The sequence below is a fragment of the Nicotiana tomentosiformis genome, chromosome 11 (genome assembly GCF_000390325.3).
Source record: "Nicotiana tomentosiformis chromosome 11, ASM39032v3, whole genome shotgun sequence".
NCBI lineage: Eukaryota > Viridiplantae > Streptophyta > Magnoliopsida > Solanales > Solanaceae > Nicotiana > Nicotiana tomentosiformis.
Genome location: NC_090822.1, coordinates 1,833,028 through 1,905,116, shown reverse-complemented (window position 1 = coordinate 1,905,116; position 72,089 = coordinate 1,833,028). Strand labels below are relative to the sequence as shown.

The 72,089-nt window shown below is 38.6% G+C and overlaps 3 protein-coding genes and 1 pseudogene across 5 annotated transcripts; 1 reads left to right on the top strand and 3 right to left on the bottom strand.

Annotated features, from left to right (window-relative positions):
- Positions 1-22,543: 22,543 nt before the first annotated feature.
- LOC104108576 (diacylglycerol kinase 7-like) lies at positions 22,544-34,218 on the top strand. Its single transcript, XM_009617647.4, has 12 exons — positions 22,544-23,075; positions 25,565-25,687; positions 25,850-25,987; positions 26,089-26,174; positions 26,641-26,728; positions 27,988-28,063; positions 29,021-29,103; positions 30,502-30,572; positions 32,062-32,139; positions 32,334-32,421; positions 32,935-33,051; positions 33,678-34,218. The coding sequence occupies exons 1-12, from the start codon at positions 22,716-22,718 to the stop codon at positions 33,834-33,836; spliced, it is 1,467 nt and encodes a 488-aa protein (XP_009615942.1). The 5' UTR covers positions 22,544-22,715; the 3' UTR covers positions 33,837-34,218.
- A 3,995-nt stretch (positions 34,219-38,213) lies between these two features.
- LOC138900846 (uncharacterized) lies at positions 38,214-40,024 on the bottom strand (annotated as a pseudogene).
- Positions 40,025-41,342: 1,318 nt separating this feature from the next.
- LOC138900845 (uncharacterized) lies at positions 41,343-42,383 on the bottom strand. Its single transcript, XM_070188477.1, has one exon. The coding sequence runs from the start codon at positions 42,381-42,383 to the stop codon at positions 41,343-41,345; it is 1,041 nt and encodes a 346-aa protein (XP_070044578.1).
- A 10,575-nt stretch (positions 42,384-52,958) lies between these two features.
- LOC104108575 (uncharacterized) lies at positions 52,959-61,487 on the bottom strand. Of its 3 annotated transcripts, none has more exons than XM_070188587.1 (7): positions 61,025-61,487; positions 60,093-60,278; positions 54,723-55,764; positions 54,216-54,644; positions 53,481-54,143; positions 53,307-53,384; positions 52,959-53,225 (listed from the first exon to the last, which is right to left on the bottom strand). In XM_070188587.1, the coding sequence occupies exons 4-5, from the start codon at positions 54,333-54,335 to the stop codon at positions 53,589-53,591; spliced, it is 675 nt and encodes a 224-aa protein (XP_070044688.1). In that variant the 5' UTR covers positions 54,336-54,644; positions 54,723-55,764; positions 60,093-60,278; positions 61,025-61,487; the 3' UTR covers positions 52,959-53,225; positions 53,307-53,384; positions 53,481-53,588. The 3 variants fall into 3 exon arrangements, with proteins under 3 accessions (XP_070044688.1, XP_070044689.1, XP_009615941.1); XM_070188588.1 differs by having other exon boundaries at positions 54,723-54,911; XM_009617646.3 differs by lacking the exon at positions 60,093-60,278.
- Positions 61,488-72,089: the final 10,602 nt, after the last annotated feature.

Sequence of the window (72,089 nt, the reverse complement as noted above, 5' to 3'; positions counted from 1 at the left end):
ATGGTGACACCAAGGTTATTAGGTATTAGGATATGATTAGATGAAAATACTATTTAGTTTCGAGGGAAGCCTTAGAACAATAGTAAAGTTATCTCCGTATGACTTATAGGTCACAAATTCGAGCATTGGAATCAGCCATTAATATTTAAATCATGGTAGACTGCGTACATCACATCCATTGGGGTACGGCCCTTCCCCTGACCCTGCGTGAATAAGGAATGCTTCGTGCATCGGGCTACCCTTTTTTTACCATTTACTCTCTCTCTATTTATGCGGCGATATTTGATTGAGCGGAAGATTTAAGAAAAATAAAACTCTTAAAACTTGCAATATTAAATACAGATAAAATGTGTGCGACTATACAAGCATATTATTAGAGGTAAAATAAGAAGTTTATAATTAAATTATTTTCGAATATGAAAAGATCATTCGCTAATGGTAAAATAGTGACACATGAGTAATATTCGTACGCCCAAACTTCAGTTGTTGTGGATGCTGTTCGAGTTTTTGGGAAGAGAGGCCCAAACTTCTTAGGCCCATCTATCAACAGCCCAATGAATCTTTTTTGGAGATCTTTACACAAATAGCCGTCTATATTTATTATTTATTTTTTCTAGCCATATACATAGTTTATATATTGATTATACATAATTATACATATATAATACATAAATTATGTAGATATTATACCTCTACCGGCTATTTTTAGTTTAAGTGATTGGCTGAGCGCCTATTTGGATTAATTCTTCTCTTTTTTGTTACCTTGGGCCTTGCTTAAAATAGAGAGAAATCCAATTCTTTGGAACAATGAAATGATTGAATCGACCAAAAGTATAGAACTCCCTAGCAAAGAATTAACTTAAATAGTCACCTATCCAAGCGCTTAAACTTAAAATAGAGGTTGAATGTATAATATATGTATAGTCGTATATAATTATTGTATAATCCACGTATACTGGCTAAAAAATAAATAACGAATTCGACCGGCTATTTGTGTAAAAATTCCATAATGATAACTCTAAAATCAGATATATATGGCCCAATAGACATGGCTCTGTCCATATGCTATGATCAAATTTCATTGAAATCTTTATCTTTTTTGTTATCAAAAGCCCTATCTGTTGGTAAGTTTGGTTTATTATGATATTCTTAAAATCAATGGCTTAATCAAATTTTTAGTGAAGAAGCTTGTGGGGCCAAAGATTTACTTATGCTGGTTATATACTTATCAATAATAATTTTATTTAAAGGGCTCCTTGAGCACAAACATGACGTGTGAATTAGATATACGTTACAAGTTCATATCCGATCATAGACAAAAATGTGGTATTTGACCGGAGCGGAGTAGAGAGGTGCATTCATTATCCATCGAATTTTGAACCGTGCACCATCTAGCTCTCAAAATGTTTTTGATCGTGAGAAAATAATAATAAATTTAATTAAAGAAAATCTAAAATATTTGTAATTTATATGAAATCATGTGAATCTAAAGTAAAAACGAAAGGAAAAGTAATGTGAGACAAAGCTATCTTTCGATTAGTATTATATTTGTAAGTCTAATGGGAGTCCAATTCTGTCTTAGAATCTATCTTCAATCATTCATCATGTGCTTTCCTAGCTTTAAAACAAGACAATAATTGCAACATTTTAAAAAATAAAATAATGGTTTCTATATTTTTTTGGTATTCCCCCGATATCGTGTACTCGTTTTGAAGCCTCGACTAATTTGTACTGCACGCGTAAGATCAATTAAAGAGAAAGCATTAGTTTGTTGTGTTCGTGAGTTCTGCCCACCTTTTCTTACCAAAAAAGGGGGAAGCATTTCCTGTCAGGATTTTTCATTTTCAGAACTCGAACCTAATTTTTATTTATTTATTCATCCCATCACATCTCTCAGTGATTGATTGTTTCTATATGTATGCTCTCATTACAACTTAGCAAATAATAGCATTTCAGATTGATTCTTAAGAAGCCAATTAAATATAGCTAGTTTTCTTCAAGGTATCATAGTATTTGAAAATCAACGATCATTTCTTGTTTCTATTGTTGAAGTTATCTTATATTGGCCATAGTATTTTACACGAACAGTATAGTAAAACCTATTATAAGAGATCTATTCTCATATTTTTTTTACCTAGTTACCAAGTAAATTATCATAGAGATTGACTCATATTTACTTTCTAATTGGCCTAATAGTGTAAATATTTTTATACCATCAGTATATAGTAGTTAATCTTATTTTTTTAGGATGATTTTGTGTGTTTGATATATTACAATAATTTTCATTTGATGAAAAGTATTGTCCCAATAAGGTTTCATTCATCAGGCTTTCCATCAAAATTTGGACCTCTCATATGTATCTGGCAGTTTGCATAAGTTCCTTTCCTTTCCAATCTTACATCAGAATTTTGTCTAGGGATGTAGTTCTGTGACCCACTATTAAGTTACCATTGCTATCAAGTTATCATTTAACATTCAGAAAGAAGAGCGATAGAGTTCAGTTCAGATTCGACTGTTTGCAGTATGGGAGCAGATTCCCCAAAATATTCCTGGGAACAATGAAAAAAAAAATATCTCGATAATGAAAAAAACTATAGGGAGCTGTATTGGAGAGATCCAACGATGAACAGCTGCCCAAAAGAAAAGCCGCCTAAAAGTCTGAGGACCTTTAGTACTGTACTCTACCCCCGAATCAGCAACCTTCGCGCCAAGCAAGACCCCCCTTGTTCCTTTCCTTTCTCCATTCCGTCTCCTTCTTTGCTTTATTCATAGAGATATTTACATGCGATTACCTATTATAATGACATGGTTGCGTAAACATTGACTTGCAATTTGCGAGACAAGTCGAGAATAGATACCTTCGATACAATTACACTTCTCAACGGATTCTCCATCGTTTTTTTTTCGTTTCGTTTAATTGGTCTATGTTATAGTGTTATAGGATAATAAGATGGTTATAGATCCTTTATTTTTTCAACCTAATTGCTCTTTTGACTTCGGAAAAAAAAATCTTTATCAATATATTGTTTCTTTTACACACATCTCCATAATAGAAAATTGTAATAGTTAGGATTCATTAAAAAAATCGAGAATCCACTTATGGGACAAGAAACCCTTCCCACATCAGACACTAATAAATTTTAAACGTCTAATTAGATTGGGAATCGTTCAAATTAAGAACAAAAGCTTTGAATTTTTTTGGAAACAACTTAGAGAAGGCAGCACCAACAAAAGGGCCTTATGGATACACGAGTAGCGCGAGCATGGAGTCTGTGCAAGAACAACACAGACATACTTCAACACAGCAATAAAGATCAACAAAAAACTCACACAAGGCAACTTGATTAATTACTTGAAAACAAGTGCGACTATTGCCTGTGATAACTTGGTTGTTAGTAGAGCTGATATTATCGCCGGTGTGTAGAAAGTGTTCATAACTCCTCCTCCTCCTCCTCCTCCTCCTCCTCCTCCTAGTCCCCTTAATATTAATCTCACTTGTTATCCAATCCCAAAAAATAATACTAATGCTTGCTTGAATGAGATTACCTAGTGATGGCACTAGCTTTGGGTCATATCCTTCACAAGCTACTCTAAGAAGTTGTGCTGATGAAGCTATGACTCTACTCCCACGTCCAAAGACCAAGTGTAAGGATTTAATCCGTATAAAGTTACTTGAATATATCTAGCATTTACATCAAATCATGACGTTTAGACATGAGTTGGTTGATATTTGAAAACAAAAGTACTCGTTCTGTTCCACTTTATGTGACGTAATTGGAGTACGAGATCAAGCTAACTATTTTTCGGTGTGAAATCGGCCATAAATTTTTTAATATTTTGAAATAAAATTTATATATTAAAAACTACGTAAAATTTATATACCATATGAAGTGCAATATATATTATAGTAATTTTGATTTGATGAAAAGCACTGTCCCAATCAGTGACATACGCATGATTTTTCATAAGCATGTCACGATTTTAAATAGTAAATAAATAATAACTAACTATAACAACATATTAAAAATATTTTATAGAGCACAACTCAGGTATCTCTCTAAAATGAATTTTAATTTTTTAAAAATATATTCAATATAACCTCATCAGAAATAATACTAAATACTTTTTTATATATAGAACACCAAGTAATCACACAAAAACTTAACATTCATTTGATTATGCAAATTGTTCTTAATCAATTTTAATGCTTATAAAAAATAACCAAATAACTTATAATACAAGTCAAATAATTTATTGTTGCATAAAACTAGCAAATGTTACTCTTGATCTATTGGTTTAGCTTAATGTTAATACTTAAAAGTTAAAAGGTCAATGGTTCAAACCTCCATTTTTTTTTATTTCCAGATGAGGCACAAAGAATCTGAAACAAAAATGAGGCTCAAAGAATTTGAAACAAAGATGAAGCTACTAAGATTCAAACTAGTGACATGTTACAGGAAATTGAAGTGCCTGACCAGCTGTGCTATACATATATTGTTGTGAAGCAGTGTCACTTTTATTAAATTATCTTCGTTTCTCCTGTTGGATTTATTATATATACTTATTTAGTAAATTTTTCGGTCAAGAGGTGTCACGTGACACCGTTTGGGCTAAGGTGGATTCGCCCCTGGTCCCAATAAGTTTTTATTCACTAGGCTTTCCATCAAAATTTGGACCTCTCATACGTATCTAGCAATTTGTATAAGTACATTACATTTCTAATCTTACATCAAAATTTGTCTAATAATGAAGTTTTGTGATCCACTATTAAGTTACCATTGCTATCAAGTTACCATTTAACACTCATCATAAAGATATTTAGATGTGATTACCTACTGAAGTGACCTGGTTGCGTAAATATTATCTTGCAGTTTATGAGACAAGTCGAAAAGGAGCTTGAAAAATTCTGGAAACAACTTAGAGAAGGCACCGCAAACAAAAGGGCCTTATGGATACACGAGTGGGGCGAGCATGGAGTATGTGCGCAAGAAAAACATCACAAACATACTTCAACACAACAATAGATATCAACAAAAAACTCATACAAGGCAACCTGATTAATTACTTGAAAACAAGTGGGATTATTGCCTGCGATAACTTGGCTGTTAGTAGAGCTGATATTGTTGTTGTTGTACAGAAAGTGTTCATAACTCCTCCTCCTCCTCCTCCTCTTAATATTTACCCCACTTGCTATCCCAAAAAATAATGCTTTTGTTTACTTGAATGAGGTTACCTTGTGCACTAGTATGAATGGCACTAACTTTGGGTCATATCCTTCACAAGCTACCGTAAGAAGTTGTGCTGATGAAGCTATGATTATGCTCCCTCATCCAAAAGATCAGGTGTAAGGATTTAACCCGTATAAAGTTATTTGAATATATCTAGTATTTACATCAAATCATGACGTTTATACATGAGTTGGTTGATATTTGAAAAAAAAGTACTCATTCTGTTCTACTTTATGTGACGTAGTTAGAGTACAAGGATCAAACTGACTATTTTTCGGTGTGAACTCCGACATAAAATTTTTATTTTGTTTTGAAATAAAATTTACACATTAGAAACTATGTAAAAATATACTATAAATCAAAACAGTAGCAATTTAAAGAGTATATAGGTTTAAAGTATTCCAACGTTACATGGAAGATTTGTAAGAAAGACGAAATGAGTTAGAAGAAAAATCTGTGTTGTGAGTGGGAGAAAGGATCAACAGTTGTATAAGGGGATCGAAAAGAAATAGGAGAAGGGACTTAGAAATATAGAAGAATGGACTTCTAAATAGCATTTAGAGAATGCGACTTATAAAGGCTAATGTTGTTTATAAAGTTTTTTAGATATAACTAAAAAGGAATATATATCATATGATGCGACTTGTAAAACGCATGTAGTTTAGTGCAATAAAAAGCATTTGGCGAGTGTGACTTATAAATTGTATTTGGTGAATGAGACTTATATATTGCATTTGGTGAATGTTATAAATCATATTTGGTAAATGCGACTAATAAATACTTACAAAACTTGAGCCACTTAAATAAAATGTATTTATTGAATTCAACTTATAAGTCGCATTTGTTACATGCTTTTATAAGTCACATTTGACAAATACAACTTGTTGAATAGGAAAGTATCATTATGTTATCATATTAGAAGCTTGTTTATATAGAATTGTTAAAATCATCCATAAAGGAGGAAGTAATAAGTACTAAGCTTAAATTATTTGGTTTAATATAAAGGTTAAGTGTAGAATTGTAGATAAATATTTTATTGATTTAACGTAATTAGAGTTTAATTATACACACTGACTAGATCAAAAAATCTTTATATATCAGTAATTTTATCAGTGAAAATAGCATGGGCTAGCCAGCTTTCGGACTGATAATTAAAAAATAGCCAGCATTTGCAAAGTCATTAAAAAATAGTCACTATTTTGCTGCAATACGGAAAGTTCCAGCATAATATACTGGAGATTGGAGCACATGTGTATGAACTTCCAGCATATTATGCTGGACCAGTATATTATACTAGAATTCCAGTATATTATGCTGGAACTCCAGTATATTATGTTGAAAGTCCAGTATATTATGTTGGAATATTTTTTGGATTTTGAACACTGTTTTCGATCAGATTTATCTTTACATGAAAAATGGCTAAATTTCGATTACTTTTGAAACTGTGACTATTTTTCAATTACCACTTGTAAATCTGGTTATTTTTTAATTTCAACCATTTTACCTTTGTACATGCCTTTTTTTAATTGGATTTTTTCATTATAGGCCGGCTCTACCATCGTAAGCGGGGATTTCTGGAAGAAACATATGGAATATCCTACATTTGAACCAAAATGAGCTAAATAAATATTCAACGAAAATAATTGTGTTAGAATAAATAAATAAAAAGGAGATGGGAGATGTTGTAGCAGATGAGGTATTTGTTTGACCAAAAAGTATAACTTTCGGTTAAAACTATTGTATTTAGATAATGATAGGTTAAATCTAGTTAATGGTAATATCTTTAAATGCGGATCCTAAAGTGTGGATAATGTGGGACAGATCTAGTGGGATATTAACAATAACATGCATTAAATAATCCAAAAAGTATGAGCAATAATGGAGGAATAACTAGCAATAAATAGTATTTAAGTAAATAGGAGGAGTGATTCACCAAATAAAGAATGAACTGGATGATTGTTCCTCCGGACAATGATGAGTGACAGATAAATCCTAGAATGTTCGAACTATTCTCGGATCTGACGGAAAAATATGGAATAATATGAACAAGAATCTTGATGAAAAGATAATATTTGTATCTTTGCTAGAGAGAGAATTTTTTTTTTAAATCCGTTCTTATCAGGTCAATATTACATATCCCTTTTTTCTATCTTTTTTCCTCTTTCTATGGGACATCCCTAGTAAAACCTAATAGTACATATGCAGAGAATATTTTTTAGAATGTTCCCTTTATTGTCCTATTCTAAAAGCTAGCCATTACGGCTCTTTTCGCGGACTTCGTCTTCGACCATTATAAGCATCCCGACCACGAGTTTTGCCATTTCCTTATCGACCTCGACTGATTTTTCCACAATGCTTTCTTGCTCTAAATGTTCCGTGGTTGATTTCGACCTATACAGTTAGTCCATCCATTTATTGAGGTCGTCCTCAAACGACCTTGATGAGCGGACTTTGTTGGTTATGGTCGAGGATAATGGACGAGTGGGTCGGGCAGTTAAGCTTGGGACGAGCTGGCAATGTGGCCTTTCGTGAGCCGCAACTTTTGGGGTTACGTCGTTTCTACGCTAGAATGACGTCACGACATCATGCGTCATTATGGCGCATTTTCCCGATGTTTTACGTCGTTTCCCGTGCGACTGTTAGTTGTAGCTGCCGTTTCAATTTCAGTGCTGGGTAATGATGGCATAATCTTTTGGTTTTGATGCCCGAACTTTTATAAATAGAGATGTGATGATATGCATTTGTTCTTTACGTGTTTTTCTCATCAAAACCTTGTGACTTCTTCTCCCTCCTCCCTCGTTGTGTCTTTTTTCTTGGTCTTAGTGCTTATTATTGCTTATATTCCTTCTTTTTCATCGAAAATATGGCTAATGTATCCTCTGGTTCCGGTGTGGGAACTGACCCTATCCCTTTGGCGGTGTTTATGCCTCCTCACGCTGATGGCGTCTCTGTCGCCATTGAAGATGAGAACTTTCTTACGGTGGAGGAAATAATTCCTCGTAGCGAGAAAGTTAGGTCTGATTTTTCAAAGGCGCCTGAAGACGAGCCCGAGGTTTTTATGAGTCGGCTATGAAATGGGCCGATCTAGCAGAGCTTAGGGCAAAATTCAATGTTCATGCCCGCATCGATTTGGTACCAGCAGGGCGTAATGTGTTACAAGTCCACCGCCCTGGGTATTGCACGTTCTATGCATATCCCTTCCAGGTCGGCTACGCTCTTCCTCTTCTCCCATTAGCGGAGGAATTATGTCGCTACTATAGTGTGTTCCCGGATTAATCATCCCATATATCTACAAGCTCATCAGGATGCTTACTAAATTTGCAGAGCTAGCCGAGGTCGAGATCACACTCCGGCATCTGATGCATCTCTTCGCCCCTAGTTTCTATAGGGGGATGATGTTGAATCTTCGCCATCGAGGAGGCAAATGCCTGGTGGTGAAGATGGACGACAAGGCAAGTCGTTAGTTCTGGCATAACTTCTTCTTTGTCAGAACCGAAGACGTAGTGGCCAACGTGGACGACTTCCCTGAGACTTGGAACTACACTCGTAAGTGTCTATTCTTCTCTTATTAAAACATTTGATCGTGGGAATTCGTGAGTGGTCGGGGGTTTTCAAGAAGTTCGGGCTTGCTCCTTCCTTGGCCGGTGAGTTTATCTATATATGTTTTTGTTGTTTTGGCCTCAAGGTCGCCTACTTATTGTAGTTTGCTCTTGGTGGTGATGATAACCTTACTTTGATTTTTTCTTTTTCAGCCCGAGGATCTTCGAGGAGGCCAAGGGCTCCTCCTCCTGTGTTTCGTAAGAGGAAGGCTGCCTCCTCTTCGGCGTCTATTCCCACAGTGACCACGGCTAGACCTGCTCGATCATCTGCTTTTGTTCTTTCCTCAACCGCGGTCAGGTCTGCTCGGTTGTCAACCCCATCTACTGATGCCTCAGCATCAGTTTCTTCTCCGCCTGTGGATATTTCGACAGCGGATCTTCCGACTTCCCCTTTGTACCGCCTAGTGGACCAGGAGGAGGAGGAGGAGAGCGATGGGAATTTGGTTCCCCATAAGAGAAGATTGGTGGATGTTGGTGATGGGGTCGCCCGGGCTGTGGATTCAGTACGTGATGATTTTTTCATCTGTGAGATGGCGACCATAACATTTGAGGACGACATCGAACTGGCATCTGATGTTCCGCTATTGGAGGTAGGAGCCGAAAGGCCGGCCGTTGTGGCTTCTGATAGTTTACGGCATGAGGGACCATTGACTTTGCAACCGGCTAACGATGCTTCTTTGCTGGCCGAGGAGAGAGGCAAAGGCGTTGCCGAGGATGGCTACGAGACGGGTTCTGATCTCGATGCTGACGAGATGAGGATGATGGAGGAGGGATTTTACCCAGCTGGAGGTGAGACTGGAGGGGTCCACGCGGACTATTGCAATCCCCATGGATCGGGATTTATTAAAAGATACTGAGAACGCGGTTCCTGCCCTCGGTCCACTTTGTTCCGATGTGGAGAGTCGAACTCTCCAAGAGCTGAAAGATGTTACCTTATCAAGGAGCATAGCCGGCCCCACTCTCAGGGTAAGTTTTTCGACGCTTCTGTTCGTTATGCTCAATGACGAGTTTCTAGCGTGTATATAATTTAAACTCATACTCTGTCAAATAATAGTATAGAAAGATGTCGAACCCACAGAGATTGGCTTATTTATTCTACAGACGTTTCTTGTTTTAATTACTATTTGAGAAAATTAGAAAGAGTTGAGTTGTAAATTAACTAACTAAAAATGCATGAATAGAGTAATAGAAAATATTTTATTTTTCACAAATATAATAAAAAGGTGTCGGGATCTTGACTTCACTTAATATTATTATTATATAATAGAATTATTATTCTTCAATTTTTATTTCTCAAAAATATATAAATGCCTCTCACGATTACAAATATATATTATTACTTAAGTTGAATAATTAATTGCACTCCTCTCGGTTATACAAATTAATCTTCAAGCTAGTAATATTGAAGAACCAGAAATATATGATTGAACTAAAACACGCTCTTGTTAGTAAGTCCCTTTCGGTTATCCTACTTGTTATAACTGATTATTACACTATTCGCCTCTCTCGATTACAAATAAGTGTAAAATTAATTATAATATAAAAGAGATAGATGTTACTGAATAAATATTAACATTTATCAATACTATACTGTCACGACCCAAAATCTAACCATGGTCGTGATGACGCCTATCGTGTTACAAGGCAAGCCTATATATTTTCCAAAATATAATTAGTAAATCGATTATAAGAATTTAATAAAACAATACCAACATTTGAATTTCTTATAAACTAAATCAACTCTAAATATAATATAGAAAATACGGAAACGAGCCCCAAACATCGGGGTGTCACTAAGTCATGAGCATCTAAAACTATGAACTAAGATATATAAGATGTCGAACTGTCCAGAAGAAGAAATGACAAGAGGAGTAACAAGGTCTTGCAGACGCTAAAAACTACCTTGCAGTCTCCAAAGATAGCCGGCATGAACTCAACGATCGCCGCCTTCTAACTCATCTGGATCTGCACATAAAGTGCAGGGTGTAGTATGAGTACAACTGACTCAGTAGTAACATAAATAACTAAGGAACTGAGCAGTAGTGACGAGATAAGCAGAATAATCCAATTATTATTTCAAAAATTAAGTACAAACAGGAGTAGACAGGTAATTTCATAAATCAGTAAGACTACAAGAAAAATTATCAGGTAAATGCAGCAACAACAAAAGTAAATGCAACCTCACAGCAATGTCACTCCATCACTCAGCACTCACACTCAGCACTCAACGCTCAACACTTTGCGCTCACTGGGGATGTGTACAGACTCTGGAGGGGCTCCCAAAGCCCAAGCGCTAAGCACAGACAACTCACGTGCCATCATATCAATACCTGGATCCGCACGGTCAACTCACGTGCTATGCGGACAACTCACGCTCTATGGTATCAATACCTGGACCCGCACGGTCAACTCACGTGCTACGCGAACAACTCACGCGCTATGGTATTAATATCCTCACAACCAAGCCCTCGGCCTCACTCAATCATATACCTCACTAGCCTCACCATCATCAACAAATAAGGGAACACAACCCACATCAAGTATCTCAGCATATTAGCAAATAATAGAGACTGAGGTAAACATGTACAATAATTTCTATGACTGAGTACAAATAATGTGAGCATGAATAAAGCCTAAGCATGATCTCTAACATGAAGGCAGACAAGTTCAACAACAAGTAACTATGTAAACACAGATGATGGCCATGAGGCCTCACGGGACGGACCAAGTCTCAATCCCTCGAGGTATACACCCACCCGCCCGTCACCTAGCGTAGGTATCACCTCCAAACAGTCACACGATATCAAATTCTCCGGGTTTATACCCTCAAAGCCAGAGTTAAAACTGTTACTTACCTTAAAAGCGTAAAATCCTACTCCAGGATGCCCTCATCTTTGGACTCGGTCTCCAAAAGCTCTGAATCTAACCAATCAGAATACTACTATCAACATAGTCTAAAGAATCGAATTTCACAATAAAAACTACATAAATATGCCAAAAATCCGAAATCGGCCAAAACCCGGCCCCCGGGCCCATGTCTCGAAATCAGTCAAAAATGGCAGAATAATAAATCTCGTCCTCTCCCGAGTCTAACCATATAAAATTCATCAAAATCGGACTCCGTTTAATCCCTCAAATCCTCACTTAAACTCTCAAAAACTCAAACCCTAACTCCCTCAATTTCACTTTGAAATTATCAATCAAATCTCAAAAACGAAGATGGATTCATGAAATATAGCCAAAACTAAGTAGAGAACACTTACCTCAATACTTATGGTAAAAATCGCCCCCAAAATCGCCCAAATCCGAGCTCCCCAACTCAAAATATGACTGAATGAACAAACCCTTGTTTTATATATTTTTTTGCCAGCTATTCTGCCTCGTTTTTCATGTCAAATGATCCCGAAACTCGCTTTTTATGTCTCCAATAGATTCTTTATAAAATTTTAGTCAAGTTAGGCTTTTGAATCACTCAATTTGACTTTATAATGAAGGAGATATGTAGGTTTTAATATTTGCAAATAATGCAGATTTTTAAATACGAATTCAGTGGCAATTGCGTAATTAAACTGAAAAATCTGGCAACCTAATTGTTTAGTAAAATGACCATAAATTTATCATAGGATGTCCAAATTCGACGATTATTTTTTCTATGGCTCCATAATCATGATACGGATATAATGCTTCAATCAAAACAGAAATCGGAGCTCATTTGCTTAATGTAGTACCATTTATGCCGGAAGAAACGACGTCGAAACATAAGAAAAACGAGCACAACGCAGCCCAAACCTATCCGAAACTCACCCGAACTCCTCGGTACCCCGTACGAACATACTAACAAGTCCCATAACATAACGCAGACCAACTCAAGGCCTCAAATCATGCATAACAATATTTAAACGACGAAACGCACCTCAAATCAAACTAAATGAACTTTCGAACTTTTGACTTCCAAAAACTCGCGCCGAAACATATCAAATCTACTCGGAATTAACTCAAATTTTGCACACACGTCATAAATGACACTACGAACCTACTCCAACTTCCGGAATTCCATTCCGACCCTGATACCTAGTTTTTCACTTCCGACCAAAATCGCCAAATTTCTAACTTTCGCCAATTCAAACCTAATTCTATCACGGACCTCCAAATTACATTTCGGACACACTCCTAAGTCTAAAATCAACCAACGAAGATAACTGAATCATAAAAATCCCAATCCGAATTCGTTTACTCATAGGTCAACTTCCGGTTGACTTTTACTAACTTAGCTTTCTAACTAAGAGTCTAAGTGCCTCATTTCACTCCAAACTACTCCGAACCCAAACTACCAATTCAAAACAACTCAACACAGCTGAACAACACACAAATAAGCAGAAATAAGGAAAACAGGGCTATAACTCTCGAAACGACAGGCGGGGTCGTTACATACACTTAACTATATTATTTCTTCTGCCTCTCTCGATTACAAAATTAATAAACAGTTAATATGTAGTACAAGATAGATAGATGTTATTAAATTAAATAACGTCTAACTATAAAAGCAGATAAAAATTAAATAAATTTTAGCTCAAGTATATGAATTTGAAGAATAATATCTACTATTATATAGAAATATTAAGATCCGTCTTTCTCTCAACACAAGAAAAATTACTCCATACTGGAATTAGTACTAACAACGAAAATATTCTTGCCCATTAAATAAGGAAATAGAAAGAAATATTCAAGGAAAATAATTTCTACTATTTAATTAAAAACGGAAATTAGAGTAATTTCGTACACTGAATGGGTGAAGACGAAGAAGAAAGAAAATGACTTCTCAAGTTAGAGAAATTATATTTTGCTCCTCCCCTCTGAGCAGCTCCTAATGATGCTATTTATAGATTCCACGGCTGTGTCTAAACTTGGCAAATCTCAAGTTGCAAGTTGGCAAGTTGCAGTTTTGCTTTGGTTTCAAGATTGGTGCTCACGCCAATTATTTGTCCAAGTTGGCAAGTGGTTTCTGAATTGTTAGCTGAATTGTGCAAAATGCACATATGCCTTCTTTGTGCTTGGAATTTTTCTTTTCTTTCTTTCTTTTTCTCCTTTTATTTAAAAATTAATTGTGGCAAAGACCAAATTTGATTGTTACGGAAGTTGTGTCTATGTTGCTCCAGGATTCTCCAAGTGATAGAGTTATTGATATTTTTATAATTTTGTTATTCCCTGCAAAGAAAGTGTATAATTAGTACTATTTTCTAAAGATAATTTATTAAATTTATATATATCACTCAACGTTTAGGATTTATTCTTACTCTATTTTCTTTCTTTCTTTTTTAGACCGTGATCTTGGAAATTGAAAGCGACCGTGATCTTGGAAATTGAAAGCGCCCGAAGAGAGGAGTGGCGTAAGGCTATTTTTATGAAGTTGCAGCGAAAATACCGCAAGTACTATGACAAGCACCGAAAAATTTGTAGGCAGTTTGGTGAGAGCGGCAATTTCCAGGCTCTTCGAGATGAGCTGAGGGAGAAGGATGACGAGCTGGTGAGGGTCATCGAAAAGTGCAGCGTCCTCGAGGGGATGCTAAGAAATAAAGAGGAAGAGCATGAGGTTAGCAGGGGGTCGAAGCCCAGTGCGACGACCTCCAAGCCCAGGTGGTTTCTCTGTGCGCCCAGCTTGAGGAGTGGTAATTCAAAGCGGATTCTCTAAGCGGCGAGGTAGCCGAGAAGGTAGAGGACCTTGAGAAAGTTGATTTTGTTCGTTTAGGGGCTCTAAGGAAGGCGGAAGCTTCGGAGGCAGTGATATGTATTCTTCGCTCTGAGCGATAAAATGACTTGGAGATGACCAGGCTTAAAGAAGAGTGGCTTGATAAGAGGATTGGGGAGTTGGAGAAAGACAACTCCCTCCTTTAGGACCAGGTGGTCGCCTTAGAGGCCGAGAAGGCTCAAATACTTGCACGACCGTCGTCTTTTCACACTTCATATTTTCCAAACATTCCCCGGGGCCCGTACGAGGAATGAATTCATGCTGAGGCCTAGTTAGACGTGTTCCAAGATTTGCATGCGGTGGAGTCTGTTCCTGTGGACGCCCTTGAAGATGCTCGTGTTAAGGCCTGTGAAGCTCGAATCACTTGTGAATATGATCTTGCTACGCTGGAGGCCGATGACGATGAGAGGGATGCGGATGTGGGTCAGATTGCAGAGGACGTCTGGTACGAGGACGCATACCTTGAGGGCGGTTGTGATGGTGAGGGGGCATATGGTCAAGCCGATGGCACTGGTGGGCCTGGTGGCGACCAATCATTTTTCTTTTTCTTTCATTTACTTTGATACAAACTTGTGCGTTTTTTGTAAGCGTCTTTAAAAGCCTTTGTAAAAATATTCTAAGTATGAAATGTTGACTTTGTTACTTGTACCTGATTCTTTTTCTTTGGTTCGCGCTTGTATGCTTTTTGATTTTCTTGGCCGTAATCATTTAGCTCGAATAAGGTTGAACACATCCTAAGTTTAATTACGGCCGAGGGCTAGTTAGGTGTTAATTCGAACGAGGTCGAATATAACCTATGTTTAGTTATGATCGAGGTCCAGTTAGGTGTTAATTTGAACGAGGTCGAATATAACCTATGTTTAGTGATGGTCGAGGGCCAGTTAGGTGTTAATTCGAATGAGGTCGAATATAACCTATGTTTAGTTATGGCTGAGGGCCAGTGTAGGTGTTAATTCAAACGAGGTCAAATATAACCTATGGTTAGTTATGGTTGAGGGCCAGTTTAGGTGTTAATTCGAATGAGGTCGAATATAACCTATGTTTAGTTATGGCCGAGGGCCAGTTTAGGTGTTAATTCAAACGAGGTCGAATATAACCTATGTTTAGTTATGGCCGAGGGCCAGTTTAGGTGTTAATTCGAACGAGATCGAATATAACCTATGTTTAGAAAGATATGCCTTTAGGTGCGACATTTGTCGATGTTGTGAACTTTAAGGCAACGTTGCCTTGGTTGTATATCCGGAAAAATAGAAATAAACTTCATGCATTTGTACTTTGTTCATACACTTGGAGAAATTTACATCTTTTTCGGGCGTTGGCTGGCGTTCCAGTCCCAGTTTATCTAGTCCCTTCATTAGTTGGCCTGGATAAGTCTTGAGAGGTCGAGCAATGAACTAGCCGTCCTGTGCCTCTGTATATGCGCACTTTGACCTGAAGTGTCCCTTTCTTCGCCTCGTTAAAAACCTCCTTGAGAAAACCCAATTGGTATAAAACTCAAGTGAGGGGAAAAAAGTATGACTTGGGGGACGCTTTATCTCTTAAAAGTTGAAGTACTTGAGGTGGGTAATATTCCAGTTGTTTGGTAGTAGCTTTCCTTCCATTGTTTCTAGTTGGAATGACTCTTTGTTCGCTGTTGCCATGATTTTGTACGGGCCATCACAATTTGTTCCCAGTTTACCTTTCCGTGAATCTTTGTTTGCTTGTGTTATAGCTTTAAGTATGTAGTCCCCGACTTTGAGTGGCATGACCTTTACCTTTTTGTGATAATATTGTTCTGCTTGTTGTTTTTGGGCGATCATCCTTATGTGGGCCATATCTCTTCATTCCTCGACTTCGTCGAGCTCCTGGCTTCTGCTTTCATCGTTCCCTGGTCCGCTCTCGTGGGAGTATCTTAGGCTGGGCTCCCCGACTTCGACTGGTATTACTGCATCAGTTCCATAGACTAATGGGTAAGGCATCTCTCATGTGCTTGTCTTCGGCATTGTTCGGTAGGCCCAAAGTACTTCTGATAATATTTTCGGCCACATTCCTTTGGCGTCTTCAAGTGTTTTCTTCATGTTGTTCAGTATCGACTTATTGGAGGATTCTGCCACTAGATGATATGGCGTTGGGAGTATTATTTTGATATGCCATTTTTCAAAAAATTCAGCGACCTTCTTTCCTGTAAATTGGGGTCCGTTGTCGCAACTGATCTCTTTGGGGAGGCTGAATCGACATACAATGTTTTTCCATATGAAGGCGATCACTTCATGTTCACGTATTTGGGCGAATGCTCCTGCTTATACCCAATTTAGATAAATAGTCAGTCAAAACAAAAAGGAATCGTACGTTACCTCATCCTGTCGGGAAGGGCCCTACGATGTCCATTCCTCATTTGATGAACGACCAAGTAGAAGTGACTGAGTGGAGTTATTCGCCTGCTTAGTGAATCATTGGGGCATACTTTTGGCATTGCTCGCATTTTTTCACGAAGTTCGCAGCCTCTTTTTTCATGGTGGGCTAGTAATACCCTGCTCGTATGAGGCATCTGACCAAAGCCCGATTGCTGGAGTGAGCTTCGCAATGACCTTCGTGGACCTCTTCAAGAACGCGACACGTCTGATTTGGGCCCAAGCATTTCGCCAGAGGGCCGCCGTACGTTATCTTATACAGGTCGTTGTGGATGATGCTATACCTGGCTGCTTGCATTCTCAATTTCTTGGCTTCTTTTTTTATCACCTGAGAGTATGCCGTCCTGCAAATATGTGACAATACAGCTGCGCCAATTCTAAGTCAGGTTTATGGTTCTTACCTCGATTAGGTCTATCAATGAGTTAAGAAGGTGGACTACACTTCTTTCTCCGGTTGCAATGTTTTTGGTGGCTGCGACAAATTTGACGAGGCCGTCTACCTCGGTATTCTATGTTCGGGGGATTTGGTTGAGTTGGCATTCATCAAACTCGGGCAGCAGCTTGCAGATTTCGGTCAGGTACTTTTGCAACCTTTGTTCCTTGATTTGGAAAGTTCATGTGACTTATTGATAACGAGTTGGGAATCACATCGTAGTCTTAGCCGTTTCGCCCCGTATTTGAGTGCTAGTCTCAACCCTGTAATTACGGCCTCATACTCGGCCTCATTGTTAGTCATGTCAGGACACCTTATGGATTGGCGAATCACTTCGCCGGTTGGGACTTAGAGTAAGAGTCCTAGTCCAGACCCCGACGCATTGGACGCGTCATCAGTGTACAGGACACAAAGGTCTTGTGTTTGGGGAGAAGCGTGGATGACTTCTTTTTCGACTTCGGGCATTATTTTTGTGCTTGAGTAGGCGACGAAGTCTACAAGAACTTGTGACTTTATCATTGTTCGCAGCCGATATGTGATATCGTGCTCGCTTAGTTCGATGGCCCATTTGGCCAACCTGCCCCGATAGCTCGGGTTTATGCAAAATGCTTCTTAGGGGGAAAGTCGAGATGACCGAGATGGGGTGGCATTGGAAATATGGTCTAAGCTTTCATGAAGCTACGACTAAGGCCAGAGCTGGTTTTTCGAGGTAAGGGTATCTCGTCTCGGCGTCGACTAGTGTTTTGCTAATGTAATAGATGGGAGACTGCGTACCTTTATTTTCTCGGTCCAGGACTGCGCTCACAGCTACTTCGGATACGGTGAGGTAGACAAGGAGACGTTCCCCCGGCTCTAGTTTTGAAAGTAATGGTGGCGATGACAAATATGCTTTTAGTTCCTTCAGGGCTTGGACGTACTTAGAAGTCCACTGGAGGCCGTTATCCTTCTTGAGTACACCGAAGAATCTATGACACCTATCCGATGATCGCGAAATAAATCTCGAAAGGGCAGCGATACGACCAGTTAACTTCTGAACCTGCTTTTTGGTGGTTAGGTGTTCTGGTATTCCTTCGATGGCTCTGATTTGATCAGGGTTGACCTCGATCCCTCGCTGCGACACCAGGAAACCTAGGAATTTTCCTAAGGCCACGCCAAATGCAGTTTTATTCTGTACCGTCTGAGTATGTCGGAGGTTTCTCTTAGATGGTCGATGTGATGAACTTCACACCATTTATGGATGCATCGTCACCACCGCCGATGATCATATGGATGGTGCGGGTCGGCGAGGGTGGTTTCGGCAGTCCTTGATGTTGTTCACGACCTCTAGCAAAGTTGATCTTTCCCCGGTAGCTCAACAACTCTTTGAGGTGTCCCTGTCGTAGCATGTTTACGACCTCCTATCTTAAGGTGATGCAATCCTCGATTTTGTGCCCTCGCTCTTGGTGGAACTCGCACATGGCATCCGACTTTCTGGTACTCGGGTCCAACCTCATCTTTTGCGGCCACTTCACCTTTGGTTCGAGCTTCTCTAAGGCATAGACTATTTTTGTAGGTGACACACATAAATTATGAGCGAATAATAAATGGGGCATACCTCTTTCGTTCCGGTGAATCCTTGTTCTTGATCGGTGCGGGCCCTCTTCGTGGCAGGAAGAGGATGCAATAGCGGATCTAACATATGGTAGATGTCGTTCCCTGTTGGGTCGCGGAGCTGCGAGGTCCCTTCTGATATTATTTTTTCGATCTTTTCTGGATTCGGCTTGCACCAAGTTCAGTTGATGAGTCGGCCCGTTGAGGTCATCCTCATTTGCTCGGACCTTGGCACAATACGCGTTGTGTATTTCGTCCCAAGTAGTTGGGGGGGGGGGGTATTTCATAGGCCAACTTAATAACTTTCTTGTTGCCCTTGAACCATTTCTTCGCAGCCCGTTCTGAAAAGCTGTGACCGCCATCCCTTCCAATACATTCGGCAAGGTCATTCTTACTCGGTTGAACTGGGCGAGGAAGTCCCTCAATCCCTCTCTCGGAGACTGTTTAATAGCAAATATGTTGTTTACTCTCGCCTCGGTCTTCTTGGGCCCAACATGGGCCGTTACAAACTTGTTGGCCATTTCTTCAAAGGTTTCAATGGAACGCACATGCAGTTGTGAATACCATGTTAATGCTCCTTCCGTGAGGGTCTCGCCGAATTATTTTAACAAAATGGAGGATACTTGTTCCTTGGCGAGATCATTGCCTTTCAGGGCGGTGACGTAATGAGGCACATGGTCTTCGGGGTCGCTCGTTCCATCATATATTTTCACATAGGGCGGCATTTTAAAGGTCTTCGGTATGGCATGAGGGGTAACGTCATCACTATACGGCTGCTCGACGAACCGAACGACATCTCTCTTCGGCAAGAGCTTAGGGGCACCCGGTATCTTATCGACCCTTTCTTGGTGTTCTCTCATTTGGTCCCGAAGTGCTTTGGTCTCATTCTCCATTTACTCTATCTTTTTCAGAATATCTGCGAGAGTGTCGTCACCTGCACTACTAATGACCTTGTGAGTAATACCTTCGTTGGAGGAGGAAATTGATCGTGCTGCTCGTCCGCTGGTGGTATAACGCGAGTCCTCGCATTTCCTGTAGCCGTGTCCCGAACGGGCTTATGGAGGATACTGGTTAGTGTGTCAGTTAGCCAAGCCTCAAGGAGCCTTTTTTATGATGGTGGCGTCTCTTCTACCACGGATGTGGAGGCTCCCTTACTAAGAGATTTTGTGATGCTACAGTGAGGAGGGGGTGACCCACCTTGCTCGGGGGAGGCATTGGGCGTTGCGTCCTCGTCCACTGCTTCAGAGCTCTCATTGATGATATTCATGAGGTTGGTTGGGATGTCACTCATTATTTTTATTCTTTCTTCTCTATTACTTGCCATATTAGATGTGTGCATACAAAGAAAGGGGATCTTGTTTTTGCTTTCTCCTATTTTTTTTATGTTAGCGATCCGTGTTAGTTATAGATCTAGAGAAAATTAAAAATTTAACTAGGAAATCCCCACAGACGGTGGCAAATTATTTGACCAAAAAGTATAAGTTTCGGTTAAAACTATTGGATTTAGATAATGATAGGTTAAACCTAGTTAATGATAATATCTCTAAATGCGGATCCTAAAATGTGGATAATGTGGGACAAATCTAGTGGGAGATTGACAATAACATGCATTAAATAATCCAAAAAGTATGAACAATAATGGAGGAGTAACTAGCAATAAATAGCAGCAATAAAGAATGAACTGGATGATTGTTCTTCCTGACAATGATGAGTGACACATAAATCCTAAAATGTTCGAACTATTCTCGGATCTGACAGTAAAACATGAAATAATATGACCAAGAATCTTGATGAAAAAAGGTAGTGTTTGTATCTTTGCTAGAGAGAAAGAATTTTTTTTTCCTGAAATCCGTTCTTATCAGGTCAATATTACATCTCTTTTTTTCTATCTTTTTTCCTCTTTTTATGGGATATCCCTAGTAAACCCTAATAGTACATATACAGAGAATATTCTTTAGAATATTTTCTTTATTATCCTATTTTAAAAACTAGCCGTTACGGTTCTTTTCGCGGACTTCGTCCTCGACCGTTATAAGCATCCCGACTACGAGATTCGCCATTTCCTGATCGACCTCGACTGATTTTTTCACAATACTTTCTCGCTCTAAATATTTCGTGGTAGATTTCGACCTATACAGTGTTAAAATAACGCATTCTCACAAAGTGTCAAAATATCCATTGAATAAAATTCCTATTCATCCTTTTAGATTGATTTGCAACGTAATCAAACCAGTTTTAGCACAATATTCACGTTTGTTTAGTAGCCTTGGAATAACGGTAAAATTATCTTAATTAACCTATAAGTCACAGGTTCGAGCCGTAGAAACAACCACTAATACTTGCATTAGAGTAGATTGTCTATATCATACATGCGTAAATGGAGAATACTTTGTGCACCTGGCTACCCTTTTATTCACGTTTGTTTGTAACTAAAATATACAATTTTTATATGTGAATGGCGATTATAACAAATTGCATCCAACATTATTAAAAATATATAATTTAAGTTTATAATATTACCTAATTTAATAGTATAATAGATGAGTTGGATCAAAGTCCAAATATTTGATTTTGAAAAAGGTTGCCATAGTTTGCCGAGCAAAATGAACGATCATGAAAACAACTGGTGTTCAGTAAACCAATAAGATGCACATCAATGACTACATTATTAAAATATATCCTAATTTTAGAATCTTACAAAAGTATTTGAAAAATATTAACATGGCATGACCAACAAAATGACAAATTCTTGAATATTAAGATGAATAATGACAAGATTATAACTATATCTTAAGTATCAAATAATACATAAATTAATACAAAAAGTGAGTTGGATCAAATCCTATTTGATTAATTGAAAAAATAAACATACCATAAGAAATGGTAAATCTTGTAGGCTCTTTTAATTTGCTATTTCGTTAATTTCTCAATTCTTCGTAAATGTAGCATGTATCCTTACATTTTAAAAAAAAAAAATCTATATAGTTAAGGGATTGCTGCTCATAACTACTAGTTATTCATCTGGCTCATGATCGTAAAGACTGAAAAAATAAAATTAAAATCAATGATCCCTGAACAAATTTTACAGATAAAATAATATTAAAATATTCTAAATATATTTCATATGATACTATTTTATTTGAACATACAAAATATTTGACACCAATATTTTCTGTATAATTTTCAAAAGTTCAGTAATTTAAAATGATTAAATTATTTCACCTTTTAACTTTGATGTTACGTTTATTATCATTTCACTCGCTATGCTAATGTTTTCTGTCATCCATATGAACATATATAAATATAAATTTATATTATATGCAATAATAATTTCAAATTCTTATACTAGCAGTAAATTTTAATCAGCAAATTAGTTACTAATTATACCATCAATATATAAAAAACTTACACTCCTATATATTTGTATTAGTTGAAGATAAATCTTAATTTTTGTCTTTAATCAAGGCCATAAAATGTGACAGGTATTTACTTTTAATTGTTTTTCCAAACTCAACATTCTTTTTCAAATATTACTACTTTTAAAATATTCTATTCTTATACCAAATTCAAACGCCATATCCAATACCTTTCTTCATCTCCACTTTCCCACCCCACCCCCTACCCCAAACACCCACCCTCCTCCTCCTCCTATACAAATAATCCAACACATTATAGGCTTTTAATAACCAATTAAAAAAGGGGGAAGAAGGGGTAAATTAGTCATTTGACATGGGTTCGCCGGAGTCGACACCAACAGATTTATCAACGAGTCGGAACACGGCGGCGACGTCGTCGGCGAGATCGTCGGTAATAGATTCAATAATGGGATGTACAGGGGTAACGATACATAAGGAGGATTTGAGAAAACGGATTACGATGCCTGAGTATTTAAGGGTAGCGATGAGAGAAGCGATTCAGAATAAGGACGTTGATTCAGTGAAGCTGCATTTTGATATGGCTCACGCCGACGGGGCTGAGGTTCCGAAGCCGTGTGAATCGCCGTTGGTTGTGTTTATTAATGCGAAAAGTGGTGGGAGACATGGACCGGAGCTTAAAGCTCGGTTGCAGGATCTCATGGGTGAAGAACAGGTAAACATTTTTGCATTGCGTGTCCGCGTGTGTAGTTTTTTTTTTTTTTTTGTGTGTAGATGTGAGTATTACATGTGGGAAAAGGAAATATTTTGATGCATTTTTTGATTGATGCAGGTTTTTCTTTGTATGTGGGCTACCCTTTTCAATTTATTACGTAGTACTTTAAACTTTTAGTAGAATTTTTTATATCAATTCTGGGTATTTATTGCGCAGCTATGTTGGTTGGAGTTATATCAGCTAGCATGTATAAAGAAGTTAATAGTTCAGTATAACCAATGGCAGCTCTACAACTAGCGGTTCTAACGGAACCTAGTATTTTTTGATATGGATCATAGATATATATGTGAAAAACAACAACATTTCAACAAATATTGGATTTTAAACTCTTAATTTTAAAAATTTAGTTAGTTTAGTATAAGAACTTTAAAAGTTGAACCTATTAAGTTAAAATCTTGGATCCGGTGATTATAACGACATGAGAGAAGGGAAGTTGAGAAGAGTAACAACACTAGCAAATAATCACCCAAAATTTGCAGATTACAGAGCAGGAGGAGTATACTTTTAAGAATTATTGGTTCTAATCTGTTTATGTTACTAAAATAATTACTTTCCAGCATTATTGTTTATGATCTCATCAACTAGGACAAACCAGCTTTTGCTGTATTGGTTTATTCAATTTTAGACGTAGAGAAGGATAGGGTTCGATTCTCAAAACCTTTATCTTTTCTTTCTAACAAAAGAGGCTTAAAAAATGCACAAAAGGTATATGTAGTGAGATTCGGACCAATGACCTCCATTATGCAAATTGGCACTCACGACCAGCAGACCATGCAACCCATTACGTCAAGTGGTGTCATCTGATTTATATTTATCTATTTAGTACATCGTTTCTATGTGTACATGGAAAATTTTCCGATGAAGCGGTATTGCAGACTTAGTCTAACATGCGTCCGCCCCTGTCTTGCCCGTGTGACATTGATGCAACAACTTAAACAAAAATAACTACACTTCAATCTCAAACAAGTCATGGTGTGCCATATGAATGCTCACTAATCATGTTCCTTTCTTTAAATTCATCTTAGGCCTACACTATACAAAATAAAAATTACTCCCTATGACCCAATTTATGTGTCATACTTTCCTGTTTTGTTTGTTCCAAAAAAATATCATACTTATTTAAAAACAATTTAACTTCAAATTTCCTATTTTATCCTTAATGAAATGACTTATAGTCACACAAATGTCTATGGCTTGTTTTAGACTACAAGTTTCAAAAGTCTTCATTTCTTTCTTAAACTCTGTGCCCAGGCAAACATCGCCGCATGAATTGGGATAGAGGGAACACTAAAAGTTCTCTATATATTATTACACTTGCATAAAAATCTCTAATAGGGCAAAAAGACTCCTAGAAGGCATAAGACATAAAATAAATGTACTAACATAACTTAAACATATTTCTAACTAATTGGTATTGCCTATAGATCTTTTTCTCCCATTATGCTTTATCTTTTGCGAAGACTGTATAGATTTCAAGGAATTGTAGGTCTTTCGAAAAAGCTTCTTTTCATGTGATTTTAGGTGTACCTTATCTAATCTTGTGTGACTGCATATCCGCTTTATCTTTCCTGAGCCGAGGGTCTACAACCTCTTTGTCTTCTTAAAGGTAGGGGTAAGGTCTGCGTACACACTACCCTCCTCAAACCCCACTTGTGGGATTGCACCGGGTTTGTTGTTGTTGTTGTTGTGACTGCACATCCATCTTTGCATCTGCGTCTCTGGGAGACTCATCTTGCGGATGTGTTGGACTTTAATGGCACAACATTTACTTTATATAACATTGCTGGTCTTATAACCGTTGTAGGAAACTTAGCGTTCTCTTTGGTGGGTATCCTTCTGTTGCATAACACCTTAGAAGCACTTCTCTATTTCAATCATCCAATTTTGATTCTATGTGTAAAATTTTCATCTATCATTTCATTCTACTGGAGTAACGAGCCTAGATATCTCCATGTGACATTGATGCATGTAAGCAAAATGAAAAATCTACTTAATATGGTGGAAAGGATCATTGGCAACATGAGACCTAAAAGAAAACTAGGAGTGATGTTTTTTTCTGTCCATCTGTTCCTCTACTTACCAAGAACATAATATGTGATTGGATTATGTGCCGCTGGAAGTGAGAGGAATTTCTTACATTTAAGATGTTAGAAATAATACAGGTACTTTTTCATGAATATTGTTCGTCTATGCTCTGGTTGCTTATTGTCTAAACTTTGTGCTTTGTGGTTTCTGATGGGGCTCTTATGTTCTGATATTCCTTGTGAGGGGGAAAGTAGCTGGTTGTGTTGTAAGGTTGTTCCTACGAAAACATCTAGTTGGATGATTAAATAGTGTAATATCTTTATTAAATAGTCATTCTTTCACAAATGGCATTGATTTTCTTTCCTTTTGATCTTCTTTCTGTCTCGTGCGGTAAACTGTGCCAGGTTTTTGACCTTTCAGCTGTGAAGCCGCATGAATTCGTTCAATATGGATTGAGTTGCCTAGAGAAGTTTGCTGCTCTTGGTGACACTTGTGCAAAAGAGACTCGTGAAAAGATAAGGGTCGTGGTATGCATGCTATGCAACATAATTATGGCCCCTTTTTGCTTCTTAAACACGACATATTCTCCCAGTGCATTCTTTTCTGGCATTTGTGATTGTTATTATTTAACTGTTGCAAAAAGGACAATGTAATCAAGGAGCTATGAGTGTAATTTTCTGGTTTTGCAGGCAGCTGGAGGTGATGGTACTGTTGGGTGGGTACTTGGTTGCCTTGGAGAGCTCAAGAAACAAGATCGGGAGCCAGTTCCACCAACTGGCATAATTCCACTTGGTACAGGAAATGACTTGTCGAGAAGTTTTGGTTGGGTAAGCTCCTATTGGTATCTTTTTTCCAACTTGCTTGATCAGTTCTTTCTTTCTCTTCTTCTGACTAGTTTTTCTGAAATGTGTGGGGCTTCTCTTTTCAGGGCGGTTCATTTCCTTTTAACTGGAAGGCAGCCACGAAAAGAATTCTTGACAGGGTTGCCAATGGTCCTATCTGCCGTCTAGATAGGTGAATATTTTTATTTTATCCATAGTTAATAAACCATTTTCTAATTCCATGGTGTCAATCTCCTAAAATTATAAATGTGATGTGCAATTTGCTTTCAAAAGTATATATATAGTTTAAATTTCACCTTCTATTTTTCATTATGTTTCTATTTGAAATTTGAAACTTGTTTTTTTTTTTAATCGTGATACACCTGAAACATGAGTAAGGCTCATATTTCTTTGTATTATTGTTGGAAAATGTTTTAATTTATTTTTCTTTGTGTGCCAGTAAAATCAATGTGTCAATGAAGATATTTAGTAAAACAGAACACGAGTTTATATCAATTTCATGCAGTTGCAAGAAGTGTTTACTTTAGGATGGATATAAGAGATTAGTTGTCATTTCTTCTTTCTTGTCTTCTACCTTAATTATTTGAACATCATATGTACTCTTAGCAACTTTATCAAACAACAGCTTTCATTTGCAGCTGGAATCTTGTAATATCAATGCCAGCTGGGGAAGCTTTGGAGACACCTTATTCTTTAAAACCTTCGGAGTGTGCATCTCTTGATGAGGTGATTGATTTATCCATTATTTTGAAACTCATTCTGGTATCTTGAATGGACATGCATTGGTAGTCTTGGTCCTAATCTGTATTATCGTCCTTAATAGTATAGTAATCTGGAGTAAAACCTATTCCCTGATTTCGTTTGTCTCATGTAATTTCTCACTACATGTTTTTCCTTCATAAAGTTTATTACGTCCGGTCAGATGTTTACTTCTTGTAGCTCGTTATCATATGTTGTTGATCTTTTAGTATGAGCACCATATCCACAGTGCTAAAAATTGTACTTTGCTTAATCTTCTTCCATGCCAACTGCTCTCAGCTTATTATTGGCAAAATAGCATGCAGCTGCTGCCTGTCGAATCCAGTGACCATCTCTCTCACCAACTAGAAAACTGATACTAGAGGACCTAAAATCTAAGCATGTGTTTGTTGAGCCATAAAGATCACTCACTCTGCTATTTGCAGCACACTAGATGACTCCAGAAGCATCTACAGTGCATGTCTTTTCCCCAGTTGACAGAATGGGAGTTTGTCAATGAGTCATTCCTCGCCACTTTTGGTCATCAGTGTGCTAAACTACCAACTTCATGGTTAATATACTACTCGGGGCCCAAAAGTGCCTTGTGAGATTTGCAATTTGGCGTAGCCAATTTGTAGTTTAAGGAAACCAATGTGCTGTAGATTTGTTAATATATACTTATGCTTCTCCAAATGAAAGCCATTTATTGTTTGTTTGGTGCTATTTCATAGGGTCCCAAGGAAATCAATGCATGGAGACTTGTTAATAGATACACTTATGTTCTCTTGATTAAAGTCATTCATTGTTCGTACAGTGCTATTTCATTGGTCTTAGTAAATTAGTTATGCTTCAAGGATATGATTACTACACGTTTCTTGGGAATTTAGCATCTAAGTATCACTTGGATGGTTTTCATTCTAAATGTAATATTACAGTACTTTTGCTTATGTGATTAGTGTTTTGGTACAGTTAGATGCTCAACTAGAACGCGCATCTCCATATATTGGTTTAGTACATGCATCTTTTTTTTTTCTGTCAGCTTGCAAGTTGCAAGGTATCATATGTTTGTTTGTTTCATTCCTTGTTTTGATTGAATGGATATGCCGAAGGTTCATTCTGTCAATGACCTGCCTTAAGGATAAACCTCCATCTTTTTAAAAAAAAAAAATACTTTAAATTGAGTCATTATGAACATATTTAATTTTCTAGCTGTTTCAACTAATTCATCTACGATGTTGGTTGTGCAGGAATTGGAAGTTTATGGGCAATTACCAGAGAAGTCGTCCTACTATCAAGGAGTATTTTACAATTACTTTAGCATAGGTGTGCAACAGTAACTTGGTCTAACTAGAGCATCAAAGTACTTTCGACATCATGATTTATTACTTTATATACATTTATTTGCTGCTATCTGGCAAGACATGTGACTGGTCTATATAGATCAGTGTCATTGATGTTATTAGAAAAATATAAAATTCTTTTAGATTTGTATGAATACTAGAAAATCCACAATCAATTCTGGCAAAACCACTTCTTTACGTGTATCTTGTTATCTATCTTGATTATATCTTATAGCTTAAGCTGATGTTACTATTCTTAGTTGGCAGTGCCTCTACAAATACATATACTCCCTCAACTAGCACTTGGTCTTCCAGTGTCAATATTTGGAGTTGCTAAAAATAAGAAAAAATAGTTTCTATCACCACCATTGTACCACCACTTTTGCTAGTTTTGAGAACAGTTGTTATTTGGAGTTATTGAAACTATAATTACTGCTGCTACTAAAGTGATAGGGCCAGATGCTAGATAAGTTGGCACACTTTCCTATACATCCCGAAAATCTGTACAACAGCAACAACCCAGTATAATCCCACTAGTGGGGTCTGGGGAGGGTAATGTGTACGCAGACCTTACCCCTACCCTGGAGTTGAGAGGCTGTTTCCGATAGACCCTCGGCTCCCCTCCCTCCAAGAACTCCCCACCTTGCTCTTGGGGTGACTCGAACTCCCAAAAATCTGTATACAGGGAAATGATGCCAAACCAATTGGGATAGAGGGGAAATTATTTTAACCCCAAAAAAATGGCTCTTGGTGTCTACCACCAACTTACCCTGCCTCGAGAAGAAAAGACATTGTCTAGACAAGGTAATAAAATCAAAGTTATCAACAAAGAAAATTGCCTGTTTGCTTACTCAGTGTCATACTTTTATTTTTATTTTTGTTCAACAATATGTGATAAACAAGCAGCTGTGACAATTTGTCTTTACCACTAATATTGCAGGAATGGACGCGCAAGTTGCCTATGGTTTTCACCATCTACGCAATGAAAAGCCATACCTTGCTCAAGGTCCTCTTTCAAACAAGGTTGAAGCTCTCGTTCTTGATCATAAACTGGTTCATTTCTTTTAGTTTTAATTTTAAAAAGTTGCTTGATCTATTATTTTCTTAAATTCAACTTGATAAAGCATAGATACTTCTCAAATGAAGAAATGTATTACCAGCAGCACCTCTAACAAGGAAAGGGACATATGTCTGAAGTGAAGCAAACTTCAGTCCCAGATGTGTAATATTTGGTGAACACTAAAAGGGCCTCTGCACTAACAGAATAAAGTTTCTCCAAAGACCCATAAAACCTTGGAAGCCATATATCGACTGAGCTATAATTCAAGTAATAGGATCTCAACTCTTTCCACTTAAATCTAGGTGATCAATTTGCACAAGATGGCTTTCTAATGTGGAGTTTAGAAATTGGGCAAAAGACCAAAGTTTTGGTAACACATGCCTGTGCTGACATATTTTTAATTGTGCTTTTTAAATTGAACAATGCATGTAATTTGACGTTCTGTGACCACCAAGAAAGTATTTGTATTGAATTTTTCCTCTAGTCGCATTGCTTCCATTTTTTTGTTGTTTTTTGTCTTTTTCATTTTATTTGGTAAGAGGACTATACAAATTTTTTGAATATTGCAAGTGGATATTCCATTATTCATTCAAGCAATGAATATGTTTTCTTGTTAAAATTTATAGCTCATCAGTTCCTGAAACATCTAGGGTATCTAATTGAAGATGGAGCTTGGAAAAAATACTTTTCTGTTTTAGTTCCCACTATTGGTTCTTATGAAGTACTGTAGTGACTAGCATGGATGTTTATCTGGATTTTCTTTTGCGTTCTTGTTTTGTCGTTAAGGATTTGAGTGAGACCTATTTTAATGGAGAGACTCACTAGAATACCTATTAAATCAAGAATCTTACATGTTTAGGAATTGAAGTTTCTCCTGTTGAAGGAAGACCAGCGAAAAGTTTGATCTCTCATTTTTTTAAACATCAGTACTCAGTTTCTTCTGCTTGGGTTACTTTTCGTTGGAGATTTTAAATTCTTCAGTTTCTCTTGATAGATTTAGGGTATTTGGGTTACTAACTGAAAATTGCATAATATATCCTATGATAGTGTTCTGATCTTTGATTCCGTTTGTAGTATGCGATAATCTAGCGAAAGTTACGTTAAGACTCTTGTTCTATGCATATGATGGCTAGCAGTTTTATAGTCAGTAATGCTTGTCAGATGATTTGTTGTTCTTACTGCAGCATAAGTGTTGCCATCCTTTGATGTTTTATAGCCACTACTTGCCTTTTAAACTTCTGCCACAAAGACTTATACAAGTTTTGAAGTGTATACTAATCGATGCTTTTACTTTTCATAGTATACTATATTTAATTTCATGGGTTCAAGGTTCTAGATTCTAACTAGAATATTTACTGCAGTTGATTTACTCAGGATATAGTTGCAAGCAAGGCTGGTTCTTTGCACCTTGTAGCAGCGATCCTGGCTTAAGGTTGGAACTGTCTCACTCAATTATCCACTCAAATCCCGGATGCCATAATTGTTTCTATTTTCCTTTTTTCCCTACATGCATAATCATACAATTTACTTCCCTCTCACTTGTCTAATTCATCAGAGATTGGGGTCAGAACAAATTAGAGATATAAACCATTTCTTTTATCTATCAGTAAGGCCCTGCTTGGTGACATTTGTAGACTGGATCCATTAGTCCTAGTCTTAAAAAAGATATCTCTCTCATTGCACTTCAGATCAAAAGAGTTGCTTGTCAAGCTGGCCTATCAAATTTACATACATCTATCGCTGAATGCAGAATACTGATATTCTTAGGCATGAAAGATAGCGTGTACAGGTTTGATATGATATTACTATAAGAGATCACTTATCAAGACCACAAATGTCCTGATAGATTGGTTTAACACGTGTTTGCTCCTTATTTATAGCATCTTAAGGACCCGTTTGGCCATAGATTTTGCCAAAATAAATTTGGGTTTTATTTGGCAAACACATGTTTGGCCATAGATTTTGCCTACATTTTGGCAAAATCCCAAATCCCAAAACCAGCTCAATAGCTGGTTTTGGGCCAAAATATCACTATTACATTTTTCTAAAATTGCCCTAAACTTTTGTATTTTATAAAAGAGCCCACCATTTATTATTTTGTAACAATGTTGCTTCGTCTTTTCGGTCACCTGATAGTGTATCATGTAGTTCATTATAAAAATGATAATTTTGTATCAAATTTATTTATGTTCAGGACTATGGTTAATGAATGTTATTGATAATGGTACTGTTGGGTATTTGTGATAGTTTTTAGAACTTGTGGGTATAAGCCATGTTTCATGTTTTTCCAAAATAAATTTGGGAAATATATTTTGAAAACTGATGTCCAAACACATTTTCACCTTCAAACCAAACTTCACCCAAATCAGATTTTTCAGAATAAATTTGGGAATCTATGGTCAAACGCTAGCTAAAGCTAAGAGTTCTTCCGGCCAAAGTCATGCACAAGAAAACCACTTCCATGTACTTTCTAACAACTCAATAACAAAATGTAGTTTGTCTTGAAGATTTGTGTCTTTAATTAAATATAGAGCTAGTTGTCTTGCATTATACTTGATTAGAAATTTAACTCTCCACTTTAATTACTTGCTCCATGTGAATACTACTGTAGGTAGCTATATCATAAGCGGTATTTCGTATACGATATATGCCTTCTTCTCTTCTTTCGATACACAATGGCTTTAGATATGGTGTTTTACCTTCCAAGCTTTTCTTCGGGACAATTCTACTGGATTTTGATGTTGTGTAATTAGCTCATTTAGAAAATGTTTTTGGAAAGATCTTGTTGCCCGCTTGTTATTGTTGCTGTTTTCATTTTAGAGCATATATTGGGTTTTAAGTTTAGTTTACTGAAGCATATATCTGATCACTTGAAGGTTATAAAAAATTATCTGATCTCCTGAAGTATTTTTTTGATGCAGGGGATTAAATAACATTCTGCGGTTATATGTCAAGAAGGTCAATAGCTCAAAGTGGGAGCAAGTCCCTATCCCTTCAAGGTTGACATTCATCCTGTGGTGTCTGTTAGAGCAATGTACTAAAAAATCCATCACAAGATGCAGAATCACTTGGATTCCTCAAATTTTCTTGGGATATTTTGACAAATATAGTGCTTCTAATGAATTGTTACATGTTCTGAAGTTTTATATATATACCTCCTTTTACTTGACCTTTACATTCCTTCATGTTGTAGTGTTCGGTCTATAGTCACTTTGAATCTTCCAAGCTATGGCAGTGGAAGGAATCCATGGGGGAATTTGAAGCCAGAGTATTTGGAGAAGGTATTCTTTTTTTTATTAGATGCATCAGACAGTGACTTTTGTACTCTAATGGTGATGCACTTCCATTTTGCATTTGTCCTTTTACTTTTAGGACTATGTATCCAGAGGGCTGCAAGAACCTCAATTGACTTAAATCAGGCCCCTGGTAGACAAATAGACATGTTTGATCAATTAGGATTTTTGGCTGAAAATTCGTTGGACATTTTAAGTAGAAGAAGTTGATAGTTCCTTTCATTTTATCAAGCAACTTCATTTTTAGTCACCTTCCTCTTGAAATACTGAATATGATGTTATTACATACTGAAAAAATAAACAATTGAGCTGTGTCTTTGAGGGTACTGAGTTTTCTATATTTCCATGCTAAGATTGAGCTCAATGAGAGCCGAAGACCCCAAGTGCTATATCCTACTCAATGAATCAGTTGCTATTTTTGAAATAAGCGAAGGCATTATCCACTGTAACATTTTACAAACAATAATATTGACTTCTTTTCACTTGCTTTTGAAATTTCAGAGGGGTTTTGTTGAAGCCCATGCAGATGATGGATATGTTGAAATATTTGGCCTGAAACATGGGTGGCATGCTTCTATGGTTATGGTTGAACTCATCTCCGCCAAACATATTGCCCAGGTATCACAGTGCAATCAATTTAGATATGCTCTGCTCGCTGGAAACTGTTCTCCTCTATTTTATGAAATTGTCATGTGCATTGCTTTGTATAATTTCCTGTCGAACGCTGAATGATTTTTTTTTTTGGGGGGGGGGGGGGGGGGGGTTTTAATAGAATTTTTTTTCTTGTCTTACTGTCCTTCATTTTGCTTCTTATGGAACACTAGCCTTGTTTTCCTTCCTTCTTCACTCTCGTACGAGTACCCGCATAAAATCTCTCTTTCTCACACACGCACGCGCACACACACAAAAGATTAGATTCTCGTATTCCCTCGATAAGTAGATGCAAGATCTAGAAACTTCATTGATAAACGTATATGTTAGAGTTTATTGCTTTTCTGCCACTTTAATAAGCTTCATATGTTTCAGCGATTTGTTGTCTTTCACTCTCACAAGCGTGCACACACACTCTCTCTCTCTCTCACACACACACATATTTTGCAGAGAGAATGTCATAACTCATGTTCATGTTTTCATCAGTTCATTTGTTCTAAGACACTTTTATTGTTACCACAACCACTGCTGGTCGGAGTTGTTTGACATTATTGATTCAGGTTTAATAAAAAAAATCTGTTTCTATTCACTAGGCTTCAGCAATTAGGTTTGAATTGAGAGGTGGCGAATGGAAAGAAGCGTATATGCAGATGGATGGTGAACCGTGGAAACAACCTATGAGCAAGGAATTTTCAACCTTTGTTGAAATCAAGAGAGTACACTTTCAGTCTGTCATGATCCACGGGGAGTAGCATTACGCAATTGTTTGTTTTTTCCCTCTTTTATTTTCTTGTTGTAGATAGTTTCTGTAGTTTTTCTTTCCGTAAATTCATGTAAATTATTATTTTTTAGCTACCAGAGCTTCTCATCTAACCGATATATATTCCCTATGTTGCGCGGACTCTCCAAAATGATGTTGCATCTATGTCGGATCCTTCAAAATGCACTACTTTTGGAGGATTGACACGCACCCAATGATATTTTCGGAGAGTTTGAGTAACATAGTATACTCGTAAGGTGAGGCAATTGTATCAAATCTGGGCTCTGTAATTCATGAGGTATTTACCAAACATGTTAACATTGTAAGTTTTATTCATGATTTGGTTTTGTGTGAAATAGTTGAAAATTGAGGCAGCTTGAAGGTTTCCATGTTTAATTGAATCAAATGATAGTATAATGGCGAGAGAAACTACAAGGAGTTTTGCGATGGCAAGTATGAATTCCCACCTCCTTTTTTTTTTTTTTTTTTTTTGTATTTTAAACTTTATGTCGTGAAATATACCGACTGATAATGTGTTTATGTGTGGAGTAATGAGTCATACATTGACGTTGAAAATTTAATGGCATTCTAAACAATTCACGCGTAGTTCAGTTACTTCTCTGTGACAAACAAATTTTAACTTTACTTTTAGTGTGTAACGTTTTGTAACAATATGCGAAATGTACGTAGAATTGTTCTTTTAAATTTCTACCTCTTGAGTAAATTAGTAATCTGTTTTACCCGTTAATCCCAATTTATGCTGTTATAATTGATTTGTTTCAAATTCAAAGTTACTCGGAATTTTTAAGCACGTCGCCTAAGAAACAGGCGTCTTACCTTTAGATCAAGTATTTCAACTGCAAGTTATACTTAGATCAAGTAATTTTGCCGCAAGTTATTTATCTTCGGTATAAAATAGATTCTAGCTTGTCAAACTTTGCATAGTAACCATTATCATGGAATTTCAAATTTCACAATTAAAATTCCAAAATAAATGGATAATGTCATGAAGTTAGGTCATTTTTGATGCGCCGAAAATATTTTGGACAATTCGAGTGTGGTCGCCCGGATGCAGGCAGATGGCGTTCGTTATAGCATACGAAAATCTGGGAATGATGCAGAATTCCATTTTTATGGCCCGAAAAAATGCCAAAAAACGAGGAACTATGGCGTAGCGATAACAATTGTTCCTAGGACGTTTTTGATGGGGCGGAAAATTTTTAGGCGATTCGAGTCCGGTCACCCGGATGCATGTAGATGACGTAGGCTAACACACGAAAATCTTGGAATTGTGCGGAATTCCTGTTTTATGACCCTAAAACGCCAAAAAAAATGAGGAACGACCACGGAGAAGCGATGACTATTGTTCCTTAGGTTATTTTTGATGGGACGATAAAATTTTAGACGATTAAGGTCAGATCACCCGGATGCATGCAGACAGCGTGAGCTAGCACAGGAAAATCTGGGATTGGTGCGGAATTTCAGTTTTATGGCCCTAAAACGCCAAAAAATAAGGAACGATCATGGAGAAGCAATGACTATTGTTTCTTAGGTCGTTTTTGATGCGACGACAAAATTTTAGACGATTAGTGTCCGATCGCCGAAGGCATGCAGATGGCGTGGGCTAGCACACGGAAATCTAGGAATTGTGCAGAATTTCAGTTTTATGGCCCTAAAATGCCAAAAAATGAGGAACGACATGGAGAAGCAATGACTATTGTTTCTTAGGTCGTTTTTGATGTGACGACAAAGTTTTAGACGATTAGTGTCCGATCGTCGGAGGCATGCAGATGGCGTGGGCTAGCACACGAAAATCTGAAAATTGTACAGAATTTCAGTTTTATAGCCCTAAAATACCAAAAATGAGGAACGCTTATGGCGAAGGGGTGACTATTGTTCCTTAGGACGTTTTAAATAGGCCGACAAAATTTTAGGCGATTCTAGTCCGGGCGCCCGGATGCATGCAGATGGCGTACGCTAGCACACGAAAATTTGGGAATAGTGCAGAATTCCTGTTTATGGCCCTAAAACGCCAAAAATATGGAATGGTCATGGTGAAGCGATGATGTCACGCCTCGAACCATGGCCTGGGCGTAACACGACACTCGGTGCCTAACTACATGTGACCGAGCGAACCAACTGGATGGCTGGATTAACATGTGGTATAACTATAAGCTGAATATAAACATTCAACATGTTGACTGACATATTATAAATGCGGAAAGTACTGAAAAGTCTACAAATATAAACGAGTAGCCGACAAGGCTAACACATAAAAGCCTGCTAATATCTGACTGACTGGGCTATAGTCTACGAAGCCTCTGAAGAATACTGAAATGCTAACTGTATACCAAGACAAGGTCCCCGGTATACCTTATTAAATGAAATACTATAATGACTGTAAAAAAAGAGGGATAATGCCTCGAAAGACTGAGGCTCACCAATAGCTGATACGAGATGTCCTAACAAGCAGAATCGTCAACCTGTAAATCATTACCTGCATCGCGAGATGTAGGCCCCGGGCAAAAAGGGACATCAGTACATTTGAATTGCATTGGTATTTAAAACAACTGAAGGAAATAACTGTAAATACTGAAAGAAAAAATGATAACTAATAACTGAACTAAACATAGGAGGTACGGTTATGAATACTCCCTCTTCCGAATGATGAACCAACTGTTTATCTGAATAAATAGACTGTGGCTTTAGGCCCAATATATATATATGTGCACCAATTGCGGCCTCGGGCCCAAGTATACGTATATATAACTACGGCCTTAGGCCCAAAATACAAGTGTTCAATATTCCGGAATTTAGAATTATGAACTGAAAATCATACTGTAATACATGATACTGAAATACTGAACCATACTAAGTTACATGATATTGGAATACTGAATAGGACTAGACTGAGATGTGTATTCATAATAAGTTGACTTGTCATAACTGAAACTCATAGAATATTGAATGATTATGAAACTATGCCATCTAGAGAATAGAAGTTGGGACTAAGGCATAATTACTTTCTGAATAAACTAGTAATAGTCATTATGAATGGGACGTAGGGAGAATCATAGACATTCCAAAATATAAAGAGTTAGCCACACATACCTTAACTTCTTGCTCTCGAGCGTAATACAACGTTTGTCAACTCTTTCAACTTTAATCTATAGCAATACATGTCAAAGGGATTCCATATTTTGGTCACTTAAGCATTTTATCAAACACTTGGTGAGAATAAAGCTTCATAGTCCTTATTAATGGTGTTTCTACACCCAATAACCCATTCTCTTGCTCCTAGATAAATTCTAAAGTCTCAAATGGTTATAATCAACATCATTCTCCATCACCCATAAGGAATACAACACCCTTAACCAATAATCAACAATCAACAACCCAACCCTATAACTGTTCATGCTTTTCTATCAAACCCATCAACTCATATCTCATGAACTAGAGTCTATAATCATTAGTCCAATGCTAGAATAAATTAGAGGGTGAAGATATTACCTTTTTGAAGTTCAATCCTTTTGAATTCGAGTTTTAGGGTTCCTTCTCTCAACAATGATGTCCCAATCGAATATCTAATGATATGGAGGGTTTACCCACGCTAATAAGATGTTGGGAAATTAAAATTAACTTAGAGTCACCATTAGAACTTACCTTGGATGGTGGAGGGACCTTTAAGGAGTTAGGTTCTTGAGAGCTCCCCTTTCTAGAGCAAGTTTTTGTGTTTTGGGGGTGTGGGGGACGAAGTAGGGCTTTAAAATGACCCCCCAGGTGTGCCCCCACGCACCTGAAGGCCTGACCATGCACCTGACCACGCAAAATGGCAGTAGCACTGCCTCAAGTGTGCGGCCGCGCACGTGACCTGCACACCTGGGCGCGAATATTGCACACTGCTCTGTAAAATACACATAGCCTTTTGCACAGATATCGGTTCGGACTCCACAATATATCGTTGGAAAGCTATTGTAAAGGCCTACAACTTTCGTGTTTTGAGTTGTCCCAAATTCCTTACACATTTTTACTAAATCTTGTTGAAAGACAGACTTTTTGTAAACTTAGTAGATTTATCGAATCTTATACACCTCACTCTTCGTCTTGATTCTAAACTAACTATTTCTACCCATACTCATACCAATAGAACTTCACATGTCCAAAGTGTAACATTACTACTCATTTAATACATTCATACCTAAGCCGAATTTACGAGGTATTACATTATCTCTCCCTTGGAATCATTCGCCCTCGAATGATGGTCCTGGTTGTAACTACGACTATCTATGGACATTAAACGGGTATGATGTTGACATGCGAATAATGAACTGTCATGAACACATGTATACCAAATTGAACAAATACGTGATTACTGAATACTGAGCTGACTAAATACTGAAAGACATGGAGATTATACTATAAGGTCTAAATGGAAAGGTTAATTACCTTCCACATTTTCTATTTTCTCTTCAAAGAGATGGGGATATCTGGACTTCATGTCCTCTTCGGCTTCCCATGTAGCCTCTTCAATCTTTTGATTCCTCCAAAGTACTTTCACTGAAGCAATTTCTTTAGTTCTGAGCTTGCGGATTTGATGATCAAGAATAGCCACTGGAGTTTCTTCGTAAGTCAAGCTATCTTTAACCCCTATATTCTCCGTAGGAACCACAAGTGACGGGTCTCCCATGAATTTCTTCAACATTGACACATGAAATACTGGGTGTACAACAGCTAATTCTTGTGGTAATTCTAACTCATAAGCCACCTACTCGATCCTTCGTAGGATTCTATATGGCCTAATATAGCGGGGACTAAGCTTCCCCTTCTTCCCAAATCTCATAACGCCTTTCATAGGCGAAACTTTTAGAAACACCCAATCATCAACTTGGAACTCTAAGTCTCTACGCCGCACGTCCGAATAGGACTTTTGACGACTCTGAACCGTCTTCAAATGCTTTTGTATTAAGTTGACTTTCTCCATAGCCTGATAGACCAAATCAGGTCCTAACAACTCTGCTTCGCCAACTTCGAACCAACCAATTGGTGATCTACACCTTCGTCCATACAGAGCTTCGTACGGTGCCATCTTGATACTAGAGTGATAGCTGTTATTATAAGCAAACTCAATGAGGGGTAGATGATCATTCCAATTACCTTTAAAATTGATAACATATGACCTCAACATATCCTCAAGAGTGTGAATGATGCGCTCTGCCTGGCCATCTATCTGAGGATGAAAAGCTGTGCTGAGGTTCACTCTTGTGCCCAATCCTTTCTGAAAGGATTTCCAAAAGTTCGCTGTGAACCGAGCACCACGATCTGAGATGATGGACAAAAGAGTCCCATGCAATCGAACAATTTCCTGGATATACAACTTGGCATAATTCTCTGCTGAATCTGTAGTCTTCAATGGCAAGAAGTGAGCTGACTTGGTAAGTTAGCCTACAATCACCCAAATCGAATCATGCTTCCGAAACGAGCGAGGTAGACTTGTTATGAAGTCCATGTTTATCATCTCCCATTTTCAAACGGGAATTTCTATACTCTGAGCTAAACCACCAGGCCTCTGGTGTTCGACTTTCACCTGCTGACAATTTGTACACTTAGCCACAAAATCTGCTATGTTCTTTTTCATTTCGTTCCACCAATAAATCTCCTTAAGATCAAGATACATCTTTGTGGAACCTGGGTGAATAGAATACCTGGAATTGTGGGCTTATGACATAATCCGCTCTCTGAGCCCGTCTACGTCTGGAACGTATAGTCTGCCTCTGTACCTCAAAGTACCATCATCTCCCTCTTGTCCAAAAGTCGTAGTCTTGTGTTTGTGAATTCCCTCCTTCAGCTGCAATAAGTAGGGATCACTGAACTGCTTTTCCTTCACTTCGGCTACTAAGGAGGATTCAGCCCCGTTCTGAAGAACAACGCCACCATCTTCGGGGTCCAAAAGTCGAACTCCTAAACTTGCTAAGCGGTGGACTTCCTTCATCATAGTTCACTTGTCTTCCTCAACATGCGCTAAGCTTCCCATAGAACGCCGACTGAGAGCATCAGCTACTACATTTGCTTTCCCCGGGTGATAGAGGATATCAACATCATAATATTTAAGTAATTCGAGCTACCTTCTCTACGTAGATTCAATTCTCTTTGCTTGAAGATGTACTGGTGACTCTTGTGATCTGTAAAAATATCAACATGCACCCCATACAAATAATGGCACCAGATCTTAAGCGCAAACACCACAGCTGCTAACTCAAGATCATGAGTCGGATAATTCTTCTCATGAGCCTTGAGTTGTCTCGATGCGTAGGCTATGACTTTACCATGCTGCATTAATATACACCCAAGACCAACCCCTGAAGCATCACAATAAACAACGAACCCTTCGGTTCCTTCCGATAGTGTCAAGACTGGAGCTGAAGTCAACCTCTTCTTTAACTCCTCAAAATTTTTCTCACAAACGTCCGACAATTGAAACTTGACCTTCTTCTGAGTCAATCTAGTCAAAGGGGACGAGATAGAGGAAAAGCCCTCTACGAAATGCCTGTAATAGACTGCTATACCCAAAAAACCTCTTATATCGGATACTGAGGTGGGTCTAGGCCAATTCTTCACTGCCTCTATTTTCTGAAAGTCCACCTTCACGCCTTCCTCTGAGATGACATGGCCCAAAAACGCTACTGATTTCAACCAGAATTCACACTTAAAAATTTTTGCATATAGCTTGTGATCCTGCACTGTTCGTAACACAATTTTGAGATGTTCCGCATGGTCAGTCTCGCTATGGGAATAAATCAAGATGTCATCAATAAACACAATAACAAACAAATCAAGATAAGGCTTGAAGACCCTCTTCATAAGGTCCATGAAACCTTCTGGTGCATTCGTTAAACCAAATGACATTACAAAAAATTCAAAATGCCCATATCGAGTCCTGAAAGCTATTTTTGGAATATCAACTTCCTTAACCTTCAACTGATGGTATCCCGATCTGAGGTCAATCTTGGAATAACATTGGGCACCCTGAAGTTGATCAAATAAATCATCTATTCTGGGAAGAGGGCATTTGTTCTTGATGGTGACTTTATTCAATTGGCGATAGTCAATGCACATGCGCAAAAACCCATCCTTCTTTTGGACAAACAAAACCGGTGTGCCCCAAGGTGAGACACTTGGACTTATAAATCCCTTATCTAGAAGATCTTTCAACTGGACTTTTAGCTCTTTCAATTCTGCCGGAACCATTCTATAAGGTGGAATAGATATCGGCTTAGTGCCTGGGAGTAGATCAATTCCAAAGTCAATCTCTTTATCGAGAGGGACTCCGGGAATATCTTCGGGAAACACTTCTGGGAATTCATTTACAATTGGTACTGACTGGAGAGTGGGAATCTGAGCATCTACATCCCAAACTCGAACCAGGTGATAGATATACCCTTTAGAGATCATCTTTCTAGCTTTAAGATAGGAAATAAACCTACCCCTAGGTGCTACTGCATCACCCTTCCATTCTAAGAGGTTCACCGGGAAATTCAAAACTTACTAATTTGGTTCTACAACTCACTGTGGCATAACAAGACTCTAACCAATCCATGCCCATGATTACATCGAAGTCTAACATCTCCAATTCCACTAAGTCTGCTACTGTAAGGCGATGATACACTTTGACTGGACATCCCCTATAGATACATTTTGCTATAATTGATTCTCCAATTGGAGTGGACACTTCAAAGGGTTCACACAAATTTTCTAGTTCTATCCCAAATTTCTTAGCTATATATGGGGTTACATAAGATAGGGTGGATCCCGGATCCATAAGAGTGTAAACATCAAAAGTGAATACTGTTAGCATACTTATGACAACATCTCTGCGAGCCTCTGTATTCTGACGGACTGACAACGCATACAAGCGATTTCGACCACCACTTACATTACCAGACTTTGCTGCACCATGCCCTTGTTGGGCCTGAGAGTTCTGAGGGGCTGCTGAGTTATTGGACTGAGCTACATTGCCTCCATTATTCTGCCCTACTGATGGACAATTCCTCAAGAAGTGGCCCTGCTGACCGCACCCAATGCAACTATTTGTGCCTAAACGACACACCCTTGGATGCCTCTTACCACACGTATTGCAAATAGGGTAACCAGGGACTCTGTAGCCCATACTAGCCTGTGACTGTGAGTCTGCTGCTCTGAAATTCTGGTTTTTCTTGTTAAACTTGGACCTCTGAACTGGTGCACTAGCTGAAGATGGAGCAGGTCCTGATTTTGATTTCCTGAAGAACTGGCGATTGCCTCCTGCTTGAGATCCCCCATGGCTGAAATTTCCTGTAGACTTATCTCTCTTGCTGAATTCCCTGTCCTTATCTCTTTGTAGCTGCTCTTCTTCCTTCAACCTGTCTTCATTCCCTTGAACAAAGGCAACCATCTTAGTAATGGTCATGTCATTGTTCTGAGCAGCTATATTAGCATCAGCAAACAAGTCATCTGAAAGCCCTAAAACAAACCGCCTAACTCTGGCCCTCATATCACGTACCATTTTCGGCGTATACTTAGTTAGAGAGACGAACTTGGGGAGTACTCATTCACACTCATATCATTATGTGTGAGTCTCTCAAACTCCAAAGCCTTAGCTTCCAAGACCTCAATGGGTAGAAAATGCTCAAGAAACACATCTGCAAACTCCTTCCAAGTTGTAGGAGCCTCATCCTCCCCTCGGGACTCTTCCTATATTTCATACCAAGTGTTGGAAACATCCTTCAGCTGGTACGCAACAAGCTCTACTGCCTCAGTGTCTGTAGAATGCATCACTCGAAATATCTTCTGAATATCATCAATGAAGTTTTGTGGATCCTCATCCTTTTTGGACCCTGTGAAAACTAGAGGTTTCATGTTGAGGAATTCCCTGGACCTGGAACTACCCGTCTCATAAACAACACTTGTTCCCTGCCTTTGAGCCTGAGTAGCAACAATATGGGTGAGCAACTGGATAGCTCCCATGACATCCATGTCTGAAGCACTGGGCATTGAGCCCGATGCAACCGCCTAGGCCGGAGTGTCCTCCTCCTGAGCAACATTAGTCGTAGCCCCTTGACTAGTAACTGAGGCCCTCTTGGTGTACTTTCTTTTTGTAGGATTCCTGAAAGCATATCTCTAACTGCACGATCTAGAGTATGAAAGAGATGGAACAATCCTAGATGTCGTGGTGGTCGACTGTTTACACGTGTGGCGTGCACACATATATAAAAGTGACCACACTGGACACGACTTCATAGACTCCCTAGGACTCTTGAACCTAGTCTCTAATACCAAGCTTTGTCATGCCTCGAACCATGGCCTGGGCATTACACGACACTCGGTGCCTAACTATATGTGACCGAGCGAACCAACTGGGTGGCTGGATCAACATGTGGTATAACTGTAAGCTGAATATAAACATTCAACATGTTGATCTACTAAAGAGTCTGACTGACATATTATAAATGTGGAAAGTACTGAAAAGTCTGCAAATATAAACAAGTAGCCGACAAGGCTAACATATAAAAGCCTGCTAATATCTGACTGACTGGGCTATAGTCTACGAAGCCTCTAAAGAATACTGAAATGCTAACTGTATACCGAGATAAGGTCCCCAGTATACCTTATTAGCTGAAATACTATAATGACTGAAAATTAGAGGGATAATGCCCTGAAAAACTGGGGCTCACCAATAGCTGATACGAGATGTCCTAGCAAGAAGAATCGTCAACCTGTAAATCGTTACCTGCATTGCGAGATGCAGACCCCGGGCATAAAGGGACGTCAATACATTTGAATTGCACTGGTATTTAAAACAACTGAAGGAAAGAACTGTAAATACTGAAAGAAAAACTGATAACTGATAACTGAACTAAACATAGGAAGTACGGTTATGAATTCTCCCTTTTCCGAATGATGAACCAATTGTTTATCTGAATAAATAGACTACGGCCTCAGGCCCAATATATATATGTGCACAAACTGCGGCCTCGGGCCCAAGTATACATATACATAACTGCGACCTCAGGCCCAAAATACAGGTGTTCAACATTCAAAAATTTAGAATCAGGAACTGAAAATCATAATGTAATACATGATACTGAAATTCTGAACCATACTAAGTTACATGATATTGGAATACTGAATAGGACTAGACTGAGATGTGTATTCATAATAAGTTGACTTGTCATAACTGAAACTCATAGAATATTGAATGATTATGAAACTATGCCATCTAGAGAATAGAAGTTCTACGACTATTCATGGGACTAAGGCATAATTACTTTCTAAATAAACTAGTAATAGTCATTATGAATGGGACGTAGGGAGAATCATAGACATTCCCAAACGTAAAGAGTTAGCCACATATACCTTAACTTCCTGCTCTCGAGCGTAATGCAACGTTTGTCAACCCTTTCAACTTTAATCTATAGCAATACAAGTCAAATGGATTCCATATTAGCTATGATACTTATATTTTGGTCACTTAAACATTTTATCAAACACTTGGTGAGAATAAAGTTTCATAGTCCTTATTAATGGTGTTTCTACACCCAATAACCCATTCTCTTTCTCCTAGATAAATTCTAAAGTCTCAAATGGTTATAATCAACATCATTCTCCATCACCCATAAGGAATACAACACCCTTAACCAATAATCAATAATCAACAACCCAACCCTATAACCGTTCATGCTTTTCTATCAAACCCATTAACTCATATCTCATGAACTAGAGTCTATAATCATTAGTTCAATGCTAGGATCAATTAGAGGGTGAAGACATTACCTTTTTGAAGTTCAATCCCCTTAAATTCGAGTTCTAGTGTTCCTTCTATCAACAATGATGTCCCAATCGAATATCTAATGATATGGAGGGTTTACCCATGTTAATAAGATGTTGGAAAATTGAAATTAACTTAGAATCACCATTAGAACTTACCTTGGATGGTGGAGGGACCTTTAAGGAGTTAGGTTCTTGAGAGCTCCACTTTCTAGAGCAGGTTTTTGTGTCTTGGGGGTGTGGGGGACGAAGTAGGGCTTTAAAATGACCCCCCAGTTGCGTCCCCTGAGCACCTGAAGTCCTGACCGCGCACCTGACCACGCAAAATGGCAGTAGCACTGCCTCAAGTGCGCGGCCGCGCACGTGACCCTCCTGGCGCGCACCTGGGGGCGCATATTGCGCACTGCTCTGTAAAATGCATGTAACATTTTTCACAGAGATCCATTCAGGCTTCACAATATATCGGTGTAAAGCTATTTCAAAGGCCTACAATGTTTGTGTTTTGAGTTTTCCCAAATCCCTTACACAATTTCACTAAATCCTCATGCAAGACAGACCTTTTGTAAACTTAGTAGATTTATCAAATCTTATACACCTCACTCTCCGTCTTGATTCTAAACTAATTATTTCCACCCATACTCATACCAATAGAACTTCACATGTCCAAAGTGTAACATTACTACTCATTTAACACATTCATACCTAAGCCAAATTTACGGGGTGTTACAGATGACTATTGTCCTTGGGTCGTTTTTGATGGGCCGGCAAACCTTTAGGCAATTTGGGTCCAGTTGCCTGAATGAATACAGTGGCGTGGGCTATAACACACAAAAATCTAGGAATGATACGAAATTCCTATTTTATGGTCTAAAAATGCCAAATAACAAGGAATGGTCATGGCAAAGTAATGACTATTGTTCCTAATGTCATTTTTGATGGGCTGTCAAAATTTTAGCCAATTCGGGTCCCGTCATCTCGATGCATGCAGATGGCGTGGGCTAGCACACGAAAATCTAGGAATGGTGTAGAATTCTTGTTTTATGTCCCTAAATACCAAAAAATGAGGAACGATCATGGGAAAGAGATATCTATTGTTTCTTAGGTCATTTTTTATGGGCCAGCAAAATTTTAGGCAATTCGGGTTCGATCGCTCGGATGCATGCAAATGGCGTGGGTTATAACACACGAAAAACTAGGTATGGTGTGAAATTCCAATTTTATTGTCCTAAAATGCTAAAAAAATGAGGAACGGTCATAGAGAAATGTTGACTATTATTCCTTAGGTCATTGTTGATTTGCGGCAAAAAATTTAGGCGATTCAGGTCCGGTCGCCCGGATACATGCAGATGGCATGGGCTATATCACATGAAAATCTGGAAATAATGAGGAATTCTTATTTTATGACCCTAAAATGCAAAAATCGAGGAATGGTCATGGCAAAGCGATGGCTATTGTTATATCATTTTTGATTGGTTGGAAAAGTTTTAGGTGATTCGGGTCCGATCGCCCGGATGCATGTAAATGGCGTGTGTTATAGCACATGAAAATCTCAGAATAGTGCGGAATACCTATTTTATGGTCCTAAAATGCCAAAAAATTAGGAATACTCACGGTGAATCAATGAATATTGTTCCTTAGGTAGGTTTTAATGGGACAAGAAAATTTTAGGCGATTTGGGTCAAATCGACCGGATACATGCAGATGGTGTGGGCTAGCACACGAAAATCTGAGAATGATGCGTAATTCCTGTTTTATAGCCTTAAAACGCTAAAAAACAAGGAATGATCATGGCGAAGCGATGACTATTGTTCCTTAGTTCGTTTTTGATGTGCTGGCAAAATTTTAGGCAATTGAGGTCTGGTCGCCGGATGCATGCTAGTGGCGTGGCACATGAAAATTTGGGAATGGTGCGGAATTCCTGTTTTATGGACTTAAATAGCCAAAAAAGAACGGTCATGGAGAAATGATGATTATTGTTCCTTAGGTCATTTTTGATGGGCCAACAAAATTTTAGGCGATGCGGGACCGGTCGTCCGGATGCATGCAGATGGCGTGGGCTATAGTACACGAAAATCTGGGAATGATGCGGAATTCCTACTTTATGATGCTAAAAAATAAGGAACGGTCATGGTGAAGCAATGAATTTTGTTCCTTAGATCATTTTGGACGGGCCAACAAAATGTTAGGTGATGCGGGTCCGGTCGCCCGGATGCATGCAGGTGGTGTGTGTTATAACACACGAAAATCTAGGAATGGTGCGGAATTCCTATATTATGCCCCTAAAACTAAAAAAACGAGGAATAGTTACGGCGGAGTGATGACTATTGTTCCTCAAGTCGTTTTTGATGGGCCGACAAAATTTTAGGCGATTCGGCTCCGGTCGACCGGATGTATGTAGATGGCGTGAGCTATAGCACACGAAAATCTGGGAATTGTCACACCTTTTTCTGAAGATTAGGGGAGTTTTTCCAATTAAAGTGATATTATTCGAAATGAATTTATTTATTTAATCAGAGTCGCCACTTGAAATAATTATGATGGTGTCCCAAGTCACCGGTTTAATTTAAAATTCCCAATCGACGAAATTGACTCTATTTATGGTCCGCGAACACAGAAGACCGGGTAAGAAATTCTGTTAACCCGGGAGAAGGTGTGAGACACTCCCGAGTTTTGTGGCTTTAGCACGATCGCTCAACGATTAATAATTGGCCTAATTATCTGATTTATTACATGTTTAAAACCTATTGTGCATTTTATCTTTTACCGCTTTTAATTAAATTTTAACTGCTTTTTAGTATTTATGGAGTTATTTCTTGAACAAGTTACGATGTCGTACACTTGTCGTTTTGATACACATTGAAAACTGTGCCACGTGAAACGCGCCCACAATTTACAACATGTTTATTATCATCATCATCATTATTATTATTATTATTATTATTATTATTATTATTATTATTATTATTATTATTATTATTATTATTATTATTATTATTATTATTATTATTATTTGAAGTTATGGTCAAGTCGCGTGAAGTACACACTTGAATTGGAATTTACGTATCATGACTATGCCACAGGAACCGTACCCATAGTCACGATGAGTTATTTATTAATCGCGTCTAAAGCAAGGTACGATGGTCATGTATGGTTATTCCGTTATCTATTAATTTATAAGAGATAAAATAACTTATCAATTACTTTGGGATAAACAACTTATCAATTACTTATGATGGCATTTCATCCAATGTGCCCCATTATCAAGGATAAATGCAGTGTTTTTTTTGCAGTATTTTTGTTGTTCTAAATGTCTGTAAATTTTCAGTTTGCAAAATTTATGAAATAAAATTATGTTTTCAATGGGGTTAAATCTAATTGATATTTAGCATTAAAGATTGTAACGACCCGGTCGGTTGTTTTGAGAGTATTATCTCCAATCCCCTATTTATTTCTTCCTCTATCTTACTTTGTGATTACGTGACTTGCCGGGAGGATTTGTTTTTGCTTTTGGAGTAAAATGGGACACATAGTCTCTAGAATGGAAGCATGAGTCATAGGAATTGGACGTAGTTTGAACTGTGTGAAAACGACTCCGTAATGGAGTTTTGACAGTTCCAATAGCTCCGTAGGGTGATTTTGGTCTTAGGAGCGTGTTCAGATGTTGAATCGGAGGTCCGTAGGTCATTTTAGCGTCAATTGGCGAAAGTTGGAAATTTGATGAATTTTGGAGGGTTTGACCAGGAGTGAAATTTTTGATATCGGGGTCAAATTCTGATTCCGTAATTTGGAATAGGCCCGTAATGTCAATTATGACTTTTGTGCAAAATTTGAGGTCAATCAGACTTGATTTGATAGGTTTCGGCATTAGATGTAGAATTTTGAAACTTTGAAGTTCATTAGGCTTGAATCGATGTGTAATTCATATTTTTAGCGTTGTTTGATGTGATTTAAAGGCTCGACTAAGTCCGTGTGATATTTTAGGACTTGTTGGTATGTTTGTTTGAGGTCTCGGGGACCTCGGGTTCGTTTCGGATGGTTAACAAATCAAATTTGGACTTGTGCGAATGGTTGATGGCACCAGTTCTGGTGTAATCACACCTGCGCAAGATTGACCACACGTGCAAGCCTGCTGAAGCGAGCAATGGGACACAGATGCGAGCAATGGGTCGCTTCTGTGGAAGAATGATCGCAGAAGCGGACGAGTGCTTGGGGAGCCCTGTCCACAGAAACAGACGTTTTGGCGCAGATGGACACTAGCAGAAGTGAGATTTGGACCGCATAAGCGAAAGTTTCGCTGGTGCGGAAGGGTTGGCCGCAAGAATGAGGGAACTGCAGATGTGGGTAAGTTGTTGCTTCTGTGATGCCGCAAATACAACTATGTATCCGCAGAAGCGGAAATGTTGGACGGAACATTTAAATGCAAGGTTTCGCTAGTTTTGCTCATTTTAAACATTTTGAGCTCGGGTCTTGGCGATGTTTGAGAGCATTTTCGAGGGGTTTCTTGAGGTAAGTCTCTTGTGTTTCTTTTTGATCAATAATCTTGTTTTCCCATTGATTTTCCCACCTAATTAGTGTGTATTTAAGGTAGAAATTGAGAGTTTGAGATTAGGGTGCACGGACGACTCCACCCTAAATGAAGTAGTTATCCTTTATCATAGTTGCCTCACCCTTATTTGGAATTATGGACTCACGTTATCTTCCTTATTGTCGAATTGTACATGTGGAACCGTTGTTATATATTATCTCTCCCTTGTTGAGCTATTATTATTATGACTGGTATTCTTTATTGTGTTTATTCTCTGTCAGTCCGTTCTACTGTTTCTATGTGTTCGAAAGCTCTTAAATTGATTTACTGGTCATATTCTCGTGTATTGTTGTGGTTGTTGCTGTTGCACTCAGTTTGTAGAGCCTAGGGCTATTATGATGTTGTGATCTTGGCACGTGTTATTGTTGGGAGGTTTTATCGGGTATTTGCACTAGGTTTCTGCCATGATATTGTTACTATTGATATTTGCACATGCATCATGACAAGGCGGGTTATATATGTGGGTTTGCGGATGTGGCGAGACAAGGTGAGAATACTATTATGCGCGTGCGGAGAGATAAGACGGGTATTTACTTTATTATTGCGCATGTGGCGAGACAAGGAGGGCTATGTCGGGGATTGATTGGTGATGACTTGATATGGCCTGGGGGCATTGTTGTTGTTGATATATGTGTAGTGGCGTGCCTAACTTATGTGAGCTCTACTTTGTGCAAATTGTGGGGGTTGTTCTTTATGTGCCGTACATTTCCTCTACTCTTACTCTTTGGCCTAAATTGTGATAGAACACTTACACAAGCATACACGTAATTAATCACCCCTATCTATTTAAGAAGAGGGATCCTAATGTTATTGATCATTCATACATACCCTCGTCCACTTGCCTTCTATGTGAGCATTTTTCTATTGGCACGTGAGTCGTCCGTGCAATTACTAGTTAAAATGAGTGCATAGGGTGCCAAGTGATTAGGGTTCCCGAATTGGGACCTGTGAATTGTGATTATTCTGAGGTTTGGTACCTCGTGGAAGTTTTTGGATAAACCTGGTGTGATAGAGTTTATTCTTACTGAGTTGCTACTTGTCTTTCCCTTATTTGTTTTCACCGGATTTAAACTGTGTTCAGCTTACTCTATTGTGTTATTACTTGTTGTGTCCCGTTGCTAATTGTTGCTTCTATTTCCTATTGCATGCACAATGTTATTGTTGTCATTATGCGTAGTTTGTTAGAGATATAGTACTCTGCTAGTTCTGCACCTATACTTGTCCAGGTTATTTAGTCCAGTAGGTGTCTTGACTATCCCTTGTCACTACTCCACTGAGGTTAGTCTTGATACTTAGTGGGTACCGCTGTGGTGTACTCATACTACACTTTTGCACATTTTTGTGCAGATATAAATATTTCGCAGTCAGTCGATCGCTAGCTAGTTGTACGGATCCTGCTGCGGAGACTCAAGGTAAACCTGCTGCTGCGTTCGCAGACTTCAGAGTCACTTTTTGACATTGTATTTGCACTGTTTTATCTTTGTTTTGAAACAGTTGTATTTAGAGGTTTATTTTCTAGCAAACTCAGTAGAGCTTATGACTTGTACTACCGGATTTTGGGATTTGTAAATTCGTAGTGAGATTTCTATTTCACATTTGTTAGATGTTAGTTAAATATTGTTATTATTTCAGTAAATGTTAGGCTTACCTAGTCCCTAAGACTAGGTGCCATCACGATATCCTACGGAGGGAACGTTGGGTCGTGACAAAGATTCAATACAACAATTTAACATAAACCACAAGAAATAAATAGCAATTTTCATTCGCCATTATCGTCACTGTCAAGCACTATTTCATTGTCATTGTCTTCATCTTCTTCGTCAACATCTTGTACGCACCCCTTTAGGACCGAGGGCATCGTAATCTAGGCCCCAGTTGACACACATTTCTCGTATTTCATTGCTATCATCAATAAGATCACTTGCTTGATTTCTACAAAAATATGGGACTTCTACGTCCAACGTCTGTGGTAGAAACTTATGTAGTCCCTCCCACTCGACAACTGTTGGGAAAATAGGATAATCATTGTCTCTATGTAATTTATTATTTTCTAATAAATCCCAATACTGATCCTCCGTTCCTTCCAGGTAGTTAAGATCATCCATTGCATGATGAATGACTGGTGCCTTTTCCATCTCTAGAATCTCCTTCATCAAATACCGAATCACTTCTAGTTCATCTCTGTGTGTGTTTGTTTGGAAGGTTGCATACAGTGCTTGTGGTACAAGAAGCCCATGCTAGTGACATAGTACTTCATAATCACATCGTTTTGAGTTTAGGGGAACCCATTGTATTTTTTCGCTCCAAATTCGCATACTTTCAGGCTTTTTAGAATGCGCTTCGCCCTCAATAATGTGCCCCACAACTTTGAGATAAATGTGTATATCGATAGGATTATTTTCCAAGGGACGGAGAACACCATACCACTTGTCATCAACCAAATCTGTATAGCAACCTAGCATATTTTTTTCAAGGTAGGGATCGATTGTGTTATGACGTGTTCCATGTAGATATTTTGAACTACCTTCACCTTTTTGCCTCTTCTTAAACCACTTATTAAATGTTATTGGAATTTCTGAAATGGATGTTGTAATGGTTCTTCAAATGGTCTTTGAATACTGATCTCTTCGTTCAATTTAAGAAGAACTAAACTGCACGAACTTGTATATTAAGCGCAACGCCTCACCAGTATGCGCTACATGTATTGTCATGTCGATCTGAAAAAGCTATCGACCTGAAAAAGCTGTCGGCCTAAAATAGCTGGACCCACTTATACCCTAAAGAATCATTATCACGTGAAACATAGAGCCTGACTAATATGCGCTATGTGTATTGTCATGTCGACCTAGAAAAGTTGTCGGCCTAAAATAGTTGGAGCCACTTGTACCCTAAAGAATCATTATCCCGTGAAACATAGCGCGTGACCAATATGCGCTATGTGCATTGCCATGTCGACCTAAAAAATCTGTCGACCTGAAAAAGTTGTTGGCCTGAAAAAGCTGGACCCACATGTACCCAAAAGAATAATTATCACGCGCAACATAGCACCTCACCAATATGCGTTATGTAACCTAAAATCACTCTTAGCTGCCTATAACGAAACGAATAGAAAATTTGTCCATTAATTTTTCATTTTCGAGCATTACGACATGGCTAGACACAATGACGTACCAAGGTGTTACTGTTGCAAACGTGCAATTTTAAAGCCATGTTGGTCAAATTGCAATCTGGGGCGCAGACGTTGGATGTGTAAACAAGTTGTAAGTTATTATCTTTTAAACAATTTTTGTTAATAGTTTTTAAATAACATGTTAATTAATAGTCATGTGTTATCATCCCATTAGTAGGACGAAAATCAATGTGGTTTTGAAGAATGGTATGATGAACCCATTAACCAAAAATACTACAAATCATATTTGCTAAACATTTGGAATCTGACCAGTGAATACGAACTGCAGATCTTAAAACTACAAGAACAACTTGCGACAGTGAAGTAGAAACTAAAAGATGCAGATGAAGAAAAAAATAGGCTGGAAGAGAAATTTAAGTGGTTGAAGCACAGAATAATGGGCGATAGTGACTAAACAAACACACGGATGCGTTTAATGTAGTATTTTATTTTTATGTTGTACGTGTCATGTATTATCTTTAATTGGTAACGGATTTAAATTTATGTTTAAGATGTCATTTTTTTTGTTCTAGTGTTAAAGTAATAAATAAACCGAGAAATAAAAACACATGTGCAAATTATGTCAAACATAAATAATGTTGCTATTATATATTTAATGTCATATATACAACTAATAATACATGTCAATGACTCCGACAACCTGTATGCTTTAAAGCATTCACTGGCCTGAGGTGCATCCCATCCCGCTCAGCTACGCTATCAAGATCATCCTCATCACGTCGCCTCTTTATCAGAGGATGTGCTGTAGCATGATCGTCAGTAAGGCTGGCAGAGTCGGTAAAAGTGGCCGTTGGGCCAGCAGTAACCTACAAAATAATAAGATATTTTAGTATGTGAAATAGAAAATACTAACGTACGTATTAGCGAAAAAATTTTAATGGCGATACCATGGTCTCATCGGGCTCCTGCATAACATCATCAGTCTCCGACAAGTTAGTATCGCACTGAGCAGAGTCCGTGACGGGCTATGACGAAATATTTACAAAAATAAAAATACTTTAGATATTACTGACTAGTCAATGACATAAAAACAAATTGAAACAATAGTAATACAAAAATACCTGCGCCTGAGTAGCGCCACAATGCTCTGTCGGAACATCGAGGTGTACTAGAGTAGATGAAGTATGTGAAAGATCCTCAGCATCCCTCGGTGATGAGCCATAACTCAGTCATCTCCCACTATGCACCTCTTGTATCGGCCAATCAGCAACAACTAACGATGGATCTGGGGGATCAGGAAAATACTGATCCCACTCCTGCCGCGTAATGGCCCTGCCCGCAATCAACAATAGAGCAGACGGGGTCACCTGAGAAGTCCCTGGCGACAACTGAAGACTGAATGATGACATATCATGAGAAGCATCGTGTAGCTCAGGGTGTTCACCCGGCTGATCATCTCTAATATTCTCCACGGGTGCCTCAACGCCTCCTTGCTGGGGACCCCGTCCTCGCCGACCACCATGACCTTGTGGGCCAGCCCTTCCCTTCTGGCCACGCCTGCCACATCTACCACGTTCAGGCTCCACTGGTGGCCCATGATGGTACTCCTCGGGCAGAACATAAGCTACCTCGTATCCTAAGCGCCCATCCTCTCGGGCACGTATGAATGTGTCGGAATCAAGATCAGTAACCCGACAGCCAAAGACGCGCAAAACTGACTCTCCCTCGCCTGTATGTTGCAGCATCTGCAGCCCCCACTGGTAGAACTGATGTAAGCCAATAGCCTACATAACAACTAAAATATTAATTACGTAAGAATAATGTAGCATTATAAGTAAGTATAATAATTAATATACCAGTGCCTCATGCCTCCCGCCGAATGGAATGTACTGATCACCTGCGCGATGAACGGGATTCCCGACGAAAAGTCGGGTAACGCTATGATACCAACCCATGTACTCATGCTCGCCATCCATACAGTCAGGTGGAGGATATGACAGAATCAGATCATACCTCTGGTCCCAAATCTTAATCTAGGCCTCTAGCCATGCTTTGTATGTCTGGTCAACCCTGCAACGATCATCCCGCTGGTAATGTATCTCGTGCCAAGTGGGCAGAATAGGTACAAGCTTCGGGCGACCAAACTGACGAAGGACTTGCTCTGTGTCATGATGCTCGACTATGTCGAGACATATCAGTGGGATGGAAGTGCTCCACATAGCTCGGCCGCGGAAGCAATAATTGGGCAAACCAACTATGAGCTCGTTGTATGGCCTCCATACGAACTATTTATTAAACACAAGAATCGTGAGTAAATACAACACATATAAAGCCAAGCCAAGTAAAGTTAAGTATATATATACCTGCGCGCCTTCAAGTAAATCCAACAAATCCCTTTAATAAGGGATATGATGTCGAGCCTCGACCTCGCGTACGTAGCCTATCCTATCAACCCACCGCCAAGCTAAAGGGAGAAACGGTGGAGGTGGTGCATCCGGTACGATCAGTGGTAGAGGTGGCTGGAACTGCATGAACCGCTCACAGGACCAAACCTAATATAGATTGTGGACATAAAATTTAAGGTATTGTTTTACTATGTATGTTATACTCATGAAAACAATTGACTATGTTTTCATCTTCAACAGCGGTAAAAATCAGACGTCTTTCTGGGAGCCCAAGCACGCCTGGCACATCTGCCTATACAGGTAACCTAGAACAGTTGCACTCCAGCTGTAACCAGGTAAATCATCTAGCCACTCCAGATGATGTAGAAATCTCAAATTGACTAGGTTTTCCAAAGTGTTCGGGAACAATACACAACCAAACATCAGCAATAACAACAATCTTATATGTCGGTCGATATCCTCCGGTTGTGAATCATCCGTAATCTCCACAACCATCGCCGCTAGATGCTACCGGACGGGTGTTAGCTGCAATCGACTGACCCCCTCAATAGAGTCGGCTCTGTTGGCTGGAAACCGGTGAGCCGCTGTAACATATGCAGGTAATCCACTCCCATATAGTCTCTACAAGCATGCAGGTAAGCTACAAGTAATCCATCAACCGACAGACCGAAAAGAACCTCCACGGCCTCACGCCGATAGGTAGATGAAACGTGTGCATCTCCGGTTGCCACCGCTCTATCATAGCCGTGATCAACGCCCTGTCGGACTGCAACTATCTCTATGATCCTGTAGAAACCCGTATCCTAAAGGCATCTAACTATACAGGGATGGAGTGGGTGGTCCCTAATGAACTCCCACATATCGTCTATACGTCTGAGGCGGAATATTTGGGACAGACACTGCCCATCCCAGATGTGTGAAGACCTATGTTTGCCTTGTAGCAGCAGTACCTCTTGAGATGCAGGTCCGGGATGCACATGGGGAACCTCCATGACGATGTCTGTAAATTGAACAATATTAATTAAAGTATTTTTCTTTTTGATTGTTTAACATCTTTAAACATATTGCAATATCTTTTATATTAGTATTTAATCGATATTTTTACTATATTATTACTTATGTTGACACATTTTCTATATTATTATTTTATATATTAGTTTATTATTTTATATGTTTGTTTCTTATTTTATATGTTAGTTTATTATTTTATATATTAGTTTATTAGTTTATTTGTTAGTTTATTATTTTATTTGTTAGTTTATTATTTTACATGCTTTTTTTCTTATTTTATATGTTAGTTTATTATTTTATATGCTTGTTTCTTACTCAGCTATTTTTGGGTATAATAGAATTAAATAATTAATTTTTATAACTATACATGATATAATTAATAAGTATTGATATAAAAATACTTAGTTTGAAAAATATTGTTGTTTATTTTTGTCATTTTCTTACATTTGTTGACTAAAATTCGAGAGAGTTTGTGTTTGAACTATCATCTCTTTTCCCCCCAGATATTTTGATATTTTTGTGGTTAACAGATAACTAAATGATTAATTTCAATAACTACAAAGATAATTTAGTAATTATTCATATAACAGATACTTAGGTTGATAAAATGTCTATATTAATATTTCATACGTTAGTTTCCAATATTTTCCCACTAAAGTAACACTACTCTAAATGGTCATGAACAAAGTCAACTACCATTAGCTAAAATTTATTATTAGTTTTACCACGCTAAATGGCACTACATTACAATTACGGGCACAACATAACACTACTACTACAACAACAACTAACCTAGTTTGATCCCAACAGGTAGGGTCTGGGGAGGGTAGTCTGCACGCAGACCTTACCCCTACCTAATGCAGGTAGAGAGGCTGTTTTCAATAGACCCTCGGCTCAGAAAGGGAAAGAAGAAGAAGAAGAGGAAAGCAAGGAAGGAAGAAAGATGGAAGAGAAAAGAAAAAGGGAGAGATAAAGGATAAGTAATACCCAATAATAGCTACAGAACAATACAATACCCGAGGCGAACAAAATCACATAACGTAATAAAAGTCTAAGAATATGAAGAGACATGCATGCTACTAAGACTATCGGTGAACAACTATAAACTACCCACTAACCTTCTACCTTAATCCTCGACCTCCACACCCTCCTATCAAGGGTCATGTCCTCAGTGAGTTGAAGTAGCGCCATGTCCTGCCTAATCACCTCTTCCCAGTACTTCTTAGGCCTACCTCAACCTCTTCTCAAAATTTCCATGGCCAACCTCTCACACCTCCTGACAGGAGCATCAATGCTTCTCTTTTTAACATGTCCGAACCATCTCATCCTCGACTCCCGCATCTTGTCCTCCACGGAGGCTACTTCCACTCTGTCCCGGATAGCTTCATTCTTAATTTTATCTCTCATGGTACACCCACACATCTATCTCAACATCCTCATCTATGCTACTCTCATCTTCTGCACATGGGAGTTCTTGACTGTGGCCAACACTCAGCCCCATACAGCATAGCCGGTCGAACCACCACTCGATAAAACTTACCCATAAGTTTTAGCGGCACATTACTATCACACAAAACACCGGAAGCGAGCCTCCACTTCATCCATACCGCTCCGATACGATGCGTGACATCTTCGTCAATGTCCCCGTTACCCTGGATAATAGACCCGAGATACTTAAAACTCACTCTCTTGGGGCTTAACCTCCACGTCTGCATTATGGGTACCGTCACTGAATTTGCACTCCAAGTATTCTGTCTTGGTTCTACTCAGTTTGAAACCTCTAGACTCCAAGGTCTGTCTCCAAACCTCCAAACTCGCATTAACTTTGCTACGCGTCTCATCAATCAACACTATATCATCGGCAAATAGCATGCACTAAGGCAGCCTCCCCTTGGATGTGATGCGACAATACATCCATCGCCAAGGCAAACAAAAATGGGCTAAGAGCCGATCCCTGGTGCAACCCCATCACCACAGGGAAATGCTCCGAGTCACCACCCACAGTCCTCACCCGAGTCTTAATATCACCATACATATCCTTAATCACCGTAATGTACGCTACCGGAATACCGCTAAACTCCAAACATCTCCACAGGACCTCCCTTGGAACTTTATCGTATGCTTTCTCAAGGTCAATAAACACCATATGCAAATCCTTCTTTCTTTCCCTGTACTGCTCCACTAATCTCCTTACCAGATGAATAGCTTCCGTAGTCGAACGCCCCGGCATGAATCCAAACTGATTCTCGAAAATAGACACGCACCTCCTCACCCTGGCCTCCACCACCCTCTTCCAAACCTTCATAGTATGACTCAATAACTTGATACCCCTATAATTATTGCAATTTTGGATATCACCCTTGTTCTTGTAAAGCAGAACCATCATACTCCACCTCCATTCTTCGGGCATCTTCTTTGTCTTAAAAATAACATTAAACAACCTAGTGAGCCACTCCAAACTTGTCCGCCCCGTGCTCTTCCAGAATTCCACCGGGATTTCGTCTGGCTCTGTCGCTCTGCCCCTACACATCTTACGCATCGCCCCTTCCACCTCATCTACCGTAATACGCCTATAATACCCAAAATCATGCCGACTCTCGGAGTGCTCCAACTCACCCAGCACAATGTGTCTATCCCATTCCTCATTCAACAGTTTATGGAAGTATGTCTGCCATCTTCTCCTAATGAGTACCTCATCTATCAACACTTTGCCATCCTCATCCTTGATGCACTTGACTTGGTCTAAGTCGCGGGCTTTCCTCTCCCTCACCTTGGCTAATCGGTACAACCTCTTGTCCCCGCCTTTGCCCTCGAGCTCCTCGTACAAACGAGCAAACGCCACGTTCTTAGCCGTCGTAACTGCTAACTTCGCCTCTTTCTTTGCCTTTCTGTAACACTCCCGATAAGTCCTTTTTTTCCTCCTCGTTTGTACTCTCTACTAGCTTCAAATAAGCAACTTTCTTAGCTTCCACTTTACCCTGAACCTCTCCATTCCACCACTAGTCCCCTATATGATCCCCGGGAGAGCCCTTCGTGACCCTTAAGACCTCTCTAGTAGCTACCCTAATGCAATCCACAGTCGTGAACCACATACTAGACGCGTCCCCCTACTCATCCAGGCCCTCAAAGACAACAACGTTTCCCCTAACTCCTGAGCTTTGTCCTTGGTCAAGTTACCCCACTTGATCTTAGGTTGCCTGCACCCCGCCTCTTCCTCCTACTCCTCTTGATCTCCAGGTCCATAACTAGGAGCCTATGTAGAGTCGTGAGGTGCTCACTTGGAATGACCTTGCAGTCAGTGCACATACTATTATCGTATTTCCTGCAGAGAAGATAATCAATCTGAGTCTTGCCTATTGAATTCCGAAAAGTGACCAGGTGCTCTTCCCTCTTCGGAAAACTCGAGTTAGCTATAACCAAATCAAAAGCTCTAGCAAAATCCAACAGTGAATTACCTCCCTCATTCCTATCCCCAAAGCCGTACCCGCTATGCATATCATCATAACCCCTAGCACTAGCCCCAATATGACCATTGAAATCTCCGCCAATGAACAACTTCTTTGTGTGCGGGATACTACGCACCATCTCGTCCAAATCCTTCCAGAATTGCTTCTTGACCTCATGGTCCAAACCTACCTAAGGAGCGTATGCACTAATCACGTTTACAGTAAACCCACCAACTACCAGCTTAATACTTATCAACCTATCATTTACCCTCTTAACCTCAACCACAAGCTCCCTGAGGTCCTTATCTACTAAAATACCTACCTAATTCTTACCCCTAGCGCTCCCTAAGTACCATAGTTTAAACCCATCTACATCTTGTGCCCTAGTACCCTTTCATCTAGTCTCCTGAACACACACTATGTTGATCTTCCTTTTCTGAAGAATCTTACCTAACTCTATAGACTTCCAAATTAATGTCCCAATGTTTCAAGACCCAATTCTCAGCCTAGAGGCTTTCTTACCCCCCTTCCCACTCCTGGACCTCACCTCCACCCGAGGACATGACCTTACTCTCACATCGTTCACTACCGTCACTATAAGCAAAAGGTATTGGGTAAACACTACCACTAAGAAACAATAACGGGAATGAAGGACTCCAAGCTACGAACTCGAGAGCTAAAAATAACTCAAAGGAGCGACTACCACGTCTACGAAACTACCCCTATGCAAACACAGAATTAAAATAAATATATGAAACCTTAAGCTTAAAACACTAGTAGAAAAGATAGAAAAAACAATCAATCCAATCAAAATTGCCGGCAAGGCAACAATAAATAGATGTGCACAAATACAATTCAAGAAAGATGGAACCTGGATCACAGTCGGGGATGTCCGGACGCGCTTTCAAATCCGTTGAATACTGCTGCTCCCGAACCCGTGAGTAGGAAAGTTTCGGCGATTTGTCAATTTCACCGGAATTTCACCGCAAATAAAAATAGAGTATTGTCACAGTGGAGATGTCCGAATCTTCTTGATGGAACACGAAATAGAAAGCCACTGGTAATTGCACAGAAGAAAAAGCGATTCTCACAACACAAAGAAAAAATCTATCCTCAATCAATGGAAAGCGAAATTGTGACTCGAATCTCGAGGATATAGTTCGAATTGGTGGCTGAAAAGTTTCTTTTATTTATCAAAATTAATCCAATTCTTCTTCCAAGAAAAGAAGAAATCTTCCACGTACACCAGGTCAAAATTCCAGGTACGACGAACAAGAAGAAGATCAAGATTTTAAACTCTCTTCAAAATCCGAGCTCTCAAAGGAAGAATCCCGTCTTGAAAAATAAATTATCCGTAATTATAAAAGTTATATTATATGCACAAAAAAAACCCTTTGCGAGGCTTTTTTGTTGTTGAACATATGAAATTATGCCTAGATTTGTTTGCTTCGGGCACAACATAACACTAAAGGGCACTAAACAACAATAAAGTCACATATTAATATTCGTACAATAATAAAATCCAAATAATATTAATTATTCATAAAATAATAAATTATCTATTTTACTAAATTTTTAGCACATAAATAATCTAATCCGAATAGAAAACAAAAAATTAATTTAATCATAAAAAATCACAAAAATACATATACCATAGTAAAAACAACTATTAAATATTTTTTTTATAATAACTAATAACATTAATTATTTATAAAATAATAATTTCTTTATTTTACTTATTTTTTACTGTGGTCTATATTTCTTTTTTATACATGAGTTTTAACAAAAAGTAAGTCGGAATACCTCGATCTAAATTTTTTTGAAAGGTGAAGATTTGATGATTTGGGGGCCGAAACGAGCAATCCACTACGTGATAACACCTTAGATCCGGTGTTAGCTTGCTACAATACCGAGAAGATACACTTTTTATGGGACGGATGGGCTCCAATGGTTTTTTTTGCTTTAAAAATGGGTGGTGGGGAATGGGTTTGGGGGGGGGGATGGCATTGGTTTTCTGGTCGGGGAAGATGGAGGCCTGCTTTTTAAAGTAGGTATAGCGCATGCATACAGGGCGCTATACTATAGCGCGTCCTATATGTGCGCTATACCTTCTGCCCATTTTGAGTTCAAATATAGCACGGCTATTCACCGTGCTATACCTTAATGGACAAACATGTTGTTAAGGCATAGCGCGGTGAATAACCACGCTATATATAAAATGGTATTCAATTTGTTTTTACCTATTTGTGTCTCTTGAATCCAAAAGAACCACACTTTGGTTCCGAACTCTTTTCGTGTGTGGTGTGTGCGTGTTTATATAGAAAGAGAGAATGTTGATCCTCCTCTTTTTGAGGATTAGGTGAGTATTGTGTGGGAATATTTACTGAGTGGGCCCGGGGTGAGTAGTGGAGAGCATAAATAAAAGGCAAAAAGGCCTCCGAACCATCTAAACTTGCATCGGATTTTAAAGCCAGTATATGAACTTCTGATTTTCCCATTTAACAACTCAAATAGATAAAGTTACTTATAATAAACCCCTCACTCATGTCATGTATCTTAATCGCCTGACATAAATACCACGTAAGATGCTAAGACCATTTATTATTTGACATTTGTAATTTGTGGGTCTCATCTTTTTTAAACCAACTTATCAAAAAAAAAAAAAATCTTTTTCCTTTCTTTTCACCATTGCTCCACCAAAACCTTCCCTTGCCCAGCCACCATTTTCAATAGTATAAGTTTAAATCTGATCCATTCATATCCTACTACATATTTTAACCCAACCTCAGACCAGAAATTAGTCCAAACAAACTATAAGATCTTTCTAAAAAAATATCAAAACTATTCCGATAAAGGTTTCCTCGAAAAAAATAACATCTCGGTGACACTGTCAAAATCAAAATTAACAGACCTCCTTAAGCACCTATTACTTTCCACCCCGATAGTTTCAAGCAATTTCATCGTTCCAATCGGCCAAAGAAGATAGTCAGAAATGTTGTTACCACCATACTTTTGCCGTCAACTGAAAAAATGAGATAGACCAATGCCAAAATGATTATTTTGTAGAAAAATAGAGGCTGGCCAAGGGATCGTTTAAACTTTAAAGCTGCAATGAAGAGTGGGGATGGGGATAAGGATGAAACTGCAGAGAGAAAGAAAAGGTGGGGTTTTTTTTTGGGGGGGGGGGGGTGGGTTGGGGGGGGGGGGGAAGAGGGGTTAAGGAAGAAGATAAGAATGGGATACGGTGATTTAGAATTTTTAAAATTTTTTATTTGTTGTCTTTTATTTACTTTTCCTTTTTTTTATATTCAGATTTAACATTTTTAAATAGAGTAATTCGAGCGATACACTTTTTCTGCGTGATTGGCACGCACTTTGACTATTTCAGCTGTGCTACTGCCATATAAGCATAGTTAAAGGTCAGAGGTGTTTACGTATAAACCGTCGGTTAAGTTAAAATATTAAAATGAAAAAATTAAAAGTTCATCTATCGACTTTAAAATTCGGTACAAGTTTAGATGGCCCGGAGACCATTTTGCCTAAATAAAAAGAGAGCGAGAAACCGGTGTCAGGTGCTGAAGGGATCAAATATGAATGTGTAATTGTCAAAATTTGTGAGGAAAAGGACAAAAAGAAAAGGAATTGAATTGTTGGTGCTATTGTGACACTGACGTGGGGAAGGGTGTATAGCTGGTGAGGAATTTCCATGAAATTGGAATTTGTTAGTTTTAAGATAAAGAGGAATCTTTTGCCAAGTGGCAATTTTCATTGGCTCCTTTTTCTGTTGATTATCTTTTCTTTCTTTATTTTTAGTTAATAACAATTAAAGTATTACTTCTACTGTATGCTAACTACTCAAAAATTCATTTATTAAAATCCTTAACTTAAAAATAAAATAGACTCGTTAAAATATATTTTTTTGGAACTTTCTTTTCTTTTGAAAAATGGGAACACAATTAAAATGTAAAATTGCGATTATTTTTGTTGTTTTCTATTTATTTAGTGAGGTCTACTAAAAAGTAAAATAAAATCTAAAATATCAATTAAACCTAAACGCCATTTGAATACCAAAAGTGGTGAAAAGTTTATGTATGGTAAAAAATTAGGTGCTCACATGAATGATACTGAATTTCTATTTTATGGCCGTAAAACGCCAAAAAATGAGGAACGGTCATGGCGAAGCGATGACTATAGTGAAGTAAATCTGTAATCCCATAATTTTTTTCAATTTGTTCCCTTTAAAGCATAAGTTTTCTCAATCTTGTATTCTTCCTTAATATCTCAGAACATACCAAGTGTTAATACCAAATAAATAAGAAATACTATAAATTATAGGGCATCAGTGAAAGATTTATCTCGTGAACATCCGGACTAATAGCGATATGATGCACGATTCCGCCGAGGTTGTTCGACCCGATCTAGAATAACGTGTACACTGCCGAGGGACGTGTGACACGATCCATATATGCATCTATATACTTCCGAGGCGTTCGGCCCGCTCCACAAGAAAAAGAAAGGAAGTTACCGAATTACGAGGCACGTTTTTACAATACAACACATGAGCACAAAATGAATTTATTCTTTACCATTTCTTAAACAACTCGCCCACAACTCAAAGTGTTAAGGCTGAGCCTAGTATACATATATTTATTTCTAAGTCAATTTCATTTATAACTCTACTTAATTAGGTCAGCAAAGTGAGTTCAACTAATTCAAATATTACATGATAAGATCCTACGTCTACTCGGACATAAACATGCTTTAGTTACGTACGGACTCTCGTCACCTCGTGCGTACGTAGCGCTCACAACTAATTGCACATAATAATATCACCTAGGGAGTCGTTTTCCCCCTCACGGGATTAGACAGGAGACTTACCTTGCTCTGAAGTTCCATAACCGGCTCCAAAGCCTCTCTAACACCTCAAACCGATGCCCGTCGATCCAAAACTAGTCAAACAAGGTGCAAACCAATCAAAATATACTCTAACACCCATAATTAATCAATTTAAATAATTCTCAACTTCGCTCGAAAAGTCGGTAAAGACAAATCTCGGGCCCACGTGTCCGGATTCTAAAATTTTTCGAAGATAAAATTTACCCATAATACCACGAACTCAAATATATAATTTATACCTAACTCCATGTCCTATTTCGTGGTCAAAATTTAAAAATACCAAATTTTAGATTTTTTACTACAATCCCATATTTCTCCTAAATTTTCCTCCTTAAATCCACATATAAACCTTACATTAAGCTCACTACAAGTGAGAAATTACTTATCTTGTGTTACATGATGAAAACTCCTCAAAATCGCCCAAGAACCGAGCTCCAAAAATCCCAAATAAAAATGTCAAAATTGTCAAGTTCGATCCCCTTGTGTTATGTCTAGTTTCCGCTTCTACAGACGTATTTGCGCATCTTCGACCTCGATTTTGTGAGCCAAAATACGCATCAGCGGAGTGCACTGCCCAGCTGAGACCTCATATCTACGGAAGCGTTTTCACTTCTGCGATGGCCAATCACGCATCTGCGGACCAGCCACTTCTTCGCCTTTATTCTCGCTTCTGCGATTCCGCAGGTGCGGAAATTTCTTCGCACATGCGGCCATTGCTTTGGCCCTTCCCGTTCCGCTTTTGCGAGCTCGACCTCGCTTCTGCGACCAAGACACCGTAGAAGTGATCACACGAGCTGCTGCCCAGCTTTAGCATTTCTCAAGTCCAAAAATCAATCTGTTAACCATCCGGAATTCACCCGAGGCCTTAGGGACCTTAACCAAATATACCAACATATCCCAATATATAATATGAACTTAGTCGAAGCCTTAAACTACGTCAAAAAATATCAAAATCATGAATCACACCTCGAATCAAACTTATAAACTTCAAAATTTCTAAATTTTATATCTTGTGCCTAAATGTAGCAAATCAAACCGGAATGACTTCAAATTTCATACACGGGTCATAAATGACATAACGAAGCTATTCCAAGGCTCGAAATCCCAAACGAATATCGATAACATTAAAATCCACTTCAAGTCAAACTTAAGAATTTCTTAAACTTTTAAAATACCAACATTAATAAGCGCTGAAATGCTCCCAAAAGATCCGATACTCAACCCGAACATACGCCCAAGTCCGAAATCATCATATGAACCTATTGGAACCTTCAAATCTCGATTCTGAGTCCGTTTACTTAAAAGTCATACCTTAGTCAATTCTTCCCACTTAAAGCTTCCAAAATTAGAATTTTCTTTCCAAATCAATCCCGAACTTCCCGAAATTCGATTTCGACCACATGTACAAGTCATAATACCTGAAGTGAAGCTACTCAAGGCCTCAAACCGCTGAACAATGCGCTAGAGCTCAAAACGACCGATCAGGTCGTTACAAATCTTGGCAAAGCAATGATTGTTGTTCCTTCAATAGTTTTTGATGGACCTACAAAACTTTAGGCGATTCGGGTCCGGTTGACCAAATGCATGTAGATGGGGTGAGCTATAGTATACAAAAATATTAGAATAGTGCGGAATTCCTATTTTATGAACCTAAAATGCAAAAAAAGAGAAACGGCCATGGTGAAGTAATGATTATTGTTTCTTATGTTAGTTTTGGTGGGCCGACAGAATTTTAGGTGATTCGGGTCCAATCACTCAGATGCATACACATGGCACGGACTATAGCACACAAAAATAAGAAAATGGTGCGGCATTCCTATTTTATGGACTTAAAATGCCAAAAATGAGGAACGGTTATGGAAAAACAATAACTATCATTCCTTAGGTCGATTTTTATGGGCTGACAAAATTTTAAGCGATTCGGGTCTGGTCTCCCATATGCATGCAGATAGCGTGGGCTATAGCACACCAAAATCTGGGAATGGGGCGAAATTTTTATTTTATGGCCCTAAAATGCCAAAATGAGGAACGGCCATAGCGGAGTAGTGACTATTGGTCCTTAGACCGTCTTTTATAGGCCGGCAAAATTTTAGGAGATACAGGTCCAGTCGTCCAGATGCATGCAGATGGCGTGGACAATAACACACGAAAATCAAGGAATGGTATAGAATTCCTATTTTATGGCCCTAAAACGCTAAAAATCAAGGTACGATCATGGAGAAGCAATAACTATTGTTCCCTAGGTTATTTTTTATGGGATGAAAGAAGTTTAGGCGATTCGGGTTCGGTCGCCCTTTTCCATGTAGATGATGTGGGCTATAACACACGAAAATCTAAGAATCGTCCTAAATTCTTGTTTTATGGCCCTAAAACGCAAAAAATGAGAATAGGTCATGGCAAAGAGATGACTATTGTTCATTAGGTTATTTTTGATGGGCTGGTAAAATTTTAGGCAATTGGGGTTCGTTCATCCAGTTTGATGTGGATGACATGAGTTATTGCACACGAAAATTAGGGAATGATGTAGATTTTCTATTTTATTGGCCTAAAATGCCACAAATGAGGAACGGTCATGGCAAAGCGATGACTATTGTTCCTTTGGTAGTTTTTGATGGGCCGACAAAATTTTAGGCGATTCGGGTCCGGTCGCCCGAATGTATACAAATGACGTGGGCCCTAAAAATGGGAATGGTGCGGAGTTCCTATTTTATGGCCCTAAAATGCCACAAAATAAGGAACAGTCATGGAGAAGCGATAATTATTTCTCCTTAGATCGTTTTTGGCGGTTCGATAATTTTTCGGCGATTTGGGTCCGGTTACGCGGATGTATACTGAAGGCGTAGGCTATAGCATAAGCAAATCTGGAAACGGTGCGAAATTCCTTTTTATAGCCCTAAAACACCAAGAACGAGGAACAATCATGGAGAAGCGATGAATATTGGTCCTTGGTTTGTTTTTGATGGACCGATAAGATTTTAGGCGATTCGGGTCCGATCGTCCGGATGCATGAAGATGACGTAAGTTATAGCACACGAAAATGTGAAAATGATGCGGAATTCCTATTTAATGACCCTAAAACGCCAAAAAAGAGGAAAAGTTATGGCAAAATAATAACAAGTCGTTCCTTAGGTCGTTGTTTATGGATGGACAATAGTTTAGGCGATTCGGATTCGGTCGCCCAGATGCATGCAGATGGCGTGCGCTATAAACACACGAAAATCTAGGAATGGTACGGAATTCCTATTTTTATGGTCCTTAAATGCCAAAAAATGAGGAACGATCATGGTGAAGCGATGATTATTGTTCCTTAGGTTTTTTTTGATTGGCCGTCAAAAGTTTAGGGGATTCGGGTTCGGTCACCCGGATTGATGTAGATGACGTGGGTTATAACACACGAAAATCTGAGAATGGTGCATAATTCTTGTTTTGTGGCCCTAAAAAGTAAAAGAATGAGGAACGGTCATGGCGAAGCGATGACTATAGTTCCTTATGTCATTTTTGGTGAGTCGATAAATCTTTAGGCGATTCAGACTCGGTCGCCCGGATGCATGCAGATGGCGTTGGCTATTGCACACGAAAATGTGAAAATGTCAAAAACAAGGAACGATTATGGCAAAGAAATAAATATTGTTCCTTAAGTCATTTTTATGGGCCGACAAAATTTTAGGCGATTCAGATCCGGTCAATATGTACAAATGCAGATGGCGTGGGCTTAACACACGAAAATCTATGAGTGGTGCAGAATTCCTGTTTTAGCTTTATAATACCAAAAAATGAGGAACGATCATGGCAAATAAATAATTATTGTTCCATAGGTCGTTTTTGATAGACCGACAAAATTTTAGCTGATTCGAGTCCGATCACCTGGATGCATAAAGATGGTGTGGGCTATAACACACGTAAATATAGGAATGGTGCAGAATTCCTGTTTTATAGCTCGAAAATGCCAAAAAATGAGGAACGTTAATGGCGAAGCAATAACTATTATTTCCTAGGTCGTATTTGATGGGTTGACAAAATTTTAGGTGATTAGGGTACGATCGCCGAATGCATGTGTATGGCGTGGGCTATAGCACATGAATATCTGAGAATGGTGCAGAATTCTTGTTTTGTGGCCCTAAAACACCACAAAACAAGAAACGGTCATGGAGAAGCGATGGGTATTATTTCTTAGGTTGTTTTTGATGGGCCGACAATGTTGTAGGCAATTCGGATCCAGTTGCCTAGATGCATGCAGATGGGTGGGCTATAACACATAAAAATCTGGGAATGATGTGGAATTATTATTATATGGCCCGAAAACATGAAAGAAGAGGAAGGGTCATGGAAAAGAGATGATTATTATTCTTTTGGTCATTTTTGATGGGCCAACAAAATTTTAGGCGATTCGTGTTCGGTTGGCTGGATGCATGCAGATGGCGTGGACTATAATATACGAAAACCTGGGAAAGATGCAGAATTCCTGTTTTATGGGCCTAAAACTCCAAAAAATGAGGAACGGTCATGGAAAAGCATTATCTATTATTCCTTCGGTTGTTTTTGATGGGCCAACAAGATTTTAGGTGATTCGGGTTCGGTCGCCTGGATGCATGCAGATGGCGTAGGTTACAACACACGAAAATATAAAAATGGTTCGGAATTCCTACTTTATGGCCCTAAAATGCCACAAAATGAGGAACGATTATGGCAAAATAATAAATATCGTTCCTTAGGTCATTTTTATGGGTCGATAAAATTTTAGGCGATCCGGGTCTGGTCGCCCTAATGCATGCAGATGGCGTAATCTATAACACACGAAAATCTAAGAATGGTGCAGAATTCCTATTTTTATGGTCCTTAAATACCAAAAAATGAGGAACGGTCATGGTTAAGGGATGATTATTGTTCCTTCGATTATTTTTGATGCGCCTTCAAAAGTTTAGGCGATTCGGGTTCGGTCGCCCGAATTGATGCAGATAACGTGGGTTATAGCATACGAAAGAAGAGGAAGGGTCATGGATAAGCAATGATTATTGTTCCTTAGTTTGTTTTTGATAAGCCAACAAAATTTTGGGCGATTCGTGTTCGGTCTCCTGGATGCATGCAGATGGCGTGGGCTATATAACACACGAAAATCTGGGAAAGATGCATAATTCCTGTTTTATGGCCGTAAAATGCCAAAAAACGAGGAACAATCATGGAAAAGTATTATTTATTGTTCCTTACATCATTTTTTATGGGCCGACAAAATTTTAGGCGATTCGCGTCCGGTCGCCCGGATAAGTGAAGATGCCGTAGACTACAACACACGAAAATCTGTAAATGGTGCGAAATTCCTATTTTATGGCCTTATAATGCCAAAAAATTAGGAATGGTTATGGAGAAGTGATAACTATTGTACTTAGGTAGTTTTTGATGGGTCGGCAAAATATTAGGCAATTCGGGTCCGATCGCCCGGATGCATGCGGATTGCGTGAGCTATATCACACAAAAATCTAGAAATGATGTGGAATTCCTATTTTATGGCCCTAATAAGCCAAAAATGAGAAATGATTATGGAGAAGAAATGCCTATTGTTCCTTAGGTCATGGAATAACAAACGTTTAGGCGATTCGGTTCTGGTCCCCCGGATGCATGCATGTGGCGTTGGTTGTAACAGATGAAAATTTGAAATTTGTGTGGAATTCCTGTTTTATGGTCCTAAAATGCCACAAAATGAGGAACGATCGTGACGAATCAATGACTATTGTTCCTTAGGCCGTCTTTGATGGGCCGGCAAAATTTTAGGCGATTCAGGTCTAGTCGCCCGGATGCATGCAGATGATGTGGGTAATAGCACACAAAAATCAAGGAATGGTGTAGAATTCCCATTTTATGGCCCTAAAATGCTAAAAATCAAAGAACAATCATGGCAAAGCAATAACTATTGTTCCCTAGATCATTTTTGATGGGCCGATAAAAGTTTAGGCGATTTGGGTCCGGTCACCCTGATGTAGTGATGGTAGGCTATAATCCTGTGTTTTAGTCGCTTATTGCACTCTAATTCACTGCACTTTACTTATGTTGAGCTTTAATTAGGCGTGTTTTACACTTATTGTGTGTTTTATGCCATATAGGAGTGATTCTGAGCTTTGTAGATGTTGTGGCATGAATTCATGTTATTTTGGAGCTTTAAAATCTGAGTAAAAGCCCAAGGATTAAGTTGGGATCGTGTTCGGGAATCAACGGATGATAGTGCACTTTAAGAACGAAATGAAGAATCGAGCAGGCCTACTGTGCACTGGCCAGTAAAATGCATATAACCTTTCGCTCAGAAATTCGTTTGGGCTCCACAATATATCGTTGGAAAGCTATTTAAAAGGGCTACAACTTTCATATTTTACGTTTTCCTAAATTACCAACTGATACAACCCAGGTGCGCGATCGTGCACTAGGCACGCACTTGGGGCAGAACAATGTGCAAAATGCGCGACCAAGTGAGCGAGCAGGTCCCCAGGTGCGCGACCGTGCATGTCCTGTCCGGGAAGAGTCCTATTTTGCTAAGAAAAGGGTAGTTTCATCTGGGATTTGTTTTGGGGGCGGCTTAAATACACAAAAATACCATTTTTAGAGGACTTTTGATATACATTAGACCTAAGGAAGTTAAGGAGAAGAGGGAGAAGCAAGAGCACAAGGATTTCATCCTTCCTTCCTCACTCAAGATCCGGGTTTGGATTATATTTATGTTTTCCTATACATTTGTTTCATTTGTGAAGAACTTTTCCATGTCTATGGAGTAGAACCTTTTGGGTTTTGATAGATATGGTATATTGATGGTTGTTTGTGGATTATAACTCTATTTTCATGTATTTGAATCGTTTTGGGAAGATTAAATTATTGCATCTATGTTCACTTGTTCTTTTAATCGAGAAAGGCATAACTTGTGATATATTTGCACCATATTGTTGGTTGAGTTCATAGATTCTTTGAAATAATCGAAAGAGGCTAGTTGAATCCTTGATTAAACCTAGTTAGGAGAATAATCGAAAGAAGTTCTGCTAAAGACCAATCCATTACGAATTCTTGCATATCTTCACCGAGCTTAAATTGGTTCATATTGTAAGGTTCAGACTTAATCGAGAGAGGAGTTTTTACTAAACAATTGTACTGATAGTTAAGTGAATTCAAGAGACTCACGTAAACATTAGAAGTGAATTATCTAGAGTTAGATCCCGAACAATTATCTTGCACCTATCCTATCAACCCATATTTTATCCCATTGATAACTTCCTTGCTTACCTTTGTTGCGATTGTTATTAGTCAATAGCTTTAGATTATTAGTTATTTGTAGTTAGAATTCATATATATCTCCATTGTTGATCCTCCTGGATAGCAATCTAGCTACAAACTACGATAATACTGTTTAAATCCAATCCATGTGGACACGATATTATACTATACTATCTTTGATTAGTGAGCACAAGTCATGACAAAGCGATGAATATTATTCATTAGGTTATTTTTGATGGGCCAACAAAATTTTAAACGATTTGGGTTCAGTCGTCTAGATGCATGCAGATGGCGTGGGCTATTGCACATGAAAATCTGGGAATGGTGTAGAAATCATGTTTTATTGCCCTAAAATGGTAAAAAAGAGGAACAATCATGGCGTAGAACTTACTATTGTTACTTATGTCGTCTTTGAAGGTCCAACAAAACTCTAGGAGATTCGGGTCTGGTCGCCCGGGTGCATGTAGATAGCGTGGGCTATAGCACACGAAAATCAAGGAATGATGCAGAATTCATATTTTATGGCCCCAAAAAGCCATAAAATGAGGAACGGTCATGAATAAGAAATGACTATTGTTCCTTGGGTTATCTTTGATGGGCCGACAAAATTTTAGGCGATTCGAGTCCGGTTTCCCCGATGCATGCAAATGGCGTGGGCTATAACATACGAAAATATATGAATGGTGTAGAATTCCTATTTTATGGCCGTAAAATGCCAAAACTA

Coding starts and splice junctions, on each gene's coding strand:
- LOC104108576 (XM_009617647.4), top strand. CDS start 22,716: ATGGGTTCGCCGGAGTCGACACCAACAGATTTATCAACGAGTCGGAAC. Junction 30,573..32,061: donor AGCAGCGATCCTGGCTTAAG/GTTGGAACTGTC, acceptor TTTTTGATGCAG/GGGATTAAATAACATTCTGC. Junction 33,052..33,677: donor CCGCCAAACATATTGCCCAG/GTATCACAGTGC, acceptor TCTATTCACTAG/GCTTCAGCAATTAGGTTTGA.
- LOC138900845 (XM_070188477.1), bottom strand. CDS start 42,383: ATGGTACGTGATATGAGGGCCAGAGTTAGGCGGTTTGTTTTAGGGCTT.
- LOC104108575 (XM_070188587.1), bottom strand. CDS start 54,335: ATGGATGGCGAGCATGAGTACATGGGTTGGTATCATAGCGTTACCCGA. Junction 54,144..54,215: donor GCGGGAGGCATGAGGCACTG/GTATATTAATTA, acceptor GTTGTTATGTAG/GCTATTGGCTTACATCAGTT.